The sequence below is a fragment of the Eumetopias jubatus genome, unplaced genomic scaffold (genome assembly GCF_037043125.1).
Source record: "Eumetopias jubatus isolate StellerSeaLion01/CBP00866 unplaced genomic scaffold, mEumJub1_p1.0 scaffold_12, whole genome shotgun sequence".
In the NCBI taxonomy this organism is placed as follows: Eukaryota; Metazoa; Chordata; class Mammalia; order Carnivora; family Otariidae; genus Eumetopias; species Eumetopias jubatus.
Window position 1 is genome coordinate 32,676,114 of NW_028274818.1, and position 60,948 is coordinate 32,737,061.

A 60,948-nucleotide genomic window follows, 5' to 3' on the forward strand; every position below is an offset into this window, starting at 1 on the left:
CACAGCTAATATAGTTAATGTGGAAAGCTGTAGATTTTCCTTCAAGACCAGGAATAAGACAAGGATGTTCCACTTTTGCCACTTTTAGTATTGGAAGACTTAGCCAGAGTAATGAGGCAAGTAAAGGAAATAAAAGCATCCAAATCAGAAAGAAAGAAGTAAATTTGTCTTTATTTGCAGATGATATGATGTTATATGTAGAAAATCTTAAAGCTTCCACCAAAAAGCTATTATTAGAACTAATAAATTAATTCAGTAATTGTAGGATACAAAATCAACATACAAAAATCAGTTGCACTTCTATATACCAATAAATTATCCAAAAAAAGAAGAAATTATAGGGGCACCTAGGTGGCTCAGTCAGTTAAGCATCTGTCTTTGACTCAGGACATGATCTCAAAGTCCTGGGATTGATCCCCGTGTTGGGGCCCCTGCTCAGCAGGGAGTCTGCTTCTCCCTCTGCCCTTCCCCCACTCATGCACACACTCTCTCTCTCTAAAATAAATAAGTAAAGCCTTTTAAAAAAAAATAAGAAGAAATTATAAAAACAATTTTATTTATAATAGCATCAAAATAATAAAATACTTAAACATAAATTTAGTCAAGGAGGTGAAAGATCTGTGCATGGAACATTGTTAAGACTTTGATGAAAGAAAGTGAAGAGTACACAAACAAATGGAGAGATATTCTGTATTTGTAGGCTGAAAAATTAATATTGTTAAAATGGTCATACTATGCAAAGCAATCTACAGATTCAGTGCATCCTATCAACATTCCAACAGCATTTTTCACAGAAATTTTTTTAAAAAGTCTTAAAATTTGTATGGAGCCACAAAAGACTCCAAGTAGCCAAAAAAATCTTGAGAAAAAACAAAGCTGGAGGCATCACACTTACTGATTTCAAGCTATGTTACTAAAGCTATACCTCAAAACAGTATAGTATTGGCATAAAAACAGCCACATAATAAATGGAGCAGAAAAAAGGAACCCAGAAAGAAACCCATGCATATATGGTCATTTATTTTTTTTTTTTTACAAAGGAGTCAAGAATATACAATGGGGAAAGAATTGTCTCTTCAACAATAGTTTTCGGAAAACTAGACAACTACATGAAAAGAATGAAACTAGACCCCAGTTTTACACCATATGCAAAAAATCAATTCAAAATGGATTAAAGACTTGAATAGTAAGACCTGAAACCATAAAACTTCCAAAAGAAAATATAGAGGGTAAGCTTTTTGACGTTAGTCATGGTAATGATTTTCTTGCATTTGACAACAAAAACAAAAATTAACAAGTGGAACTACATCAAACTAAAAAGCTCCTACACAGCAAAGGAAACATTCAGCAAAATGAGAAGGTAACCTTCCAAGATGTATTTGCAAACACATATCCAATAAGGCGTCAGTGTCTAAAATATTCAAGGAACAAATACAACTCACTAGCAAAAAAAAACCCAAATTAAAAAATGGACAAAGGACCTAAAATAAACATTTTTACAAAGAAGACATACAAATGGCTAATGAGCACACGAAAAGGTGCTTAGCATTACTAATCCTCAGGGAAATGCATATCAAAATCATGAGATATTGCCTCATACCTGTAGGATGTTTATTATTGAAAAGACAAGAGATAGACGCTGCTGAGGATGCGGAGAAAAAGAAACATTTGCACAGTGGTGGTGGAAATGTAAACAGGTATATCCACTACAGAAAATAGTATGGAGGTTCCTTAAGAAATTCACAACAGAACTACCATATAATCTAGCAATCTCAATTCTGGGAATATATCCAAAGGAAATAAAAACCATTGTCTCAAAGAAACATATGCACTCCCACGTTTATTACAGCATTATTCACAATAGCCAAGGTATGAAAACAACTTGAGGCATGTAGACAAAAGAATGGATAAAAAACATGATATATATGTTATATATATATGTTATCTATATGTTATATATATATGTTATACATATATATATAAAATGGAATATAATTCAGCCTAAAAAAAAAAAAGGAAGTCCTGCCCTTTGCAACAATATGGAGGGCATTAGGCTAAATGAAATAAGCCAGAAAAAGACAGATACTGAATGGTGTCATTTACATGGGGTATTTAAAACAAACAAATAAAAAAACAAAACCCTTGAACTTATAGAAACGGAGAGTAGAAAAGGTGGTTGCTAGAGGCTCAGAGGTTAGGGGAACTAGGGAGAGATTAGTAAAGGATACAAATTTTCAGTTATTAGATGAATAAGGTCTAAGAACCTAATGGATAACATGGTGACTATAGTTGGTAACACTGTATTGAATAATTGAAATTTGCTAAAAGGGTAGGACTTAAATATTCTCACAAAAAAAGTAAATATATGAGGTGATGGATGTGTTCATTAACTCAATGGTTGGAATCCTTCCACAATGTACGTGTATATCAAATCATCCTGTTGTACACTTTAAATCTTACAATTTATCAGTTTTACCTTAATAAAGTTGGAAACAAATTATTTTTCCCTCTACTTAGCAGAGAACTCCCTAAGACTACATGAAGTTTTTGTAGACATGATGTTTTTCTGATAAAATGACAAACCTTTCTTATTCCTTGCCCAACACATGTGATAAGGCTCTGACTTTGGAGTCTAAAGTATATATGAGTCCACAAGTACTATGACATTATCTGACACTTTTTCTTTATGGTATTTAAAAAAAAATTTTATTATAAAAACACATTTACAATAGAAGAGTTGAAATGTTTTGTTTTGTTTTTTAATTAAAGAAGAGAAAATCTGAGGCACCTGGGTGGCTCAGTCGGTTGTGTCCAACTCTTAATTTCGGCTCACGTCATGATGTCAGGGCTGTGGAATCAAGTCCCAGGTCAGGCCCTGAGGTCAGTGGGGAGTCTGCTTGAGATTCTCTCTCTCCCTCTCCCTCTGGCCGCTCTCTCTCTCAAATAAATAAATAAATCTTAAAAAAAAAGAAAGGAAAATCTTACATCACCCCACCACCCAGAGAAGATTTCCTTTTTTTTTTTTTTAAAGATTTTATTTGTTTATTTGACAGAGAGACACAGCAAGAGAGGGAACACAAGCAGGGCGAGGGGAGGGAGGGGGAAGCAGGCTTCCCATGGAGCAAGGAGCCTGATGCCGGGCTCCATCCCAGGACGCTGGGATGATGACCTGAGCCGAAGGCAGACGCTTAATGACTGAGCCACCCAGGAGTCCCCCCAGAGAAGATTTCTATTAATATTTTGGTGCAATGTCTTCCAGTCTTCACTCAGTATAATTCTTTTCTAAACATGTGGCCACACCATCCAAACAAAAAGTACTCTTTTTTACACATAAAAATTATTACATGCTATTACAATTACAAAAATGAATATACCATTTTTATTGAGATATAATTTATATACCATTTAGGTTACCCTTTTAAAGTGTATAATTCAATGAGTCTCAGGATATTTGTAAAGTTGTACAACTATTACCACAATCTAGTTTTAGAACAGTCTCATCACCCCAAAAGAAACCTGTACCCATTAGCAGTCATTCCCCATTTGCCACTCTCCCTAGCCCCTAACAACTACTAATCTTTGTCTTTGTGAACTCCCCTGCATATGTCATATAAACAGAATCATAGAATATGTGCTCATCTGTGTTCCACTTCTTTCACTTAACATAATTTTTCAAGGTTCATCCATGTTGTAGCATGTGTCAGTACTTTATTCCTTTTTATGACAGAATAATATTTAATGTATGACTATACCCCATTGTGTTTATCCATTTATCAGCTAATAGACATTGGGTTTTTACCACTTTTTGGCAATTATGAATAATGCTGCTATGAATATTCATGCACAAATTCTTGTGTGAACATGAGTTTTCAGTTCTCCTATGAGTGGAACTGCTGAGTCATATGGTAATTTCATGTTGAACTTTTTGAGGAACTGATATTTGAGAATGTTTTCCAAAGTGGGTGCCCCATTGTATGTTTCCACCAGCTATGTACCAGTGTTCCAATTTCTCCACATCCTTGCCAATGTGTGTTGTTATCAGTCTTTTTAATTAAGGCCGTCTTAGTGGGTGTGAAGTCGTAAGTACCTAATTGTAGTTTTGATTTGCATTTCCATAAAGACTATGATGTTGATCATCTTTTCATGTGTTTCTTGGTCTTTACCTTCTTAACAGAAATGTCTATTCAAATCCAATGCTTTTTAAAGTTGCATTACTGTGCTTTATTTTTGGTTCATAAGTTTTACAAAATATATTCTTTATGCCAGATCCTTATCAAATTTATGATATACAAATATTTTCTCCTTTTCTGGGGTGCTCTTTTCAGTTTTTTGATAGTGTCTTTTCTTTTTGGTCCTTTCACAAGATGGAGGGCTTGAGTGTCACTTTCCAACTATGCTTTTCTTATTTCCTCTAAATCTTCTCTATTGTTCTCTATTGATAGAGACTAAAGGGAGCCAGTCTGCAAAGCTGGGTTCTAGCCCCACCATCACAATGCAGAGTATTGAAGGGTGGACTTGAAGTCAGTAGACAACAGCTTAATAAATGGCACATAGGAAAGTAAATCTTCTTATGGGTTTATCAATTGCATGTTTTTTACCAGAAAAAAATTTTTTTCATTGAGCCTATCTATTAAATGGTTGTTTTCCATTTCACTGATACCTGTTCTTTGTTGTTTCCAGCTTTGTAATCTCTGAAATTTTCTTTTGGTAATTTCTTGAAATGTATAGCTCAAGTACTTTCAGCTTTTTTTTTCATTTCTAGTGTATGCATTTAAAGTTAAAATTGCAAAAAAAAGTTAAAATTGCCCTCTAAATATGCTTTTAGCTCTATCTCACTTGTTTTGATATGTATTTTTAAATTATTATTAAGTTCAAAAATATTTTCTAATTTTCATTGTGATTATTTTCTTTTATCGATAAGATTTACTCATGGGCTACCCATGTGTTAATGCATCTCCAAATATTTGGGGTTTTTAAGTTACCTTTTTGCCATTAATAAGTATAGAATGATGTTTCATATAATAACTAATGTATAAAATGTTTTATAATAGTATAGTTATCTTTTTATGTCAGGATATAAAATAGTAATTATAGATATATATGGATCTATAAATAGAAATGTGTAAATATATAAAATATATAGATAATTTCATATGGGCATACATATTTGGAATTACTATATCTTCATGGATTGCAAATTGTGTTATTATGAAATGTCCTATCTCAAGTAACTTATCTTATGTTAAAGTTTACTTTGATATTAATATAGGTACATCAGTATATCTTGGTTAGTATTTGCATAGTATATCATTTTCCAAATATTTACTTTTAACTTTTCTTTAAATTTATATTTAAGTTTGTCTCTAGTAATCATCATGTAGCGAGTTTTGGTCTTTTTTTTAATCCAGTCTGTCGGTCATTATCTTTTTAAATGGATAATTTGGTCAATTTACAGTTAAATTATTATATTTGGTTTTAAATCAACCATCTTAACTATATTTTTCTATTTTTGTACCTGCTCTGTTTCTTTTTCTCTCCTTTCTTTTCTTCTTCTGGATTCTTTTTTCAATGTTCAATTTCCCTCCTCTGTTAGCTTGCTTATCAAATGTTCTTTTAATATTGATTTTAGTAGTTACCCCAGAGATCATAACAAACATCCTTGAGTTATTGAAGTTATATTTAATTAGAACTTTTTAACATATGCTGGACAACACAGGGCTTGAGAATCTCTTAATTCCATTCAATGTATCTTGCCTTTTATGTTATTATTTTGTTAACCTCAAATCAATATTATTATTGTTTTCAGAGTCAATATTTATTTATATTTACTCATGTTGTTCTTTACTCTTTCCTTCATTATTTTGTTTCCTCTATGATCATTTTTTTCTTTGCCTAAAAGTCTCCATTTGATATTTCTGTAACTATGAGTCTGTAGCTAATGAATTCTCTCAAGATTGGTTTACTCCAACCAGTTTTTATTTCCCTTCTTATATGAAGGATTTGTTCACTGGCTATATAATTCTAGCTTGGCAGTTATTTTATTTTAGCATCATTAAGATATGGAGATGTCTTTTGGATTCTAAGGTTTTCATTGAGAAGTCAGCTGTTGGTCTAATTTTGCTTCTATAATGCCAATACCATTTTTGTGGTTGTTGTTCTGGATGCTTTTAAGATTTCTTTTTTTCCTTATCTGATTTTCAGCACTCTCAATATAACATGTCCAATTTTATTTTAATTTAATTTTTTTTTTTTTAACTTAGCCTGCATGAGTTCCTAGTGTTTCTTGAATCTCTGGCTTGATCTTTTTCATTAGTGGGAAATTCTCACCCACTATCTTTTAAAATATTGCCTCTTCTTCATTCTCATCTTCCTCTCCTTCTGTGGTCCTATTAAGATTTACATTAGGTCTATTCATGTGTTTCACTTTTATTTTCTCTTTTCTGTACTATCCATTCTTGGTCTCTGTGTTTTATTTTGTAGATTTCTTCTGGTTTATCTTTTAGCTCAATGGTTTCTCTGTAGCTCTTTCTAATCTCAGGTTAAATTCATACATTGTTTTTAATTTCATCATTTGTCTTTTCCTATTCTAGAATTTTTATTTAATTTCCATTTCTTACTTGAAATCGTCAATATTCTCGGCCAATTTCTTGAATATATTACTCATAGTTCCTTTGTTGTCTTGGTTCATTTTCTTGATCTCCTGTGGAACTGTTTTGTCTACTTGTCTGCTTTATCCCTTCCTTTCTTGGAAACATCCTTTTGTGTGTATGTGTTTGATTTGATGCTGGATATTGTATATTAAAAATTAACAAGTTAAGCGTCTGGAAGATGTCATCTTAATTGAAATAGGATTTAGTTTTGCTTCTGGCCAACAGCTAGGCTGAGAGAAGAAACAATTCCAGATTGCCTTTCTCAAATAAGGAGTAAAAATATTTAGGACTTTAGTCTTGTGATTTTGTCTATTTCGGGTACATTTTTTACTCATAGGTTAGGCTTTTTAGAGTCCCAGCTAAAAACATGTGGTGTTTATTAGGGCACTTCATTTTTTGTGATCCTTAAATTTCAATTTTTATCTCCTTGCTTCATGAGTCTGTCAAGCTCTGCTTATCTTACCAGCTTTTCAGTTGTTGTTTTTCAGTCAGTAACTGCTTTGAGGGAGACGCTCCCCGACATGACAGGATCACTCTTTGAGCTTTTTCTTGCAGATCATGACCTCACAGTTTCTTAAACACTTCGGTAGCTATCCCATGCATTCAAAACAGAAGCTTTAGTTAAAACAGCATTTTGACCTAGCTGTTCACAGCAGGAGAATTGGTTTGAGCTCCATGCAAAAATTTTTAAGTTTATATGGCTAATTTAAAATTTTATCCTTTAATTACTTGTGAAATTCTGATTCATGGTTAGAGTGACCCTCCCTATTTTGCTGTTATTAGAAGTTTTTTGTGTTTTGTTATAGTACTTTTATGGTTTCAGTCTTTACATTGAAAATTTTGATCCATTTGTAATTTATTTTGACCTGCTGAGAAGTTTATATACAACTGACTTTTACTTTTGATGCCCACCTCTTTATCTATTCTCATTTACTTGACAGTCTATCTTTTTTCATAAACTTGAAATTTTCCTTTTTATATACTAAATTCATCTGTGAATTTGAATCTCTGGGCTTTGTTTTTCTATTGCTTATTTGTATATCTCTATTCATGTGTCTGTGTGCCATTCTTTGTTCTTTAATGACTTTATTTAGGATTAATTATCATGCAATACTCTGCATGCATTTAAAGTGTATAATTTGATCAGTTATAACATATGTATACACTAGTGAAACCATCACTGCAATCAAAACAATGAACAAAATTTTTCTTTTGTGTCCTATTTTAATCTATCACAAACTGACCCCATTTGCTGTAACCAAGCAACAAAGTGATTGGCTTTCTGTCTTTATAATTTGCAGTTCCTAGAATTTTGAAAAATGGAATTCTACAGACTACATTCATTTTGTCTTTTATTCAGTGTAGTTGTTTTCAGACTCATCTATGTTACCTTTATCATTAGTTTGTTCTTTTTTATTGTAAAATAATAGTATTCTATATTTTGAATATATAACTTGTTTATGAAGTCACCTGTTGTTGGACATTTGGGTTAATTCCAAATTTTGTTAAATTTTAATTCCACTATAGTTAACATAGAGTGTTATATTAGTTTCAGGTGTACAATACAGTGATTCAGTAATTATGTATATTTCTCAGTGCTCATCATGATAAGTGTACTCTTAATCCCCTTCATGTATTTCACCCATCCTCCCACTCACCTCCCCTCTGGTAACCATCAGTTTATTCTTTGTAGTTAAGAGTCTGTTTCTTTTTTTTCTTTGTATATTTGTTTAGTTTCTTAAATTCTACATATAAGTGAAATCATATTGTATTTGTCTTTCTCTGACTGACTTACTTAACTTAGCATTATACTCTCTAGATCCATCCGTGTTGTTGCAAATAGCAAGATCTCATTCTTTTTTATGGCTGAGTAATATTCCATTGTATATACATAACGACTTCTTTATCCATTCATTTATCAGTGGACATTTGGCTTGCTTCCATAATTTGGCAGTTATAAATAAGGCAGCAATAACGTAGGAGTGCATATAACTTTTTGAATTAATGTTTTCCTTTTCTTGGGGTAAATACCCTGTAGTAGAATTAACTGGATCATATGGTAGTTCTATTTTTAATTGTTTTAGGAACCGCTATACTGTGTTCCACAGTGGTTGCAGCAGTTTTCATCCTACCAGCAGTGAATGAGGGTTCCTTTTTTTTCACATCCTTGCCAACACTTGTTTTTTCTGGTGTTTTTGAAATTAGCCATTCTGACAGGCAAGTGGGGGGTGATATTTCATTGTGGTTTTGATTTGTGTTTCCCTGATGATAAGTGATGTTGAACATTTTTTCCTGTGTCTATTGGCCATTGGGATGTCTTCTTTGAAGAAATGTCTAGTCATGCCTTCAGCCCATTTTTTAATTGGATTATTTGGGTTTTTTTTTTTGGTGTTGAGTTATACTTCTTTATATATTTTGCATACTAACCCCTTATCAGATATGTCATTTGCAAATATCTTCTCCCATTCAGTAGATTGTCTTTTAGTTTTGTTCATTGTTTCCTTTGCTGTGCAGAAGCTTTTTATTTTGATGTAGTCTCAATAGTTTACTTTTGCTTCTGTTTCCCTTGCTCAGGAGACGTATCTAGAAAAATGTTTCTATGGCTAATTTCAGAGACTTTACTGCCTGTGCTCTCTAATAGGAGTTTTATGGTTTCAGGTCTCAGTTTTAGGTTTTTAATCCATTTTGAGTTTAATTTTGTGTATGATGTAATAAAGTGGTCCCATTTCATTCTTTTGCATGTAGCTGTCCAGTTTTTCTAGCACCATTTGTTGAAGAGATTGTCTTTTTCTGATTGTATATTCTTGCCTCCTTTGTCAAAGATTTATTGACCATATAAGTGGGGGTTTATTTCTGGGAGTTCTATTCTGTTTTATTGATATATTTGCCTATTTTTGTGCCAGTTTCATACTGTTTTGATTACTACAACTTTGTAGTATGTCTTGATATCTGGGATTGTGATACCTCCAGTTTTGTTCTTTTTCAGAATTACTTTGGCTATTTTAGGTCTTTTTGGTCCCACACAAATTTTAGGATTATTTGTTTTGATTCTGTGAAAAATTGTTGATATTTTGACAGGGATTGCATTAAGTCTGTAGATTGCTTTGGTTAGGATGGACATATTAACAATATTTGTTCTTCCAATCCATGAGCATGGAATGTCTTTCCTTTTCTTTATGTCTTCTTCAGTTTCTTTCATCAGTGTTTTATGGTTTTCAGAGTACAAATCTTTCACCCCTTTGGTTAACTTTATTCCTAGATATTTCATTATTTTTGGTCTAATTGAGATTATTTTCTTAATTTCTTTCTTCTACTTCATTATTTGTGTATAGAAATGTAACAGATTTCTGTATATTGGTTTTGTATCCTGTGGCCTTACTGAATTCATTTATCAGTTCTAGTAGTTCTCTGGTAGAAACTTTAGGGTTTTCTATATGTAGTATCATGTCATCTGCAAGTAGTGAAGAGTTCACTTCTTCCTGACCACTTTGGATGCCTTTTATTTTTCTTGTCTGATTGCTATGGCCAGGACTTCCAGTACTATGTTGAAGAAAAGTGGTGAGACTGGACATCCTTGTCTTGTTTCTGATCTTTGGGGAAAAACTCAGTTTTTCACCATTGAGGATAATGTTAGCTGTGGATTTTTCATATGTGGCCTTGATTATGTTGAGATATGTGGCCTCTAAACTTACTTTGTTGAGAGTTTTTATCATGAATGAATGCAATACTGTGTCCATTGCTTTTTCTGCATCTATTGAGATGATCACATGGGTTTTATCCTTTTTCTTATCAATGTGATATATCACATTGATTTGCAAATATTGAACCCACCCTTGCATCTTGGGACTAAATCCCACTTGATCGTGGTGAATGGTTTTTTTTTAATGCATTGCTGGATAATTCCCATTTTTTTACTATTACAAGTAGAGTTGCTGTGAACTTTTTTATATAAGACTTTGTCGATCTAATGCTTTTGCTTCTTTCAGATAAAGATGGAATGGCCAGCTTGTATGGTGTGTGTACGTTTAACATTGTTCAACTATTTTCCAGGGGAGCCTGGGTGGCTCAGTTGGTTAAGCAACTGCCTTCAGCTCAGGTCATGATCCTGGAGTCCCAGGATCGAGTCCCGCATCGGGCTTCCTGCTCAGCGGGGAGTCTGCTTCTCCCTCTGACCCTCCCCCCTCTCATGCTCTCTCTCTCTGTCATTCTCTCTCTCAAATAAATAAATAAAATCTTTTAAAAAAAACTATTTTCCAAAGAACTTGTACCATTTTACATTCCAACAAGAAGTGTATGGGATTTCTAGTTGATCCACATCATCACCAACACTTGATACCATCAGTCTTTACAAGGTTAGTTATTCTAATGGATATATAATGGTATCTTACTGTGATTTTAATTAGCATCCTCTTTAAGATGCAGTATAAAGATAAAAAAGATCTTTCATGTGCTTATCTTCTTTCATGAAGTGTTTGTTCAAATATTTTGCTCATTTGCTCATTTTATGTATATTTTCCCTTCTCATTAGTTGTAAAAGTTCTTTTTATATTTTGGATATAAGTCCTTAGTCAGGTTTGTTTTTGACTATCTTCTCCTAATCTGTGAATTGCCTTTTTATTATCTGTTGGAAAAAACAGCATTTAATATTGATGAAATCCAATTTAATGATGTCTTTATATCTATAGACCAATTTGTGGGCAATTGATATCTTCATAATATTGATTCTTCCAATCTGTGAATATGGCCTCTTTCTTCAATTATTAGGTCTTCTTTAATTTCTCTGAGGTATGTTTTAGAAGAAGGGCTCAGAAAACAATGGCTAATAGGTCAAATTCAGCTCATGGCTTGTTTTTGTATGGTCCATGAAATAAGACTAAATTTTACATTTTTGAGAGTTGTCAAGAAAATAAGGAATAAAATGGGATAGAGGTAATCTGTAGCTTATAAGCCTAAGATATTTAATATATGGCCCCATACAGAAGAAAATGTCAGCCCTGTTATAGAGAATTGTGTATAAACGTCTTGAACATAACTCATTAGATTAATTCCCAAGTATTTTATATTTTTAATGTTGTTGAAAAACATCTTTTTATGATTAAGTTTACTTAAAATGTTACATTCTTGGTACCAGTTAGTTGTTCAATGGATATTCAATGAATAAATGAAGAAAAATATTTTCACTTTCTCATATAAACTTGTGAAATAGCCTGTTAAAGGATATTGATTTAAGACTATGACAGATCAGCAAAAGGAAAACACAGGGAAGAGATTCTAGAGAGTGTAGGTTTCATTTCTTTTGTGGCTTTCTATCTCTGCTCTTTCCTCATGGGCCCTTGTCCCATCACCTACTTCCTCTGACAAAAACTTCTGACACCTTGGAGAAATGGCAATTGGTGCTATATAACTGAGGAAATTTAAAAGGCATTATTTTTAAATTTTTCTATTTTTTTTAAATATATTTATTTGTCTGAGAAAGAGAGAGAGAAAGAGAGAGAGGGAGCATACAAGCAGGGGGAGGGAGAAACAGGCTCCCCACCGAGCAAGGAGCCCAATGTGGGACTCAATCCCAGGACTCTGGGATCATGACCTGAGCTGAAGGGAGACAGAACCGACTGAGGCACCCAGGTGCTCCTAAATTTTTTATTTCTTTATTGTTCACTGGTATATTAGTCGGGGTTCTCCAGAGAAACAGAACCAATAAGATAGATGTTTTAAGAAATTGGCTTACAGAAACAAAACAGAGGATCATAGAGGAAAAGAGGTAAAAACAAAACAAGATGGAATCAGGGAGACAAACAATTAAAGACTCTTAATCACGGGAAGCAAACAGGGTTGCTGGAGGGGAGGGAGGTGGGGGGATGGGGTAACTGGTGATAGACATTAAGAGGGCATGTGATATAATGAGCACTGGGTATTACATAAGACTGATGAATCACTGACCTCTACCTCTGAAACCAATAATATATTATATGTTAATTAATTGAATTTAAATTTAAAAAAAGAAATTGGCTTACATGTTTGATTGTGGGGGCTGGTAAGTCTGAAATCGGTAGGGCAGACCTGCAGACTAGAAAGTCAGGTAAGAGTTGATATTCCAGTGTTGAGTCCAAATACCTCAGGGCAGTAGGCTAGAAACTCAGGCAGAGTTTCTATGTTGGAGTCTTAGAGAGAATTGCTTCCTTAGGGAAAGCTCAGTCTTTGCTCATAAAGCCTTCAACTGATTAGATGAAGTCTAACAAAGATTCTGTCTTTGACCAAACTTTAATGAGGCTCCTCTAAGCTCTCTCTCAACCAGGCCCTGACTTTTGAGCTTCTGTGTCGGTTTCCTCATTGTTCAATTTTATCAAGAACCCACTAACTCAGCTTAGTCAGAATCCCTCACCTTTACTGTCCACTATCTTGTTTCTCATCCTCCATCACACCACAAGTGATGACTGAACAAGATGGCTTGCCTTCAGCAAGAATCCTATCAGGTCAATTTAGCCAAAATCCCCCCTTAACCCCGATGTTTCCTCCTAATAATTTTCCACCCACTGGCATGCGCTCTACCCTAGCCTGCTCCTGAGCTGTAAATTGTCACTTTTCCTTGTATTTGAAATTGAGGCCAATCTCTGTTCCCTACCACAAAACCCCATTGAAGTAGTCCTCCTGAATAAAGTCTGCTAGGACACTTCTTTAACAAGTGTCAGGAATAATTTTTCTTTAACAGGTTCATCCACATTATGGAGGATCTTTACTTTACGTAAAGTCTACTGAAATGCATGTTAATCACATCTAAAAAATACCTGCACAACAACATCTAGAGGGATATTTGACCAATTTGACCACATTGACAGATATGATCATCCATCACAGCTCATATAGTATATTATTTTATTTTGCCTGTTAACTTTGTGTTCTACAATTTTTTGTATTAATAAAATTTATCCATAGTTTTTTTTCCTAAATGTCTAATCATGTCTTCAGTAAACAATAATTTTATTCTTCCTTTCCAAGCCTTATATCTTTTATTTCTTATCCATGGTTATTTCTCCTGGGTAAGATCTCCATTAACATGTCAAATTAAAGTGATGACAAAAGGCATTCTTTGTGCATTCTCAATCTCCGTGGAAATCTTGACATTTATTCTGGTCAAGTATGGTATTTGCTGGTGATTTTTTTTTTTTGGTAGATTCCATTTATCATATTAGGAAGATATTTTTATTCATAATTTGAGATATTTTTTTAAAGTCATGACTCTGAGTTTAATTTATTAAATGTTTTTCTGCATCTATTGAGATGGTCAGTAGTTTTTGTATTTTATTCAGTTAAGAATTACATTAGTTCATTTCCAAATTTAAACAATTCTTGCATTCCTCTATTAAATCCCATTTAGTTGCATTGTAACTCTTTCTCTCTCCCTCTCTCTCCCACTCCCCGCACATATACACACAACACACATATACAACACTTGGATTTGACTTTAAGATTTTTGCGCCTAAGATTTTGAGTGAGTTTGACTTGTAATTTTCACTTCCTGCAATGTCCTTCTCAGGTTTTGATATCATGATTATGCTGGCCTCATAATGTAAGGTATATATATTGCTCCCTTCCTCTTTTTAAATGCATTTTTGGAAGAGTTGTATAAAATTGGTAATATTTCTTCCTTCAGTGATAGAATTTATTATCTGGAAGAATTTTATAATGAATTTACTAAAAATAAGCCAGTTAAATCTTTATTTGATTCAATTTTGATAATTTATGTTTTTCTAGGAATTTGTCTCTTTTATATAAATTTTGACATTGTTATAAATTGCTTATAGTACCTTCTTGTTATGTTTTTAATGTGACTAGAATCTGTAATAATACCTTTTTTTATACCTCATGTTATTTGTTCCTTCTTTTGTTGTTGACTATTCTTTCTGGTAACATATCAGTGATATAAGTCTCTTAAAATAATAAGAGTTTAATAAACGAAATAAATTTTGGTTTCTGAATAATTTGTCCATTTTATATTATTGAATTTATTGGAAAAACATTCTTATTAACTTTTAATTGTAGGATGTGTAATGTCCTTATCCTTTCTTTTTCTGGGGGCGGGGCAGAGGGAGAGGGGAGGGAGACAAACAGACTCCTAGCTGAGGGAGGAGGCTGATGCAGGGCTTGATCCCAGGACCCTGGGATCATGACCTGAGCTAAAATCAAGAGTCCAACTCCCAAGAGACTGAGCCACCCAGGGGCCCCTGTGCTCCTCCTTTCTGATATAGGTATATGTGTGTGTGTGTGTGTGTGTGTGTGTATTATATATATGTGTGTGTGTATCATCATTTATGCTACAGGCTTATCAATTTCTTTTTTTTTCCCTGAAAGAACCAACATTTGCCTTTGCTGATCTGTTAAGTATGCTTCCTTTCTATTTCATTAATTCTTATCTTATCCTTTTTCTTATGTTTACTTTTCTAACTTCTAACTTCTTGAGAACTTAGATGCTCATTAATTTTCAGCTTTTTTTGGTAATGTTAATTTAAAGATATAAACTTTATGTTGCATTTTCATTATCATTCAGTTCAAATTATTTGGTAATTTCCATTGTGATTCCTTCTTTGAATCATAGGTTATTTGTAAGTTAAATTAGTTTCCATTATATGGAAAATTTTAAATTATCATCATTATTGTTGCTATTCATTCATAATCTCATTACATTTCTTTGAAATATGTTGATAATTCCTTTATGGCTTAATACCTGATCATTTTTTTTTTTTTTGCCTGATCAATTTATGTAAGTGCTCCATATGTATACTTTAACTGTTAGATGCACTATTTCATGTGGATCATTTAGGTCAATTTTGTTAATAATTTTTTAAAAAATGGTATCCTTCTTAGTAATTTTTATCTTCTGATCCAATCAATTACTATAAGTTATTATATGAATCTAGATTTGTCTTTCTCATTTCAGTTCTGACAATTTTTAAAGTACAAGTTGATATTTTGTTAGAGCATTACATCCATCATTTTAATCACTATTGCATTCAGTTATATTCTCTTTACATTCCTAAGATTTGGTGATCCATCAAATAGATTTACAGCTCATTCAGTTAAGCATGCAGGGAATAACAGGTTAAGGACTAGCAAATTCCGTCAGAACAGCTAAACTCTTTTGCATTTTCAGACATTATTAATAATGGAATGTTTTTGGAATTCTTAAGGTCAATTCTAAAGAACTCATCTGAGTATCACTTTGTTGACAGGACTTACAAAACTCACTTGTTAATAGGACTTACAAAAGTTTTAAGAAAATAAACTCTTGGGTTTATATTGTATTTCTCTTAATAACCGAATCTTGCCAGAAATGTCTCAACTTTTCAAGTATTCTAATATTCAGATTTTTGCTCTATTGTTTCTCTTTCTTACATTTCAGTAAAGTTTTCTTTTTCCATTTCTTTGGATATATTCATTTTCTACTTTGTTTTAACCTTTCTTCTCTTTTAATATAAGAATTCATAATTATACATTTCCATCTATGTTCTAAGTACTAATATAATGATAGCTTTCATATCTAAATTGTTTTCTTAATCTGCTTGGTTATTTTTAATAATTTATTTACTTTCCTTCTTTTATTTTTAAAAATATTTTAAATATACAAATTTCTGTTTTTGAAAAATCCAGTATCTGAAGCCTATAGACATTGTTTTTAAAGTTCTTTTACTCTCGTTTTTGATTTACTCTCATTTTAGACGGCTGGTTTTTGTGGGAATGAGTCACCCAGGTGATAGGAATCCTTGTCTGGAATTCATGTGAGTACTTTTGCTAGGAATTTTCATTAAGAGTTTTAACCATTTTCAAATCAAAGAAAATTTGAGTCAGTCGAGTTTCCGTCTTTTGTAGGAGAAACTTTCCACCCCCACAAGTTCTTTCACTGAGAGAGGTGGCCCTTCTAGGTTCCCAGCTATACCTTGCGTGGGGGGGGGGGGTGATGGGTGGAGTGGAGGGAGTGGGCGTCACCAGTCTGGTTACCCCATTCTATTTGGCCTCAGTCTCTTATTTTCCTTGTTTCTGTAAAATCCCCTGATCTAGGACCTTGCTACTAAAAATGTGGTCCTCAGACCAGCAATATCAACATCCCTTGGGACTCTGTCAGAAATGCTTAGGTACCGGCTTCACAAGTTGTTCTTGTGGATTTTTCTTTTTGTTTTGGCTGCCTTTCCTGTCCTAACAGCTGTATACTTACATGTACATTTTCCAATGTTCTCTGTGTACATTAAGAAGTTAAAAAATAATTTTAGGAGCAACGGCGTTAGCCATTTAACGCAGAAAAAAACCGAAAGGACATCAACATCTGTTCTTTAGATGCAGTGTGTTTGCTAAGACCGGCCTCTGTCCGTTGCTGCGTGGTTGATCACAAACTATTAAATATATCGGCGAGGATGAAATCCGTTCGTGCTATCGTGCCTCTCCCAGTTTATACTAAACTCCTCATCAGTCTCCCCACCCCACCCCCCCGCCATTCCCCAGCGAAGCTTCCTGCAAAGCTCCCTCTGGTTCAATCACAGTAGGCCACCAAACCACCGCGAAAACCCGGAGTAACGGATTTGGGGCGTAGCTAGGTTCCTCTAGGGAGCAAGAAGAATTTACAGAGCATGCGCAAAGACGGGCGCGCGCACATGCGCAGTGGTCGGCGCAGGGCCGCGCGCCGGTCTCTCCGGGAGGCTTGGAGGCTGCGCGCGGTTGACGTGTTCCGTGGCTGTGGAGGCGGTGAGGCTCTGGGAGGGGAAGGAGCAGAGAGAGGGAGGGTGAGGTGGGGGGCTGAACCCGGAAGTGGGTAGGCGCTGGAGAGAGCGCGCCGACAGTGGAGCTCAGCGGCTGGGAGCCAGCGGGGGAGCCCTGGGTTCCCGGTAATGGATCTGTGGGGCGTTTGCCCAGGGAAACTGGGGTGGGAAGGGTAACGGGTTCGCGTCGGCGAGCGCTGTCTGCGCCTGGGCAGGGCCTGGGAAGGCTCTTCTGCTTCCTTTAGTCGTACCTGTGGTTGACCCTACTCCTGCTCTGCGCCCCTCCTGGGGCCATCTCCTGCGGGGTGATTTTGGCCGGGGGACACTCTCTGTCCATGAGGAGGGGTGCCTTGCCCGCCCTGGAAAAAGGCATGTTAATGGAGAGACATGGATTTCGCGGCCGCGACGGCCTTATTGTCATCAGCCCAGCGCCCCTAAACCATGAATGTAGCGCGCCTTAACCTGCACCCTCAGTGATCTTGGAGGGATCCCTCCCCTTTTCAGCCCTCCTTTTTCCCACCCTGTTCGTGAATCAGGCCTGAAAGGTGTGCTGCGGCTTCCTTTAAAATTATTCTTTTGTTGGCTGTCTTTTATAACCCGGCCCTTCTTGTTCTCCACGCTAAAATCTTAGCCATGAGTAGGTGTGACTTTATCATAATTTAGTTCTGATTTAGAAAGGATTAGTAGACGAATGCCGTGAATAATTAATTTAGCATTGTTTTGCCATGGAGTTTTTTTACGTGGTTCTTACTCTTTTGCAGACCATGAAACCCTCGGGCACGCCCCTCCAGAAGCTGTTAACCAAGACAATCTAGTTTTTTGTTTTTTTAAATAAATCCTTTAAGACACTTATGAAGTTTCTTGTTCTGAAATTGTTGTACTGCAATGAAGAAAAGGAGAAAGGTTACTTCAAATCTTGACGAGAAGATCCATCTAGGCTATCATAAAGATTCTTCAGAAGGCAATGTTGCAGTGGAGTGTGACAAAGTAACCTATACTCATTCCACAGAAAGACCAATTCCTGAAGCTCTTCACTGTTACCAGGAACTTCCTCCCTCTCCAGATCAGAGAAAACTTTTGAGTTCTTTGCAGTATAACAAGAATTTGCTGAAGTATTTAAATGATGATAGGCAGAAGCAACCATCTTTCTGTGACTTACTTATCATAGTAGAAGGAAAAGAATTTAGTGCACATAAAGTTGTTGTTGCTGTTGGCAGTAGTTATTTTCATGCGTGTTTGAGCAAAAATCCAAGCACTGATGTTGTCACCCTGGATCACGTAACACACTCAGTTTTTCAGCATTTGCTTGAATTTCTTTACACATCAGAATTTTTTGTGTACAAATATGAAATACCTCTTGTTTTAGAGGCAGCAAAATTTCTGGACATTATAGATGCAGTTAAGTTGCTAAATAATGAAAATGTTGCCACTTTTCAGTCTGAGCTGGCTGAAAAGTCATCACCAGAAGAAACACTAAGTGAATTAGCTGGAAGACTATCAAATAATCATCAGTGTAAATTCTGTAGTAGACATTTTTGTTATAAAAAGTCTTTAGAGAACCATTTGGCTAAAACCCATAGGTCCCTTTTATTAGGGAAAAAACATGGGTTAAAAATGCTGGAGAGAAGTTTTTCCGCAAGAAGATCGAAAAGGAATCGGAAGTGTCCTGTTAAGTTTGATGACACCAGTGATGATGAACAAGAAAGTGGTGATGGGTCAGACAATTTGAATCAAGAAAATTTTGATAAGGAAAAGTCAGACAGAAATGATTCTGAGGACCCTGGAAGTGAATATAATGCTGAAGAAGATGAACTAGAGGAGGAAATGTCAGATGAATACTCTGACATTGAAGAACAAAGTGAAAAAGATCATAATGATGCAGAAGAGGAACCTGAGGCTGGTGATTCTGTAGGAAATATTCATGAGGGGTTAACTCCTGTAGTCATTCAGAACAGTAACAAAAAAATATTGCAATGTCCTAAATGTGATAAAACATTTGACCGCATAGGTAAGAAAAGAAAGATTGTTTTCTGTCTCTAATAACTTAATTTTTCCTGGTATTTTAAAGGTGATAATGAAAAACCAAACTTTGAAGGTAACTTTTGAAAGGAATACTTAACTAGGGTGGGTATTTGATAGTCAATACATATTTTATCCTGTTGTTTTAAATTTGTTTGATTCAGGAATTTAACTGTTTTTATTAGCTTTTATTTTCCCTACCTCATGTTCCATTAAAAGGTGATAGATCATTAGTTCAAATATTTGGTATGAAAAAACTCCCGACTTAATAATTGTGAATGTAGTGCTTTGATTTATATGTTGATTTAATTTCATATATAAGTGCCATTTTTGAGTCATAGAAAATTATATTATTCAGTTTAATAATTTGTATACTATTTCCTCTTGAACATGGCTATACCTGAGTTAGAAATACAGTCACTTCTCTAGTATCTAGTACTGTTTAGAATTGGAATGTTTCAGTTTAGGCTTGTAATTAAGAATAAAACCGAACTGGATATAATTTATTCTGTAGATAGAGTCTTTAGGAAACGTCTTGATTAGTAGTAGTCTTTGGTTATTATAATAACTAATAAATCAACTTTTCCTTTATTAGAAAATATATGCCAGGAAATGTGGTCTATAAGCTTAAGTTAAAATTATGTCAGTGAACATATAATTTCAGGAGGTCTAATATTTGCTAGTAAAATAATTTTTGGAGGTGTTTTACATGAACTGTTCTAATGTGAACTTTTAAATTGCAGCAATTAAACTATTTCTATATAAATCAAAGTTAGGAAATTGTGAAATATGTCCGCCACATATAATGTTAAAAGGAACATTTAAGTGCAGTTTGACCTTGTAATATTATTTATGCAGTTTAATATATCCCCATGTATTTTGCAGTGTTGAGTTACTTACGTTATTGGTTTAGGTGGAATGATTTTATAAGGTATTGGTAATCATTTGTTCTCAAAATATGGGACAGTACACACTATAGCATAAGTGGTAACCTCTTTTTGCTTTTTATTATGCCTTTGAATCCAAATCAGAATATTTTGACAGTCCAATTTAATAATTCCTTATCATTGTTTTTACTGTGTTTGAGACTCTGTTAAAACATGAGTAAAATAACTTTTCATGAGTAACTCAATTGGAAGAGCATAGCATAGGAATACAAGGAACTTGCTACACTCAGGCTGGACAAATGCTCTCTCTCTCGTAGAGCTATAAACAAGTACTGTGAGAAGAGAATATTTTTGGATTCAGATACCTGAGAGCACATTATCTTTTCAGTAGATTCTGCTTCTTCAACTTTATATTTTAGTACATGCCTCTCTATTCTGCCTTAATTTGACCTAATTTGACTTGAGATGAATGAGCAGGGGTCAGGTCACAAATGGCATTGTAGGCCCCCAACACTTAGATTTCTGAACTGTCCTATTGAACACTAGGGCTGTGAGATACTTTAAGAGAGAAGAGTTCTATGTTCAAGTAGGATTGGAAAACCTATATACTGTAATTCATAGTCTGTAATAACTCTGTCAAACTCTCTAGTAAAGAAAGTTGGTAATTTCATTTAGTCTGGTATTTCCTCAAATAATTTTATCATAAGACATTTTTGTGGTACTTCTTTTAATGTCCAAAAAACCCACTACCTTTCTTTGCACACAATTTAGGAAAACACTGCTCAAGATTAAGTTCCTGATATACTAAGAGGAAGGTGTTTTGCAGCTTTTTTAACCGAGGGCAGCCCAAATAATTGTGAGAATCAATAGGTCACATTGTAGACTTACCTGCAGCCTTCCTGAATGCATTGGACTTTATACCTCTCTTTTATCTACCCTTCTCTTTTGCTTAAGTCTCCCACGGGGCTGCTTGCGTTTCCCCAGGACTGAGAGAGAGGAAGATTGAGATTATATCATATTGGTTAAAAAAGCATGAGCTATAGTGATGTCAGACCACCTGCATTTCTGAATCCAGGTCTTGGGCAGGTACTTAACCTGTCTGTATTTTTGTTTCCTCATAGGTAGAGTGGGATGATGCTAATGTATGCTAATAGTACCTTCTCATGGAGGTTATTATGAGAATTAAATGGGATAGTCTTGTGAATCACTCAAAATACTGTGTGAAATTTAGGTGTTCAAGGAATACTAGCTGCTCATATTGTTAATATAGTTATTGAGTATCTCTAATACCAATAAACAGGTAATGAAGTTATATCTTCTGTGTTCTCAAGAATTTTAAAGTTTTATGAGTACATGCAAAAACACAGTCGTATTGCAGTGTACAAAGGACTAAAGGAATCAGTAAAGATTTCATAGAGCAGATAGCATTAGAGCTGAGAACTAAAGAATAGGGAAGAATTTACATGGCAAAAGGACCAACATGTGCAAAGACATCTAGGTATGTTGTGTTCTGGAAATTGCTGAGGGGTGGGTGATTTCAAGATGGGCAAGGAGGTAAAATGAAAATGATAGATGAAGATAGGCAAGTAGGCAGAGGTCAAATTTTGCCTGGTTTTTATGCTGTATAGAAAGTTTAGATTTTATCCAGTAAGTGATAGAAACTTGAAAAACCTTTGACAAAGGAAATGACAGCCTATTGAAGTTTTAGGAAGGTCATGCTGGCTTCAGCACAGAGAATGAAATTGGCAAGGACCAGAAGGATATTGTAGGCTTGGACTAGTTAGATGAGTAGCGTTGAGAATGGGCTGTAGGATGAGGGTAGATCAGAGAGTTGCACTGAATATAGGTAGGCTAAGTGGACTGGTTGATGGATAGAATGTAAATGTGTGGAAGGAGAAGACCTCTGTTTCTTAAATGTCCTCCTTTCTCATCTCCCATCAGAAGTCCTTTTTATTCTTAAAAAAAAAAAAACAGTTTAAAGACCATTTTCCAATAAGCCTTATAGCATCCATAATTCCTATCATATGATGTAAAAATGTCTACCTAGATTTTTGGTTATTTATTTCTCATTAGAGTTTAAGCCTGAAAATTTTGTGTCTTGATTATTGTCCCTTGTTGATACCCTAGGTCATTTCAAAAAGCAAGTGCTCAGTAAGCTCCTATTTGAGTGAACTAAATTGAAAGGTTGGTGTCTGACTTAACTTTGAACTTGTAAGAAGCCAGTTGGGCTTCTTTATAAGCTTCTAACTTTGGTGTCTTGGAGTGGGTTATGAGAATTAATGAATAAGCTGTGAGACCTGCTGGAACCATTAGCTCCATGATATGTAGTCGACTAATTTGATTCCATTACTTTGGATCTTTTACCCTTTCTGATGTATTTAATAGTTGCTTGGAGTGGGACTCCTGATCCGTTTACATTTTTCCTTAGGCTACCAGCTGTCTTCCCCTTAGTGTATTCTCATGCAAAGAGAGTCCTTTGACCTTTGCCCCTTAAGGTTAAAGTGGGTGAAAAAACCTAGTGGGTGAAAAAGCAAAAATAGGGAAAAGATGACAGATGGGGTGAGAGAGAAAATTTGGATAATTTATCTTTTTTATTGTTCCTACTGGGAACTAAAATCTTTCCTTGGATTAAATTTATAATCTCTTCTAGAGGTAAAAAATGCTTTACAGCTTTTTTAAGAAATGTGACTCTCTAGACCAACCTGACAGAGATTCCACTTTGTTCTTAATAGATTAGAGTTATAACAATGACACAATTCTTTAAGGTTAAGTATTTTAGTTAAGTATTTTTTAGAGTATGCCATATGCATAAATTCAAGGAATAATAGAAGATTTAGCAATATCAAATAAATAATGAGCTAATTTGGCAATGTTTCTCTTTGTGAAAACTCACAAAATCTGACTGGTAATTTTGCATAATCCATATGGGGGAATAATAAATTTTTAAGCACAAGGTCAAGTTTTTTCATGTGAAAATTTCTTTAGTTTGGGACACAGTTCATATTGGGATTCATTTCAGAAAAATTCTGTGGATAAAATTTGTTAATATTATGCATTTTCTTTTGGTAATCAAGAATGGTTGGACATAGTATATTATTCTCTGAAGGAATACGATTTTTTATTGAAAAGTTATTTGAAATAAACATTTTGATTTATTGTTGAATCTCTCCTCACCCCATAAGAAAAGAAGAAACATGTAGATATTGACTGTTATTTATGCTGAGTACCTCCCACACTGCTATCCATTTTTTTAAACATGGAATTTCTTTAGAGATTCAAATTTTTCCCCACTGGGGGAAAAATGCCCTGGAGATCTACCTGACTTTTATGGGTTCAGTGTTTCCACAGAAGTTGTGTCTCTTTTATGGTTCAGAAAATCAAATCCATAGAGATAACTGGCCTTGCAATGCCTGTGTGCATAAAATTGAATTAATAACTTAAAAAAGTTTTTTCACCTTAGAGATTCTTAATGTCATAATGAATCGTTCAAATTTATGTATTTTCACTGGTCTCTGGACTCTGCTTAATTTATTTAAATTAATTTTTTTTAAATTTTGGCTCTTCTGGCTAAAATTTTTTTTCTTGGTTAAATCTTAAGTCTTCCTGTCTGTAGGAGAATGGAAGTTTAATAGTTAAAAGTGCTTTTGATTTTTAACTTGTCATTTTGATGGTTTTACTATTCAACTACATGTAACTTAATTTGTATTTGCAAGCAAGAAAAAAATTCTTTAATTAAAAGGAAAATGCTATTAATGATTAACATCTTTTCAGCAAAGGCATTTGCATAAGATACAAAATTTGGTGAAAAAATTTTCTTACACTTGAAGACTTTATTAAGTTGCTGTTTTTGTTCACTTGGGTATAAAAATGAGATTTTTGCATTAGATGGTTGGTTTTCTTTTAACTAAATATACACAGTTAATGCCCAGTTAAGAGTGGGCCTATTCTAAAAAAAAATACTTAAAAGTTAATCATTTAAAAATCACACTATATACTCTTGATTTGTTTACACTTTTTTTTTTTACCGCAAGTGTGTGTCACTTACATAATTTGAAAAGCAAGTTTAATAAAAATGAAATGTGGAAATTATCACAATCAAGGAAAACCTTTTATTCCATGCAATGACCTCAATCTTTTCAAAATTAAAATTGTGGGATTTTAGTACATATTAATAATGTTTGGATTCTGTACTTTATATCTAACTGATGTGTAATAAAGGTTAAGGAATCTAATACATGCCTGCCATATTATAATAACAGAAAAAGAATAAGATCAACTCAAAGTATTTTCCCAAAGATACTATAACAGTAATGGTCTGGTTATATCCTGCAAAAAGTAATGTAAATCAGTGTTTTGGATAATTCAGGGTCAGAGATGCAAATTTTATTATATATACGTATTTACACATGTGCTCATATATAAATTGAAGCAAAAAATTGCACAAAACTAACGTGAATTTATTCTGGTATTTTCTACTCTATTCTTTTCTTCCCCCTGCCCTTAGGTCACAACCTAAGGGATTTATTTCATGAACACTAATGACCTTTAGTTTGTAAAACACTGATTTAAACCATAACATAGCTCAGCTCTTGTTCTATAGAACCTACTTATTTGTGATGTTTCAGATTTCACTTGGGGACACACAAGAACACCTTTCCCTCAATAAATTCCGGTGTTAAATCTCATCCCTTGAACGCAGCAGAGGAAGGGGTGATGGTAGGGTATGTGTATGCATGTGTAAATGGAGAGTATGCCCCAGCAGTGGTGGAGAGAGGACAGAAATACTGGGCCATTTTAACAATGGCAGGGGGAAAAAGTGAAGTTCTTAGAGTGTTCTCAGCTGAAACCCCACTTTGATCTATTGTAATGTGTATTCATAAATCAGCTATATCCATATTTATATTTGAAGTATACCTACATATCTGCACTGTGACTAGTAACCATGTAATAATAGTAGTAAATGACTAATATTTATTAGTGCTTACTATGTGCTAGAATGTCTTAAGCGTTGTGTACATATTAACTCGTGTACTTCTCACAACCCCGTGCAGTATTAATAAACTCAGAGAGGTTAAATTATTAGCTTAATTAAGATCCCAAAGCTAATTTAACAGGTAACCAAACATTGAGTTTTTTGACTACATGTATGTAAATAATGCATCGACATCATCTATGTGGTCTATACATAAATGCCTAATAGATTTTCATCATACTTCTGTTTTTCTTTGCCTGTAATTGTCAGCCTTCCCCCTCCCTTGAGGAAAATACTTTGGTTCCCTTTCCTGGGTATTCTTTATGTAAGTGCAGTGGAATTAATTTTTAGGTAATATACTATGTGTTTATTAAATTTAATCATACATAGACTATGTAATAGATTAGTGAACTCATTTATTTTACTAAGTAGAAAAATAATTATTATCTTTCTTTAGTGGTCTGGAATTTTTTTTTTCTAATTTCCATGACATATATAGAATTTTTTCTGAGTATATGACTGAAATGCTGCTACACTTTTACATTAGCTTTGGCCTGAAGAAAAATTTATACACTTACTTTGCAGAGCAAAGCTAAGCTTTTAATTGAAAACTGCTGTTCTTACCAATATGTTTTTTCTTATTTTTATTGCTTTTTGCTCAAAAGTATCCTTCGTTGAAATTTCTACTACTCTAGATGTGCACGTTCACAGCTTTGATTCCAGAGTAATAGTAGCAAACATTAATTGATAGTTTATAAAGTGTCAGACACTGTTAGAAGTGCTTTAATGTGTACTGATTCATTTATTCCTATGACAATCCTATATAGTAAATATTTTCATTTCATACTTTCACTTGAGAAAGATTTTAGGCATAGAAAGATTATTTTTTTAGGCATAGAAAGGTTATTTGTCCAAGGTCCCCTAGCCTGTTATTTTAAGAGCCAGCATTTATATCTGGGTGCATGGACCCAGGGTCTGTGCCCTTACCTGTGATGCTGTTCTGTCTCTGGACTTTAGAAATTTCTATTCTAAATAATGATGTGAAAAAATTTTAGTCTAAATAGGAAAAAAATTAAAATTAAGCCAAAATATATCTTCTTATTTCATTTTTTATCGTAACTTTTTCCCCTGGAAAGTCCATGTTAAAATTTCTTGATTTTTTTTTTTTTTGTTTGTCTGTTTGTTTTTGTTTTCGCTGTTGGAGAAACCTGTAACATTTGTACAGAATTTAGATATGTATTCAGATTATAATACAAATCTCATATTAGTATGACTCTGGATGTCTATGCATTATACCAGTTCATCTTTTCCTTTTCCTGCTTTCTTTGATACTTCCCGTATATGTTGACTTTAGCAGTTTAGCGTTAAGCATGCATCAGGTACAGGTGATTTACTTGTTTTCTAATGTCTTATAAGTTGGAGAGATCTTACATGAATATGCTGTGGTGAAGTATAGGTTTTGTTGAGTAATCTAGATATGTGGTACCATTTCCAGATTACTTTCTGTGGGAAGATAGATAAAACTGTTATGTATTATAAGAAACGTAAGTATGTTATTTTGCCTTTTTAAGGTATTTTTAAAAGGACTGTCAAATCTGAAAATTTCTTTCCATTTATGCATATACATAGTAAAAGTGAAGTATAAAAACAGCCAGTCTTCTCTTGAGTAGAACTTTTGATGGTCAATTTTAAATTAAAAAATATATATATTTTATTTTATTCAAAGATTTTATTTATTTATTTGATATAGATAGTGAGAGAGGGAACACAAGCAGGGGGGAGCCAGAAACGGAGAAGCAGGCTGGAGAGGGAGAAGCAGGCTCCCCGCCGAGCAGGGAGCCCAACTGGGATCATGTCCTGAGCTGAAGGCAGACACTTAATGACTGAGCCACCCAGGCATCCCCAAAATATATATATTTTATTTATTTTTCTTTTTTATTGTTATGTTAATCACCATACATTACATCATTAGTTTTTGATGTAGTGTTCCATGATGCATTGTTTGCATATAACACCCAGTGCTCCGTGCAGAACGTGCCCTCTTTAATACCCATCACCAGGCCAACCCATCCTCCCACCCTCCACCCCTCTAGAACCCTCAGTAAGTTCGGAGAATTTGCCAACAGAATTTTGAGCAAATTTACCCAAAGTTTTGATTTTTTTTTTAAAGATTTTATTTATTTATTTGACAGAGAGTGAGCACAAGCAGGGTGAGTGGCAGGCAGAGGCAGAGGGAGAAGCAGGCTCCCTGCTGAGCAGGGGGAGCCCGATGTGGGACTTGATCCCAGGACCCCGGGATCATGACCTGAGCCAAAGTCAGTTGCTTAACCAACTGAGCCATGCAGGCGCCCAAAGTCTTGATTTTTAAAATGTGTAAACATGAATAATTTTTTTCTTTTTTATGACCCAAGTTTTCAAGGAAAGCAGTGAGACCAAAGTAGTAAGTCTTGAGGTTTATCTGAGACACATATTTAGGTAAACTTTTTTCTACTTTTGTGTGTGGGTGTGTGTATTAAATATGTTATTAATCATGGAATTTTATTCAACTGTCGAATTTCAGTCACTGTACTAAATGTACTGAATTTAATTTTAATTTATCTCTTTTTATAGGGAAATATGAGAGCCACACACGTGTTCACACAGGTGAGAAGCCCTTTGAGTGTGATATTTGTCACCAGCGCTATTCGACAAAGTCTAACCTAACTGTTCACAGAAAGAAGCACAGTAATGAAACAGAATTTCATAAGAAGGAGCACAAGTGCCCTTACTGTAATAAACTTCATGCAAGCAAGAAGACTTTAGCCAAGCATGTTAAGAGGCAAGTATTATCTTGCTTCCATAATATACTTTATTGTGCCTTCTAATTTAAATATGGAGTAAGCTAAAAACATCCATGGAGTGCTTGTCTCCAATTCTTTCTTTGCTTAATATTTTCCAGACAATTTTTATTGCAAATATATTTGATTACAGATTTATTAAGAACAGTAAATGTTTGTTTTTTATTAATGCTATTGAGATGAAGTTTTTTGATGTTGAAACAAGAACTATGGAAGTTTAAGACAGCATTTTGGTTATCCTGTTTTTTATTTTGGGTTTTGACAAGTATATTTTCAAAATATATGGTTTTAGAACTCTAGGAAACTTATTCCTCATGCTCAACTTTGTCTTTAGTGTATAAAAATTTGTGAAAGAAAGCATGCTTAGTGCAGTATTGCATATTTAATTTTAAGAAAGGATATTTACTGAAATTTGGATCAAAAAAAATCAAGTGAATTACCTTGATGATTATCTGTGAATAGCTAGGTTCCTGAATGTATTTAAAATATTAGACTTTTCTTTGACTTCTTCTGCATAAATTTAGACATACACATTTTTAAATGTTAGCAATACTTATATTCTTTAGGTATTTACATGTGCCTGTCTCTTTATGAAAGGAATCAGTGCCTGATTCTTATAATCACTGTTGACAGATCATATGGAATATGGACTTAACTAATATAATCTTTTGCTAATAGTCTTTTTTTTTCTTGTAGATTTCACCCTGAAAATGCACAAGAATTTATTTCCATTAAGAAGACCAAGAGTGAAAGTTGGAAATGTGACGTAAGAGCTTTTAATTTGTAGTAGAAAACCAAAATAAATAGATGTTACCTTTGGGGAAAGTAATTAGATTTTAGAGTAATATAAACCTAGCTTATCTCACTTTTAGAATCCTTCTTTTATACAAAGTTATCCTAATATTTGTAAATTAAGCCCCATAGAGGTTAGTTTCTAGATGGTGGACCTGGTGGAAATCTTAGTTTTTATTTTTAATGTAACTACCATACCATATGCTTATATTTGTGTATATAAACTGACATTACTGTATAAGTAGGAATTAAAATGTTAGAATTTTCCCCCCACTTCTGGTTATCTGTCTCAAAACTTAGTAGTTTTTAACAACCGTTTTATTATATCCCACCATTTTGTGGGTCAGCAGTTACATTTGGAGCACAGCTTTGCTAGGTAATTCTGTTCCACATGGTGTCAACTGAAGTCACTCAGTTGTTTTCAGCTGATAGAAGTGGTCTGGTTTGGTTTGGAGCCACTTCCAAGTGTCTCAGTCACACGACTGCAACTTGGTGTTGGCTGACAAGGGGCTCGGCAAGGACAGTTGGCTAGGAATTTTGATTCTTCTCCACAAGTAGTCTCTTCATGAGGCTACTTAATCTTCTTTCTATCATGGTAGCTAAGCTCAAAAAAGCCCAGATAAAAACTATCAGGCTTTTTTTTTATAAAGATTTATTTATTTTTAGAGCTAGAACATATGTGAGTAGGGGGGCAGGAACAGAGGGGAAGGGAGAGAAATCTCAAGCAGACTCCCCACCAAGCACAGAGCCCGGCATGGGGCTCAATCCCATGACCCACGATCACAACCTGAGCTGAAATCGAGAGTCAGATGCTTAACCAACTGAGCCACCCAAGCACCCCAAAACTATCAGACTTTTTATGGCCTAGCTTCAGAAATCAGACAGCATCACTTTCAACACATTCTGTTGTTCAAACAAGTCACTACAGCCAGGTCAGATTTAAGGAGATGGGGATTAGTTTCTATTTTTCCAGTAGTAGCAAAGAATTTTTAGATATCCTGCCACACCCCCTAATACTTTTTTCATTATATAGGTAAATATTATTTGAAGGAGTCACAAGCTATCATTTGTCTTCCTTATTTTCAGGCTTCAGTTTATGTATACAACAAAATTATTACCATTTCTCTGATTTCAGCTTCTAGGGATTGAAGTTAATTATTAGCTATTTGAATCTACATAAGCTGCTTTCTTCTCCTTGCTAAGCTTCATCATCCTCAGCTGTAAAATGATTATAATAATTATATCTACCTCATAGGATTATTGTGAGAATTAAGTAAAATAAACCATGAATTATTTAGCATTGTGCCTGGTATATAGTACATGCTATAATTATTGTTGTTTTATTGTTGTTGTCATCATTATGATAGCAGCCCCTTCTCCCCCAACTTTTTTAATAAAAAAAAATTAAGACTTTATTTTTTAGAGCAGTTTAAGTTTTATAGCATAATTTTTGAGGAAAGATAGTGATTTCCCATATACCCCTGCCTCCACAAATGCATAGTCACCCCCCATTATCAGCATCCCCTCAAAGTGGTATATCTGTTACAATGATGAACCTACATTGACCTCCCACTTTTTAAATCTCATGTCTGCCAGATTTCTTTAAAAAGTTGTATCTCGGGGCACCTGGGTGGCTCAGTCGTTAGGCGTCTGCCTTCGGCTCAGGTCATGATCCCAGGGTCCTGGGATTGAGCCCCACATCAGGCTCCCTACTCTGCTGGAAACCTGCTTCTCCCTCTTGTGCTCCCCCTGCTTGTGTTCCCTCTCTCGCTGTGTCTCTCTCTGTCAAATAAATAAAATCTTAAAAATAAATAAATAAATAAATAAAAAGTTGTATCTCTTCCTTTTGACCACTTTAAGAGATAAATTCTAAAATTATTTTTCTGTGGTTTCTTATTCCTATTCCTAATTAAATGTATGGCAATAATAATAAAACATTTTATTCATGACATATAAGTGATTTAAACTACAAATTTAATGGATTTTAGAAATGTTGACTAGAATTAAGATACTAAGATTACTGTGTAATCCTAGAAATTAGCCTATTCGAATGGGGGAGTTGAAATTCAGCTACTTTCAGTACAAATTTAAAATAATTCCATACTATAATTCCTCCAAGGCATTTTTTTCTGCACAATGAGAATTTGATTATACTTTTGGTAACTTTTCTGTTGGGAGAAATTTCTCTTTACTTGAATTTGTATGTTTATTTCACATCATGAGCTTGGTATTTTAATTTTTAATTCAGGCTCCCTTACATTTTGTGTACATTTTCTGTTAGATTTGTAAGAAATCTTTTACTCGAAGACCACACTTGGAGGAACATATGATTCTACATTCTCAAGATAAGCCTTTTAAGTGTACCTATTGCGAAGAACATTTCAAATCACGATTTGCACGGTTAAAGCATCAAGAAAAATTCCATCTGGGTAAGCAAATTACTTTTTCTAAGAGCAGTCATAGCAGTTATTTTTTTAAGTAATTTTTTTTCAAGATTTTGTTAATTTATTTTAGTGGGGGAGGGGCAGAGGGCGAAGGAGAGAATCTCAAGCAGACTCTGCACTGAGTGCAGAGCCTGACATGGGGCTCAATCTCACAGCCCTGAGATCACGACCTGAGCCAAAATCAGGAGTCAGACGCTCAACCGAATGAGCTACCCAGGCACCCCAGTCATAGCAATTATTGATTATCACATCATGCTAGAGGAGCCTGCTGCTGTTGAACCACTTAGGAGAAGGAAGTCAGATAAATTGGGAGGAACACTGGATTTGCTGCTATTCCTGCAGATGAGTAAATATGTTTATTTTCTGTTTTGGTGGCAGATGTGTCTGTGGTCATAAACTGCATTTATTCACAGTTGATTGTTGGATAGGTCTGTGAGTGCTTGAATACGGCATTTTTGTTTTGGAAAAACTCATTTTTCAGGGAATGAAATGAACCTAGTATATGTGGAATTCAGTATGGTATTTGACGAATCCTCTATCTAATGCTTATGGTTACGATGGAAACTTGTGTGCTAGATGGTAGTACAATTAGGTACATTTATGACAGTTAATACTGATAGGGAGTTACCGTCATCCAAAGTAGAGGCTATTTGCTCTGCAGCATTGGTGATATAGTGGTGAGCATGGCTGCCTTCCAAGCAGAAGGCAGCCTTTTCCCTGTCCTAATCAATGTTTTTATTGACAGATGAAAGTAGATACTTAATGCTTATAAAATTTGTAGATGACATAAAGCTGGCATGGGTAGTTGATATGGTAGGAAATAAAAATGTAAAAAAAAAATCTTTGTGCTATGGAAAAGGTTAAAACAAATTAAGCTAAAATTAAGAGTAAATACAAAGTCATAAACATGGGAATTATCTGACTTTTAGTCGTTGGGGATTGCAGAACTGTAAAATGGTATAGAATCCAAACTCCTCTGTTTACAGATGGGCTTAAAAGCAGAAGCTTTTTAGGCAGAATCTGAACCAGTAATATCATATGACTGACAAAAACCACTATAGTTTTAAACTATGTTAATAAAAATCTGTTGTTCAAAATCAGGGAGGTAATTATCTCACTGATTTTAAATTCATCTGTAATATTGCATTCATTTCTGGGTACCACATTCAAGATGGACATTCTCAAGAGGTGGGTAATTACGGTGACCTAGCGTCTTAAAATTACATGGAAGAACCTTGAAATATTTTGGGAAAAGTAGAACAATTGTGCAATAAGGGATCTTTGCAATTCTAGTATATAAGACATGTATGCTGGAAGATTATTTTCTTAGCTTAGTACTTTTGGAATTGCCTTTAGTAAGTTCTATCAGGGTATTTCATCAGCATTTCTAAGAAGTCATCATATGAGGCAGTTTTTATACTTAATAGAACTGTAGTTGGAGACATGTTCATGATCGCATGAGGCATGTGAGAAATTTCTTTATACATTAGTTCCAGGAAAAATAATTTCTCCTGGGAAATTGGTGGGCTTCTTCCTTTTTGAGATGAAAACCATAGGTAATCTTTTTTTGTCCCATGTTATAGAAACATCATAGCAAAATATAATTTTTATGGTTAACATAGTTGCTTCTGCTTCCTTTTTCTGTTCCTGATTTTCTCTTTCAACATTTGTTAAATACATCATTTAGTAAATACATAGGCATTCTAAGAATATTAAGTGGATATCCTAAGGTATAGGTTTAGTGTCAATTTAGAAATTTTTTAAAGTATTGGAACTTATAAATTGAAGTAACTTATCCTGCACAATAGTTATTTTCCTATCAGTAAAATTATACAAGCAGATCCTTGAACTGATAACAGAATTGTTGAAGAAAGCATTTCTCAAAAGGTGGTTGAATTAGAACTATGTGTGCATGTGTTTTATATATGTATAATATATGTGTGTGTATATATATATATTATGTAGTATATACATTTTATGTATACACACATCACACCTCTATGCTTCTGTTTACTTGAATCACTGTATGCTAGGTGAGTGGTTCAAGTCTGAGGTATGGCCCAAGAATTTGCATTTCTGACACATTCCCAGGTTGATGCTGATGATGCTGGTCCACATACCACACACCTGTGTATTACTGCTTTTAGGTTATTCAAAGACATACTTACACTACCTGCATTAGGATTATATATTCTGTAAATCAGAGGGAGATATTTCTAAGAAATACAGTCTGTGAACAGTTAGGGTAGAAGAATAATATATTTCTGTGTATAAGTATAAAAATCATAGTTGGCTTTAAAGTCAAATCTTCTAATTTTATCCTATTTAGAGAGTTGGCATGAAAACTGCTTTAGTAACTTCCCAGCATAGTTTCATAAATACAAGTTCAAGGAAGTTTAGCTGCATGCAATACTGGGTATCTAATATAGGGGAAAGAACGTAGGTATTTCCTTTGAAAAACTGGTAGGTAACTGAACATGAAGGAGAATGCTCCTTTCTTTCTTCACTCAGCTGGAGCCTTCAAAAATAGGTATAGTTATTTCACTCTTTGCCTAATACACACTTGCCATAATATACTCATCTTGGCACTTTTCGCTTTTATTTGCTTCATCTATTTATCTTTAACTGTGCAAATGCTGAATCTCCTTTTTTCCACCTTCTTGGAGTTTTTTTTTGGGGGGGGAGGAGAGGGATGTAAGGAGGTGAGGGATTTTCCATAGCACTACTTTACTTAACCCAGTGCTAGATATGAATTAAGAATCAATAAATACTTGTTGAATTAGTTAATGAAAAAAAGGCTCAGATCTCATGAAAGATGAAATATTAGAGATTTTAAATGAGAGTATGTTAAAGATACTTAATATATTTTGAGGTCATCTCAAAAACATGTTGAAACTCCCCCAAAACTACTGTGGCTACCGAACAATTCTGCTTATAGATTTGCTTCTGAATTTCAGTGTCCAAATGCCATTTTCTTTCCATTGTTCTATTATGATTAATTTCTCATTAGAGTTCACAGTAGAGTCTACAGTATTTTCAACCTAGGCATCATCATTAAAAATTTGTGGTCTTGGGGAACAACAGTTCATTTCCAGTTTATGAAGTCTCTGAAGTCCTTTGTTTATTCTTCCAAAGTTTCTCAGTACCTTCTTTTCCCAGAAATCTGGTATATAACATTTTTTACTTTGTTCCAGTCTGATTTCAAACTAGGAACTGGCCATTTCAGTTTATTAACCCATTAGATTATACAGCATTTACTATATTAGATGCCACACCATAAACTCAGCTCTAAGCATATAAGGATGAGTGTAACTTGCCTTCTAGGAATAAACAATCTAGAAGAGAAAACTATAAATGAATAACTGCATTGTGTTATAATATATGCACTTACAGTGGTAGATACACATTCGTAACATACCGATCCTATTAAATTTAACTTAGTATCTATTCTTTAAACTTTAAATATATATTCTTTCCTTTTTAGGTCCTTTTCCATGTGATATATGTGGTCGCCAGTTTAATGACACTGGAAATTTGAAACGCCATATAGAATGTACCCATGGTGGAAAGAGAAAATGGACTTGCTTCATCTGTGGAAAATCAGTACGAGAAAGGTGAGGAATTTACTACACACCCAGAAAAATCCTGGTAACTGTTATATAGAAATAATTAATGAATATAGTTTATAAGGATTAGGGTAATACAAGATATAAGATACTTAAAATTATACTTTAATTTGAAATTTAAGGACAGAAGAAGAAATTTTGTAAAATGCTATAGAAGATGATATAAAGTCAGGATTTGCCGGTTTAGATGGTAAATTTCACATAGATACCACTTTGTCTCTTTCTGAAACCCCACTAAAACTATATTAAAGGTTATTGATTGATTTAAAAGACAGTAAGCTACAAAGACAGGAAGAACAGAAATGTGACAAGAGCAACACAGATTCGGGAGGTAGAAAGCAGGTGGATCAGTGGGAACTGACTTAGCAGATCTAAGAAAGACAAATCCCAGGGTGGCAATGGAGAAATCGAGAACATAGTTTACATCATAGAATCCACAAAAGGTGTAGGAATGGGCAGTATCAGATACCTCTGGAACTAGGGTGAAGGAGAGGTAGAACAGGGAGTACTTGAGTAAAAACTTCTTTAGAAGTTAGATTATTTGGATTTTCTCCTGCCATCCACACAGGTCATTGCTGCTGAGCACCTACCCCTATCCCTACTTGGCAGATATCTGGACTGGAGTATACCATGTTGTTATATGATGAATGCATTCTGAATGCTGAAAGCAGTGAGCCACAGGCCTTATCCCTGCTGATGTCTTGGATTTTAGATTTTATCCCCCAGGCAGTAGATTAGAGAACAATTCCCTGAAAATCTGAGCAACCAGAGGGCAAATATATTCCATAACAAATAGTACACTTGGGTCACCTACTGTGTAGCCTAGTCATCAAGACCCACTTATGCATGCTCTTTGATTGTACCATCTACTTTTTAGTCTATCACATGTAATCGACAGATCAAAGAAACACAGAAGGAAATCATTTAACATGGAAGCTAGATTCTAACACAATCAGGAAGAAAAAACAATCTTGAAGGAAACATTATTCAGAAAGAAGAAAACTTTCAAAAAAAGAAATAAACAGCTGGTTGCTTCATAAGAAATACTCATATTATGAATATCCCCAGTTGAAGATCTAGAATCCATTAGACAAGAACAGGGTGCTATAACAAATCAGAGCACCCAGAAATTCAAGGCATGATAGACAAAGTAAAGACCCTAATAGAAGGATTGAAGAACAAAGTTGAGGGAATCTCCCAAAAGGTAGAGCAAAATAAGGTAATAGTGTAAAATAAGGATTAGAACATTAGAGAACCAGTCAAGAGGTCCAGAAAGAAAGAGCGAACAACGAAAATAGCAAGGGAAAAAATCGTCACTGAATAATTCAAGATAATAACCCAGAACTGAAGGACATGAGTTGCCAGACTAAAATTACCCATCAAATGCTTAGGACATTAGATGAAAATAAACCTACTCCAAGATACATCACTGTGATATTCCAGAACACTGGGGACAAAGAGAGGCTTCTGTATGCTTCTAATTGTTCAGGGAAAAAAGTTACATATGTTGAATTATGAATTAGAATTACTTGGACATCTCTCTGAAGAGCAACACTAGAAATAAGATACAGTTGTACTTCGAAGATTCGTAAAGAAAATTATTTCCAGCCTAGAATTCTGTTCTTAGTCAAACTAACAATCAAGTCTGAGGATCATTAAGACATTTTTCATGATATCAGAAAGTTGGCCTTTGATGTACTCTTTCTCATGAAGCAACTAAAGGGTATGCTTTACCAGAATGAGAAAGTAAACTGATGAAGAGGAAGACAAGGGCTACAGGAAATAGAAATTCTAATACTGGAAAGAGGCAAAAGGAATAATAGGAGGATAGTGCATGAAGTTTCCAGGATTGTGAGATGTGCAACATGTCTAACAATGGGTAGTCAGTCCACACTAGTAGTAGTAATGCCCCATGACAGATTGAGGGTTGTCACTGCTATGATCCCTGCTGGCATGTTTCCTCTTTTAACTAGGGGACAGAATGTGAGAGTAGGTCTGACCCCAAAATTTATTTTTTATTTTCTGTGGTAAGAACATTTAACATGAGATCTACCCTCTTAACAAATGTTTAAGTGCACAATACAGTATTGTTACTAAGTTACAATACAGTATTTTTATTAATACAGTATTATTATTGTGTTAAGGCACAATGTTGTACAGCAGACCTCTAGAATTTACCCATCTTGCTTTACTGAAACTTCATACCCATTGAATAGCAGCTCCCTGTTTCTCTCTCCCTGATTCAAATTCTTATCTATACTCTGCCACTGTATAGTACCTGTATGCTAGTATACTAGCATACACCATTGTACTATTATATTTATGCCTTGCTACTTGATTTAACTGAGGACACTTGTTTCATTTCACAGAAATATTCTTTTTTGACCTGTGAGAATTAGAGATAGTTCATAGTAAGTTTAGAAGCAAAATATATACATCAGCCTTTTTACTTTGGCTGTATTTCTGCCAGACTTCTAGTACCTGATCCACTCTAGATTGTCAGATGCTCTGATTGTGAGATGAGCTCTCTTTTCCAGTATTTATTTATGACTTTACCCGTTGACATGTTGGAAAGGACTCTTGCCAATGCTCAGGCAAGCTACAGCCAGACTTTGATAAAGAGACCATGTTCATACTATCTTGTGGGCTCTTTAGCTAATAGTGACAATATTGTTAGATTTGTGCTTGCTACTCGGTTTTTCAAAAATATACAGTATATTGTTTAGTGATATATACTACTAAGTAGTAAAACAAAGAAGAAAGGGAATAGTTAACATAAATGGTTATCTCTGAGAGATCAAGGAGGAACATGTAGAGGCATTCTAAGGTATAGCAATGTTCTAGGTCTTATCCTGCATTTAAGTGTAGTAATAGCATTCTTTAAACAATATGTATACATTTTCTATCCTTCAGTATATAAAAGTTCCATAATTTTAAAACATTAGAATTGCCACATTCTTAAAATATCAAATTGATAGGATGGTAAAATAGGGAAACCAGTATGCTACACTTGATCTTAGCCTACAGATGGATACAGTTTATTTTATGCATTATACATTCTTTTTTTCTTAAAGGTCTTTCTATAAAAGCAAAAAGCAAACCAAAAACTAAAACAATCTCTCCATCTTTTTACTTTTAGTTACTTAGTAGGTAGGGGTCTTGGAATAGTTTTAGGGATAATTTCCACAAAGCAGAATATACCTGCAGATGCACCTGTCCAGTGTTGGTGGGCCTTGTAGAAGAGCACCATCTACTGGCATAGATCTGCCTTCATTTCAGGTTCAGCCTTAACACTCACTAGATGTGGAATTAAAATAAAAACCAAGTGGTAGAAACAGTCAAAAGCCTGCAAAGGTCAGACACATTGCCTTTTACTTCTTTCCTCCCAAAATAACTTTGTCTATCCTTACTCAGCACTTTACATATGTAGGAAATCTCCGAGTGTTAGAACTATAGGAAATGCTAGCTATGTATTTGGAGCAGCAGTGGTTATACAATAGCCTGCTAAAAGTTCAGAAATAACAGAAGTAAAACCAATGAATCACCAAAGTAGTAATTAGTAAAAGCTTATTGTGCATATGTAAAAAGACAGTTTGCAAACCAGGAGAACTCAAACCAGAACACAGAATGGGACTCAGGTATATTGTTATATGCAGCTTAAAAATGAGAAAGCAGTGACTGTTTATTCTTCACAGTAGTTGGTTGTGACATTAGGATTTTCTTAAGTGATAGGGAATTGGTAAATGGTTACCTCACATCAACCTTGGGAAACAGTTTAAGTTTTCCCTATGATTTTCAGAGGCATAAACAAATGACCCAGGACAGGTTATCCTTGCAAAATAAGCTACATTAGGCTTTGTTTATGGGACTAAACTGTTTGGGGAATTTTCAAGGCTGGTCTCTGTTTTTTATTTTAACAAGTCCATCCCAGGTCAGTAGGACTGGAAGATTTAGGAATGACAGTAATTGTATTCTTTATATGGTTTCCCCTTTTCACATTGGCATCTGGAAGTTATAAGTACCTGTAAAGCTTTCTTTGCCTTAAAACATTCTTTTCACAGATACTGAGCACATATTTGAAAGGAATAGTACTGATAAACTGGGTTGGCTTATGTATTATTAAATTTTCTCTGTTAAAATTCACATCAGTTTTACTTAATGCAGTAGTAACAGTTGAGAATTTTTCATTGTACTCCTTGATAGCTGCTTAAGCTATATAGTTAAATCTTTGAGCAAACTGATGGCAAAGGAAGCCAAAGTTAATTTGTGTTTGTGTGTGTTTTTAAAGAAGAGAAACAAAGCAGGCATGATTATATGCTGGTGAGACTAATCCAGTAAAAAGCAAAAATACTGTAGGAGAAAGGGAAAATTGTCGTAATATCTGTTAGCTTGAATACCTTTCTAGTAAGCTTTCTGAATACCATGTTTGAGAGAGAGAGAAAATGTAAGCAGGCGGAGGGGCAGGGGAAGGGGCGGGGAGAGAATCTTAAGGAGGCTCCATGCCCAGCACGGAGCCCTATGCGGGGCTTGATCTCACAACCCTGAGGTCATGACCTGAGCTGAAATCAAGAGTCAGATGCTTAACTGACTGAGCCACCCAGGCACCCCTGGAAACTTATGTTTAATATAGATAATGACATTAAAAAGTCTCTAGATAAATGTATATTTTTTAACACAGGACTACTTTGAAAGAACATTTGAGAATCCACAGTGGAGAAAAACCTCATCTTTGTAGTATTTGTGGGCAAAGTTTCCGTCATGGAAGTTCATACAGGTAAGTCAAGCCATTTTTCCCCTATATTAGGTAAGGTAAATTATTTTAATTCTCTTTTATCATTGCATTAGTTGTTTGTTGAATTAAAATATTTCTTAGCACTTACAGTAAACAAAATTATGCAAAAAAACTTTACAGACTTTTCCCCCACATTACAACTTTTAATAGTCTTTATTCTGTAGTACAAAATATTAAATATTTCATCACCAAGTTTGCTAAATGCTTTACTGTCCAAGTCACTGTCATTTAAATGTTTATTTCATTACTTTTCTTTGATTCAAAACTCATTAAAACTGTGATATTCTAACCTTAGTGTATTTCATTACTCTTGATTATCAAAAAAATATTTTGGTATGAAATATGGCAAAATTGAAAACTCTAGTAGGACTCTCAATTTTGGAAAGTCTTCTGTGTATTAGTTGTAACCTGTGTAACTGTTTTTATAGCTGAATCCCTGACCACATTTGAAGTTTATGAAAAGTTGGCTTTTTCCTGAATAATTAAAAGTGACTGCCTACTGTTAGACATGTACATTTTACATGTTTATTAATGCTCTTAGGGTTTTTAATCTTAAGGCTTTAATTTTTACACTTTCATTTATTATTTACTTCTTTTACCTCTTTTTAAAAAATTTTAAACATAATGGGTCCTTTTTAGATGCAGCTCAGTTGGTTTACTGGTTTTAGTTACGGAATCGATATCTGTTTTGGCAACTTGAATGGGAAAGCTATTCATTTCACTGGGATATATATAGATGGAGGATTATGGTGCTAAAAATAATTCAAGTTAAATGAATTTTAATAATTTAAACCTTTTATAATCTGTCTTTGGGTGACTATAAAATGAACTAACTTTGGTTAGTGTGAAGAAAAGTAGCAGAATATAATTGTGAGAAAGTTCATTACTTATAAAATTTACCAAATTCTCATCTATCGATTTGTAAGTGGTATCGTCATCCAGAAAAGGGTTAATTCTTAATTATTTGCTGTATTGTGAGTTTAAGTCACTTACCCCATTTGTCTGATTCTAATTCCTTCTGACTCATTCCTACTTGCTATCTCTGAAACTCCACCAGATAGATAACAACCCTAGACATTTAGTATGTTTAGTGAAGTAGATTTAAGTCAGGAAGGAAGGTCATGTAGACGTAGTGTATGTGCAAATGTTGAGGTGTTTTTTTGAAAGAGGTGACTAGGAGCCCTGGAGTTAGATAGTGAAAGAGTGGGGAAAGAGGAAAGTCATAGAAATGAAGCAAATAATATATGAGGGTGGGTGAGTCCAGTTTCCCTATTTAGAGTTAATCAGGATTTTACCTTTGGTGTCACCAGTTTTTATGGTCTTCAGTTTTTTTTTTTCTTTATAGACTTCACTTACGAGTACATCACGATGATAAAAGATACGAATGTGATGAATGTGGGAAAACGTTTATTCGTCATGACCATCTTACAAAGCACAAAAAAATACATTCAGGTAAGGTGTACTTTGTAATGATGTTTACAAAAGCCTTTAAGAAAGCACCTGCTAGAGGACATACTACATCATGTTGATGTTGGCTATAATTTTAATAATTTGGCATTGATAATGCTGACTCTGAAAATTTTTTTTTTAAATATCTGAAAGGGACATAATTTTATGACATGTTTTTGTTCACTGTAATTTTAATCATTTGGTTGCCTTTTATGACTACAGACTATATTTTGATGTTTGTTTTAATCAAATTCTCAAAATTTGCATTTTGCATATTATGTGGATGTATACAATAATTAATATTGACATTTCTCTAAATGGAGATGCCAAGATAACATTGCTCATTTTGATTGGATTGGAAAGAAGTTAGCAAAACATGTTTGAAGAGATATGATTATAATTGGGTGTTAAAGTTTATGTATTAGTCAGTTTTTGAAACCCTGTCTTTGGAAAAGAGTACCTTAATAATCCTGATCAATTTCAGATCTTTATACCATATTTATAATTTTCATATTCCGGGGCTTTCTTTCATATTTTCCTCTCAGATTGATGTTCAGGAAGTGCTTAAGAGAGCCAACTATATGAGCACAATAATGGGAAAGAGCCATCTCTATGAGCACAGTAGAACAGGTGATTATTATTATTATAAACATAATCTAAGTATAAAGTGTGCAACAGATATAATTATTTTCTTAAATGATCCCAGTGAGGTTGCAGGATGCAGTTGTTATCAACACTTTTAAGAGATGCTCACGGTCTGATGACTTTTTCACTGAAACTATGCGTTTTCGTTTTTAGGAGGAGAATTCTAAATTCCTAATTCTAGAGATTACATGCTTTAATTGCTTACTGGATTAAGTTGAGACAGTGGTTTTTAAAGGCCAAGGCTTTGTAACTGAATATAAGAACAGAGATGAGAAATGGAACTCATCTAGAATTTTACTTCATATTTGTATTTTGGCTCATTACAAATAAATATATGAAATCCCCATAGATGAAAAATATTTTAAAAGTAGAATACAAAGAGGGTGCCTGGGTGGCTCAGTAGTTAAGCATCTGCCTTCAGCTCAGGTCACGATCCCAGGGTTCTGGGATTGAGCCCCGCATCGGGCTCCCTGCTCAGCGGGAAGCCTGCTTCTCCCTCTCCCACTCTCCCTGCTTGTGTTCCCTCTCTCGCTGTCTCTCTCTCTGTTAAAAAATAAATAAAAAATCTTAAAAAAAAAAAAATAGAATACAAAGAGGGGTGCCTGGGTGGCTCAGTCGGTTAAGCATCTGCCTTCAGCTCAGGTCATGATCCCAGGGTCAAGCCCCTTGTTGGGCTCTGCTCAGCAGGAAGTCTGCTTCTCTCTCTTCCCCTGCCCCTCCACCCTGCTTGTGCTCTCTCGCTCACTGTCTCTCTCAAATAAATAAATGAAATCTTTTAAAAAAAATAAAAATAAAGTACAAAGATCTGAAAATGTTCAGGTCCTTTTTATTAACAGTAAAACAGCCTCTTCTTGATTCAGTGTATTTTCATTTGAAGTGTTTGACATCTAGACTTACTATATTCCTAAAAAATTACTGAGTTTTGAAGTAATTTCATTTATCTTGCTCTGTTACATTGAAAGGTAAGATTTGAAGTCTACAGCAAAAACCCTATTCATTCCTTTTCCAAGTGAGGGAAAAGGGCTCACATCCATGAAAATAAGCATAGATTCACTGAAGAAAGGTTTTTGAGTAAGGAATATAAAGCAAATAGCCCAGAATAAAGGGTGGCTTTACTTTTCTGGTATATTTCCCATCATGTTATTTTACTGTTTGATAATATATTTCTGGGGAAAAACTGAATTGCATATTATAATCAAAATATTTGGGTCTTTAAGGTGAGAAGGCTCATCAATGTGAAGAATGTGGAAAATGTTTTGGTCGTAGGGATCATCTCACTGTTCATTACAAAAGTGTACACCTGGGAGAGAAAGTGTGGCAAAAGTAAGTGAAAAAGCAGTTTCCCATAATTACTACATTGGATAAGTGTAGGTTAGAGGAGAGTTATAACTTTTCTCATAGTTTATTTTGTTTAATTGGGGATAGGTTAACTAGCTCTCTTTTTTCTGGCTTCTATAGCTTCTCTGCTGACCTAATGGAATTGAATGAAACATTTTTGTTTTACTTGTTTTCAGTTGACTTAAGGCTAGAGTTGGTAGACATTGAAGCTAATGACTAATATAAAATCTTGAAATTCTTTGGGCGTTTCATTTATCTTTGGTTGCTGTGGCTTTTACCTAAAAGTATAATTGTGCTGCCCTATATATTACACTTAATAAGAGCAATTATTGAGACATGTTTCTAGTCAGAATTTAGATTTCTTTTTAACCACAGTGAGCATTTAAAATGGTATTTTATTTGAAGGAGGCATGTGTTATCCTAAATAACCAACTTTTTTTTTTAATTCCAATATATTTAACATACAATATTATATTAGTGTCAGATACACAATATAGTGATTCAGCAATTCTATACATTACTCAGTAATCATCATGATAAATGTACTCTTAAATCCTGAACCTGTTTCACCTATTCCCCCTGCCTACCTCTCTCTGGTAACTATCAGTTTATTCTCTAAGAGTCTGTTTTTTGGTCTCTTTTTTTTTCTTTTGAACACCAACTTTTTAATAAAATTTAGTATTCAGGTTTAGCTGAGATGAGTTGTTGAGTGTAAAATGTTCAGAGAATCCATGTTCTTGGACTAGGTGTTTGGAACGAATGCTAAGTAATGGGTGCCAAGAAACTTAGGTTAATATACTGAGCATGATCAACAAAATATACATAGTATCTTTAAATGTAATAAGTGATAGACCACTTTGAAGAAGAGTAGGAAGTGCTGATTTGTATCCATTTTTAATATATTTACATACTGGTTTATATTTTCTTTCACTGATTTTGTTCAGTGATTCACTCATTAATCAATGTATTCATTGTAGTCATTGAATTCTTTTATTCATGAGATAATAGGAATCCTGCTAAGTGCTAGGATAGAAAGATATACATGATGCTGTATAGAAAAGGAAATAAGGGGGCACCTGGGTGGTTCAGTCGGTTAAGCATCCAGCTCTTGATTTTGGCTCAGGTGATTTCGGGGTCGTGGGATCAAGTCCAGCGTCAGGCTCTGTGATCAGCTTAAAGTCTGCTTGTCCCTCTTCCTCAGTTTCTCCTGTCGTTCGTGTGCACTCTCTCTCTCAAATAAATAGATAAAGTCTTTTTTTTTAAAGGAAATACGAATTTCAACATAATGTACGAATGGGTGGAAAATAGACTGAACTGCAGACTCACTTGTTTCTGAGGGTCTATAACTTTTTCTCAACCTCTTTATACAACTTTAAAAATTATCCAGTATCTCAGGAGCTCTTGTTATATAAATTACAATATAAAAATTATATTACTGTTTAAATAAATTATATAAATCATATTAGAAATTGAATTGAGAAAAAATTCAGTACTTATTAATTCACTTAAAAATAGTGATATACCCATTACATGCTCACATAAAAAGCAATTTGTGAAGAATAGCTACTTTACAAAACAAATTAAAAATATTAAAAGAGTGGCATGTTTTACATTTTTGTAAATCTCTCTAATGACTTAATAGAAGACAGTTGAATTATCATATCTGCTGCCATGCATTATTTTATTTGAAGTAAATGAACAAAATCTAGCCTCTCTCTATACATAGTTGGTAAAAGAAGGAGTATTATGATAGCAGTCTTAGATAATTGTGGTTATTAGTCTTTGCTACTGCACTAAAACTGTGCTAGTTTCTTAAAGGTAGTTGCAAGGTGCAATCTGAAACAAGATTAATGAAGTTTTCATACCCTGTTACAGTCTATTAGTCTTGTACTTGAATGAATTTTTTTACCTATGCATAAATTGTAATATGATGCATTTGTCATTTGGAAAATATGGGTTCACTAAATTATGCCAGTTTTCTAAATGCTAGCACATTTCACAGTACAGGATCAACAAATCACATTTGTTAATATTGCCTCTAGTCTCTCAGAAAGGGGTATTGGGAAGCTGTCAACATCACAAGGGCAGCTGCAAGTTCTCCACAATTTTTATACTAGCTTGAAAGCTCAAACTTTATCGTTGATGACAAACACTGAAGTAACAGTTTTACTTCCTTTAATTTTCGAGAAAATATCTGCCAAATATTCAAGTTTGTAACTGTGGCTTGTCTTTTATTCTTTTCAAGTGAAATGGTATTTCATGAAGGAAGTGGCTCCTTCAGCCCACCACTCAGACTCAGGTACTTCGGTGTGCGGTAGAAGTGCTGTGTCATTGCCACTTTATCACAGAGAACATTACAAAGGCCACAGTCTGAAAGGTTGAAACTTAGAAAAATTAGTAATTTAACTCCTTTACCACATTTTTCTTTTCTTTCTGGCAGTGGGGAGCACAGTGATAATTAGTACATTTTGGTACCACTACCTTGTTTAGAGCTGAGGTACTGGTACTTTTACCTGCCATGTCTTTTGTATATGTCATTAGTGTAAATGTCAACACAATGAGAAAGGCAAATAATGTTATGGTATCATTTTGAAAATAACTTTGAGCTTAAAAACCCTATGAAAGAATTTTGGGATTCCCTCACTGCCACAAGAGCCTGTGGGCCTATCTGCTGGCCTAGATAATTATGGAACCAGAAGCTGTAGGTTCCACTTTCTACAAGGGTTGGCTAATGGTGGATCTAGAATATGAAGCCTTGCATATCATTTTATGGAACCAGTACTTATCCCAATGTGATAAACAGCCACTGAAGATTTTAAACAAGAGGGTGACACAGTTGGATTTCTTTTGGGGTAGATCACTCTTATTGGTGTAGGGAGGCTGGATTTGTGGTGGATAATTCGAGGCAAGTAAATCAACCAGTTAGAAAGCTGTTAGAATTTAGGAAAAAGATGGTGAGGGCCTAACTAGGTAGTAGCATTAGTAATAAATAGTAGAAGGTACTTATTTGAAAAATACTTAGTTTTTTGAGATAATGGGAGTAGTCATGGCTAATTCCTGTTTTCAAGGAATTCCACTTTTCAAGTGGTTGGTTGATAAGCCAGCCACTGAGATAGAGAAAACAGAAAATGGACTAAGTTTACAGAGGGAGATGATGAATTGTTTGGTGTGTATTGACTTTGAGATGCTTAATGGAAACTCAAACATAAAATGTAATAGGTAAATCTAAGTCTAAATCTCAGGAGTGAAGTCTGACCTGTGGATAAAGATTTATACGTGAATACGTAAAAGCAGATTATCCAGGGAAAGAATGTGGAGTGCTTAAGGTTAGTACCCCTCCTTCTACCCATTATTTTCTAATGTTTCTTCTTCCCTTTTAAACATTTTAAAATGGTGATTCTATTTCAGTACCCTTATCTACTTCTCCACTTCCCATTCACTGTAATAAGCTATTGCGATATGACCTCTGACTTTACCTCTTAAATTGCTGTCAGTATAAGTTCCTTATTGCCAACTCCAATAGACATTATTAAGTCCTTTTTACACTGGGCATGTCAGCTTCATTTGGAACTGTTTATCACTCCTATCCTGAAAATCTATACTCTAGCATCCATGTGAGAAGGGAGAGGTACATATATAGGGCCTGACCCATCGAGGTCTTTGTACATTTTATCTTTATTCTATGTTCACTGTGAGACACTTAAAGTGTTGTGAGCATATGTATGTTTAAAACTTCATTCCGTTCATGGTATAGACCATGATTTCTTAGCCATAGCTAAGGGGAGGACATTTTGGGCCAGATAATTCTTTGTTGGGGAGCTGTCCTGTGCACTGTAGGATGTTTATTTATTGGTATTCCTGGCTTCTATCCAGTAAATGGCAGTAGCACGTACCTACCCCCAGTTGTGAAAACCAGAAATGTCTTCAGGCATTGCTAAATACCCCATGCAGGGCAAAATTGCCCCTAGTTGAGTACCGCTGTGTCTCTATGTGTGTGCCCATGGTGACCCTGTTTGTATCTCTCTTTATATTTACTATGGATATGAACAGAATGAGACAAACCAAGTATACTGGTTACAAGTCTTTTGCTAAGTTTATCAGTGACACTCCCAAGTCACTAAATCTAGATTATCTTTTTAAATGTCCGTTTCATCAAGTATAGAAGTAAGTTTCTGGAAGACAGGGCCTTGCATAGGGTTTTTGTAGCCACTTTGTAAATGTTGAGTTGAACGACTTGAAAAGTATGAGTGGCATTTGAAACCTTAGGTGTACTATTGCTATTGAATATTGGTAATGATATACTAAACATTCCAGTAAGACTCGGTAGATCTGTTAAAAGCAAACTGTCTTACAGAACATTATAGTAGTCTATATTTGAGTTAATTATTTGGCATGTACTCATCAGATATGAATTATTTCCAAGGTGAGATGATAGGCTTTCCTAATAACCACCACTTAAATGCTAATCATTTTACAAATATCTTAATCCTCACAATGAAATTGGAGTCTAGGATTGTTTAAATCACAAACACGTATTCTTAGGTACTGCTCTCTACTGCCTGATAAGGTAGCTTTGAGTACTTTATAGCTTTTTATGTCTATTAATCTGTAATAAAAATAAAGGACTGGTATCTCGTTCTTTTAAAATTTAGGTATAAAATTTAAGTTCAAGTTTGTAATATTTATTACTTGTGTTATTAAGTGAACCAGTTAGAGCAGTGTCACCTTTTTGATGAAGGCACATTTTGAGGTTGCTGTAGTTTCTCTTCATTCAGCCCCAGCATCTATTTTTAAATTTAATTGTTATACTCTACATGCAGAGAAATTCATTGTTTGTAGCGTATAGTTCTGCAAGTTTTGACAGATACATGTAGTCATGTAATCATTACCACAGTCAAGATACAGAATAGTTCCATCACCCCTAAATTTCCACCAGACTTCTTTGTTCAACTCCTTTTTTCTTCCTTCAACCCATCATTGATCTGTTTCTGTCCCTATAATTTTTCCTTTGATATTTTTAATAGCAAATAATAATAATACAGAAGTCCAGTGATTTAAATCTTAAAATTAAGTGGTTTAAAGTTAAAAGTCTAAGGACCTCTTTTTACAAATTTGTATGTTGAATGTAACTGGAGGAAGAAGAGCCAGAGGTAAGGTTGGTACTTTAAAAGTATTTCCACATTCCTTTGGATTTCTGTGCTTTATTAATATGAGAATTATATGTAAATCTTGTAAATGTAACCTATTTTCATTATGTTATTAAAGTTATATTGAAAACTCAACCCTTTTTATGTTTCTTAGATACAAAGCAACCTTTCATCAATGTGACGTTTGTAAGAAAATTTTTAAAGGCAAATCAAGTCTGGAAATGCATTTTCGGACGCATTCAGGTAAAAGCTAATGGGTACTTTATTTATATATTTGTGTAATTATTCAGGAGTAAAATATGGACATTTAAACTTTGTTGTTCTTGGTTAAATTTTTTTCTTTTCCCCATACAATTTTTACTTATTTTATTAAAATTGATGTCATAAATGAGCAATATTCTGCCTTTCGATTATCTATAAGCTTCAATATTTTTTAATATTATTTTGTAAAATTGTGGCAAATTTTTCTTCATAGGGAATTTACTCAATGTTTAGCTGTAATTTTCCCCTTTTCTGGATGTTTATATTTGCTCTATATCTGTGTAACTCTGAAGACATTCCTTTTTTTTTCCCTCTTTTAAAAGAATAAATCAGATAGGATTTGATTATCTTGCTTAACAAGTTACTCTTGTATACTTTCCTTTACACATAGTCATTTGTGATTTGTAGGTAGTTACAGTAGAATGACTTGCTTCAGCTCCTTTCCAGAAGATAATCATTTTCTAAACCTTTATTTTTTCCCCCTTGGTAATGCTACCATATTTGAAATATAGACTGTGTTGGATTCTTTCTTATATGTTGTCATAGTCCTTGTTTGACTTCCCATAGAAATTAACAATTCTTAAACCTTTCCTTTCTTTCTTTTTAAAAAAGAAACTTATTTGTGCATTTATGGCTGTTTTATATTTATTTGGATTTTGTCAAGCTGCTGTTCTAGAAGAGAAAAATAGTTGATTTCGTAAATATTAGAATGGAAAATAACTGGATTTGGGAAATGTCAGTACCAAAGAATTTATTACTTATAAGGTGCTGCTGTTAAAAATAAAACACAACCCCCTCCAAAGGAAAAAGTCATAATTTGGGGGTACATACATAGGGATATAAAATGAGGAAACCATATTAATGCTATCTTCCATATTATTTATAAATAATAAGCTTAATAAACTCTTGGTTTGAAAGAAATGATGAACTTACAGAAAGTTAATTCAAGACCATTGATGATTTAAGAATTGTAAAACTGCAGGAATTATTTTAGAGGAGAAACTTAAGGGCTGGCTTTATAATTGCATTCAGTTTTTAAAACCATTGATTTATAGTAATTAGTCAATGACCAATGACAGTGTGGAATTTCCATCTCTGAATATCTCAGTTAGTTGGAATTAGGGACAAGTCACTCTGCCCATTGAAAATTGCAGAAATGAGCTCTATTACAGAATAAGACAAAGATTATGGCAGTTATGAAATGAGAGGGAGAAATCACCTAAAGCAGAGGTCAGTAAACTTTGGTAAAGAGCTAGATAATAAATATTTAAGGTTTTGTGGGCCAGTCTCTATCACTCAGCTCTGCTTCTGTAGCATGAAAGCAACTGTAGACAACGTGTAATCAAATAAACATGGCCACATTCCAATAAAACTTTATTTGCAGAAACAGGCAAGAGGCTGTATTCGTCTTTCGGGCTATAGTTTGCCAACTTCTAAAGTAATCAGCAGGCTACCAGACAGGACTTCAGTGTGGCCCTTCGACAAACTGGTTTCCATATTTCCCGGTCCATTCCTGAAATTTATAGGTCCAGAAACTCACTTTTATATCTATACACTGAGAGTTATAAATACTCTTAGGAGTTCTTTGTAATAACCACTGGAAATAGATTCATGAGAATGTCCGCTTAATTATTCACCTTCTAGAGAATGAATAGTGTACTAGCCAAGGTATCCTTTTCTCTAATCAAGGAAGCAAAGTTGCTAAATTTATTAGGCAGAAAAATATAGAGTAAAATTAGGTAGTAATTTTATGGAATAGTTTATCAAGAAAATGGTGAGGTATACTGAATCATCCTTACCCTTGTAATAGTGTACCTCTTCTTGTGACCAGAATAATTTTGCTCCCCAGATTCTTTTTCCCTAGCCAGGATACCCTTAGTGCATTGTCTATACTGCTTTTTTTAAGAAAGAGATTCATGTTTTTTTGGAATCCCCTTAGCTAGATTCCATATAGACCTTTCCTTTTCTGGTAATAAATTCTTTCTCTAGGCGAGCTATAACTAATGGATTGGTTTCAGTTTTGGCCAGGTCAGTATACTTAATTGGTTCAAATGAGTAGATATGATCAGTGCTTAGCCCAGGACTTGCAAATAGTAGGTGCTTAATAAGTATTTGTTGAATGAATGAATTTACCTTTGACTAACCTCTCATCTATCTGATGTTTTCAAACCACACAATTAGGGAAATTGGTTGAAGTACAGATCAAGATTTTTTTTTATAAATGGCTTACTCTCATCCATTATATGTTTTGCTTGTTGTAATTCTCAAGAGTAGTGATTACATCTGTTCTTAGCAGTAGTCTTGTTGAAATGTAGTGTATTTATTTAAAATAGGCATTAAAGCTGATACATTTAGGGCCTGATTTTAGACTTGGTAGAATTTTTTAAGCTGTATGTAAAGTACCCAAATCTTAATGAACAGCTCAATGAAGTTTTATAAATGAATACATCTATGTAAACACCACTCAGATTAATATAAAGTATTAATATGTTACCAGTACCAGAATTGCAGAAGTATCTTCTCTGGACCCTCCCAGTTGATAACCTCCTTGCAAAATAATCATTATTTTGACTTCTATCACCATTCATTAGTTTTGCCTGTTTGAACTTGATATAAATGGAATCATACAGTATGTACTCTTTTTTTTTTTTGTCTGGTTTCCTTCGCTCAGTACGATGTCTATGAGATTCATCCATAGAAATAGATTTGTTTCTTTTAATTTTCATAGGACTATACCACAATTTATCCATTGTACTTAGATGGACACTTGGTTTGTATTTACTTGGATCTATTATGAATAAAAGCTCTAAAAATTCTTGTTCATGATTTTTCATTATACATACACATTTATTTCTCTTGTGTATATGCCTTGCCACGGGATTGTTGGCTGATAAGATATGCATATGTTCTACTTTAGTAGACACTACTGAATAGTTTTCCAAGGTAATTGTGCCAGTTTGCATTCCTGCCAGTAAGTATATGGTTTATGAGAACTCCAGTTGCTCCATGTTTTCACCCACACTTGACACTGTCTTTTTTTTAAGCCATTCTGATGGCTATGTAGCACTGTCTCAAAGTGGCTTTAATTTGCATCTCTGAAAGTAGTGATACTGAGCACATTCCCATATACTCATTTGAATATCCTCTTTCTTGGAATACCTGATTCATTCTTCTGCTGATTTTCTTAAACTGGATTGTCTTTTTCTAAATGATTTGTAGGAGTTCTGTCTGTATTCTAGATATGTGTCCATTGTTGGATATCTAAATTGCAGATTCATTCTACACTGTGGCTTTCCTCTCACTCTAGTAATGGTATCTTTCAGTGACTGAAGTTTTTGAATTTTATAGAAGTCACGTATCAGGGTTTTTTTTCTAGTTAGTTTCTTACTGTATCCTCTTTAAGAAATTGTTGCCTGTTCCAAGGTTGTTAAATATTTTTTTCTGTTACCTTCTAGAAGATCTATTTTAACTTAAATATTTAGGTTATGAAACTTCTGTAATTTACTTTTGTGTTCATTATTAGGTAAAGGTCAAAGTTCCTTTTTTACTTTTTTCTTTTTACATGTAGCTATCTAGTTACCCCAGCACCATTTATTGGAAAGCCCATCCTTTCCTTACAGCATTTCATTGGCGTATTTGTTTTAAATTAAGTGATCATATATGTGTGGTTTGTTTGGGGGCTTTGCTCAGTTCTTTTGTATTATTTGTATACCCTTGCACCGTTGCTATACATAAATTACTATGGCTTTTGATATCTGGTACTGTAAATTATCCAACTTTGTTCTATTTTGGTGTCTTTATTATTCTTGTTCCTTTATGTTTTTATACAAATTTTGAAACATCTTATTAATTTCCAAACACAAACACCTGCTCGGAATTTTATTAGAATGTCATTGAATATATAGTCAATTTTTCCTTAATTGATTACTTTATAGTATTGAATCATCCAATCCATGAACAATCCCTACATTAACTTAAGTTCTTTTAAATGTTTTTCAAAGATGTTATAGTTTTTGGGGGTACCTGGCTCATTTGGTGGAGCATGTGACTCTTGATCTCAGGGTCATGAATTCAAGTTTGCCGTTGGGCATGGAGCCTACTTAAAAAAAAAAAGATGTTACAGCTTTTTAGTGCAGATATCTCACACATTTTCATTAGATTTATACCTAGATGTTTGATGTTTTTGTACAAAATTATAAGTTGTATTTTTATTTGTATTTGTTTCTGATGTATAGAAATGCAGTTGAGTTTGTATATTCACTTTTTATCCAATGACTTTGCTAAGTTCTCTTATTAATTTTTGTAGTTTAGCTCTTTTTGGATTTTCCAAGCATACAAACTGGCCATCTGTGAATAGTGACAATTTAATTTTTCCCTTTTCAAATCCTTTTCTCTCCCTCTTGGCCTTATTGCTTTGGTTGACATCACCAGTGGTATATGAGTAGAAATACTGAGTAGTGGACATCCTTGTCTTATTTGCAATCTTCAGGGAGAAGCTTTCAATATTTCATAATTAAGTCTGATGTTTTCTGGGACTCCTGGGTGGCTCAGTCGGTTAAGCATCTGCCTTCTGCTCAAGTCATAATCCTGGGGCCCTGGGATTGAGCCCTGCATTGGGTTCCCTGCTCAGCGGGGATTCTGCTTGTCCCTCTTCCTCTGCCTCTCTTCCCCTGCTCATGCTCTCTCTCTCTCCTCTCTCAAATAGATAAATAAAATCTTTAAAAAAAAGTATGACGTTTTCTATATATTTTGTAGGTACTGTTTATCAGATAAATTACCATCCATTCCTAAATTATTTAGAGTGTCATGAATAGGTATTAAATTTTATCAGCTTTTTTCCTGCATTTATTGAGGTGATCATATCTTTTTCCCTTATTAATGAGATAAATTACATTGATCAATTTTTCTAATATTAGATCTTGAGTTCCTGAAATAAACACATATTGGGGTTATTTATTTTCCAGTTACTATATAGTTGAATTTAGTTTGTATTTTGTATCTTTTTTCTTTTTTGTCTATGTTAATTAGACATATTCCTTTTTTTTCCCCCTTGTAATGTCCCTGACAGGTCTTGTTATTTTGACTCTGCTGGCCTCAAAAAATGATTTGGGAAATAATACATCTTTTTAAATGAAATGGAGGAGTTTATGTAAAGTTGGCATTATTTTCTTATTAATATTTGGAGGAATTCACTGATAAATCCCTCTGAACTTCAATAAAACATTCTTTATTAGTTACAGAGCTGTCAAATTTTTATTTATCTTTTATTTTTAAAGAACTCTAAAATATGAAATCTATCAGCAGAATTCAAGTTACCATATTGTGTATCTTTTCAGTGACTGTAGGAATTTGTTGATTTTTCCCTTTTTTTTTGATTTTTCCCTTTATACATGTTTTTTAATTTCATTTCTGCTTTTTCTTTTTTTTTTAATTTTGTTTTGGTTTAATTTCTGTTTTTCCCTAGTTTTTTTTTAATCCATGCCTAACTTATTAAATTTTAGCATTTCTTTTTTTTTCTTTTTTCTTCTTCTATGTATTTTAAAGTTCTAAGCTGCCCTCTGAACATTTCTTTAGTTAGATTCCACACTTTGTTTTATGGTTCATGTTTTCATTATAGTTCAGTTACAATAATTTCTAATGTCTGTTCTGATTTATTCTCTCATTAATGGCTTATTTTGAATTGTATTACTTAATTCCTAAATATTTGGGGTTTTTCTAAGTATTTTTATGTTACTGATGTCAGTGTGTATTTTTTCTGTTTACTTTCAATCCTTCTGTGGACCTGTATTTAAGATGTGTGTCTTTGGAGCATTGTTTTATTATTTATTATGATAATCTCTTTTAATTGGGATGTGTTTAGTCATTAAAATTTTACATGGTATTTATTTGGGTTTAAATCTGTCATCATGCTATCGGTCCCATCTGTTCCTTGATGCTTTCTTTCTCTTGTCTTCACTTCCTGTAATCATGAAGAATTTTTATTATACATTTTCCCCTCAGTTAGCTTGTCAGTTGTATGTTCTTGCATTGTTCTTTAGTAGTCACCCTAAAGATCGCTATGTGTATTCATAAATTTAATAATTAGAGTCTATCTTAAGTTAGTTCTTTATCAATTTCTAGACAATGCAAAGACCTTACAATACCCTTATCTCTCACCTTTTGTGCGTGGTATGTATTTTAATTCTACATATACTTTAAACTACATAAGAGATAATTTTTTGGTTTGTTTTAAATAACTCATATTATTTATTTTTAACCATATATTTGCCCATTACTGTTACTACTTCCTGCATTTGCATTTTTCCACCTGGAATTATATCCTTATGCAAGAAGAACTCCTTTGGTGCCTAGGCACCAAGTTCTCGTAGGTTTTGATTATCTGAAAATGTTTTTATTTTTCTTTATGGAGAATATTTTTCCTGACTATAGAATTTACAATAGTAGTTAATTTTCCTTCAACATTGTAAATATGTCATTTTTCCTCTTTGAACTTCTTTTGTTTTTGTTGAAAAGTATACTGTTGTTATTCTTATTGTTGCTCATTTAAAGGAAATGCCTCTTTTTTTTTTTTAAGAGAGACAGCAAGAGAGGGACTACAAGCAGGGGAAGTGGAAGAGGGAGAAGCAGGCTTCCCACTGGGCAGGGAGCCCTATGTGAGGCTCCATCCCAGGACCATGGGGTCATGACCAGAGCCGAAGGCAGATGCTTAATGACTGAGCCACCCAGGCACCCCGGAAATGTCTATTTTTAATTGGTTGCTCTTTAAGATTTTTCTGTCTGTGATTTTTAGTAGTTTTATTATAGTGTGTCCAGATGGGGTTTTTGGCTTTAGGGTTTTTTTTTCGTGTTTTGTGAGGTTTGTAGAACTTACTGCATCTGTCACTTGAGATGTCTTTCTATTGTTTAAGAAGACTCTCAGCCATTTTGTCTTTCAAATATTGCTTTTGCTTTGTACTCTCTCCTTTTTCTGGGATTCCAATTTATGTATTTTAGATATTTTACTTTGTTTTTTATATATATATCTCATGCTCTTTCTATTTTGTTTTGTTTTGTTTTTTTTAGAGAGATAGAGAAAGAATGTGTGTTCTGGTGGGAGGCGCAGAGGGAGAATCTCAGGCAGGCTCCATGCCCCGCCACAGAGCCCAACACAGGGCTTGATCTCACAACCCTGAGAGCATGACTTGAGTTGAAATCAAGAGTCAGATGCTTAACCAGCTGAGCCACCCATGCATATTTCTGTATTTTCTGTATTTTCAATCCTATTTTTCTCTGTGCTTCTATTTGGATAATTCCTATTGATCCATTTTCCACTATACTGATTATTTCTTCTGTAATGTCTAATTTGCTACTGAATCCATCTACTGAATTGCTCAATTATTTATCTGTTCCAGAATTTCCTTTTTTCCAATAGATTCCAATTCTGTGGTGAAATTCTCTTTTCTGTATTTTCCTAAACATATTAATCGTACTCAATATTTCAGGTCTTAATGTAATTTTTCTTTACCTTTAGATGTATCTGTTATCTTTTTTTTTCCCTCCCTCTTTTGGCATTTGGCCATTTGGTTCTGTTTCTTGATATGCCTGACAGTTTTGAATTGAACTTTAGATTTTGTGAATGAAAAATTGTAGAAGCCCCTGAAGTTGTGTTTTTTCCCAGATATATTTAATTTTCTCACAAGCAGATAGACTGAGATGGCATTGACCTGTTCTGGTCTATTTCTACTCTACATTTCTTCTAGTTCATCATCATTCTGGGGTCTCAACTGAAGTATGATGTTTGTACCAGAGTCTCCCCACTTTGGTGAGACTTAAACTCCAGTCTTTGTCTCTGCAGTACCCTTGGGATTGCTGCAGTATCTGTTCAAACCTTCAGTATCCCAGCTTCTGGTTTTTAGCTGTCTCATCCAGCAAATGTTCATCTTGGGAGTTAAAAAATAGAGGCATTTTTGTTCATTTCTTTGTTGTTCTTTCCAGGCTCTTGACCCCTTAAATCCTTGGTAGTTCCAAACTCCAGCTATTATCTTTCCATTCCAGTGGAATGTCATCAAGCTCTCGGCTGCCACTTGGCCTCTGTTTCCCTATACTTTAAATCTGAAAGTGCACTGAGAAAAGAAAACACCTCCATATCTTCCTGTGTCTCCAGAACCTTGGCCTCTTATGTCCTGGCTGCCTTGTTTGTACTTCAGTGCCTCTAAAGAATAGATTGTTTTGAGTTTTTAAAAATCTTGTATCTTTGCCCCTTCACCAGCAAGAGACATAGTGTGACATAAACTGCTCCATCAAATCTGAATGGAAGTTCTCGAGTTCTCTTTTCATTTACTAATTTTTAATATCTAAACATAACTGATCCACTGGAAGACTTTTTTAATTCTAAAGATTTTATTTTATTTATTTATTTAGAGAGAGCATGAGTGGGGGGAGGAGCAAAGGGCAAGAAGAGGAGAGCATCTCAAGCAGACTCTGCGCTGAGCACGGAGCCTGATGTGGGGCTCAATCTCATGACTGAGATGATGACCTGAGCCGAAATCAAGAAGCAGATGCTTACCTGACTGAGCCACCCAGGCGCCCCAACAATTTTTAATTCTAAAAACTCATAAGTTACTATGATTTTAGCTGAGAAATAGATTACATTTCTTTGAGCATTGTTTTATCTACTCCTACTCTTAAAAAATAGACTTTCTATATATCTTGCAAGAGACATTTCCTTTGTTTCCTTAGGTCTCTGATATATGAAATTGAGATTCATCCAGCTTGAATTATTGTCAAATAGGTAATTTTGCTACAGAAAGACTTGCTGTAGAAAGTATGGTTCTTTAATATGTATTCCTCTTTTCATTAAGTTCATAGTTGTTGACCCTTTTCACTATGTATCTTTAAGCACTCTAGATTTGGTTTTTAAATATAATAATATCAACATTTCCTTTGTGGTTCTTTATCTTTATACAAACCTAAATTGATTTTTATATTGGAAAATGACATTTGTTTAAAATGATCATAGAAACTTCTCAAAGAAATATGCCTGTTTGGGTCCCAGTTTCTTAAAAGTATTTGTGGGACACTGGAACTGAGTAACTATGACTTTAAGTCCTTTATGAAAGCTTCTTAATGAATGTGCTTAAGAAACTATCATGGTTAGTACTGTGCCAAAGGAGAACACTTAAAACCAATACTTTTATCTTTAAAAATAAATTCTGTGCTTGGTGGTGGTGTGAATAATGCTGTGCTAGGTAAAAAGCTCCCGGTGTGACTGGTTTTGATGCCAGGAATTACAGAAAGAACTTTATAGTTCTTGCATTTTGGAAGTGTAATTTTGTTTTTCAGAACAGTCTTTTATAAACTTTTTCATACTGTCCCTGATTCTAGGTATTTCAGGTGAAATCAAATGTTGGATACAGTGTGTTCTATACACAGTTGCAAATACTATCTTTTCAGGAATTTTAACCCTTTATATAATGTATTACTTCGTGTCTTAACTTCTTCTTTAGTGACATCAGTAATGGTATTAGTCTAGAAACTAGTAGAAATCTAATAGTACCAGAAACCAGCATCCAAGTCTGTATAAATTTTCTTCACTGGGATTTTAAAGTTCTAATGGTCTACAAAATAACAATTAAGCAATAAAATTTAACAAATAATTGTTTGATATTAGTGGCTCAACTTGAAGATGCAATTCTCTTAATTTTCTAGAAGAATTGGCCTTGTTTTAAATGGAAAGATGAAGAAAATAGTGCTATCAACAAACCAATATAACAATTAATATAAAATCTTTTCATTTAGCTTTAAAAATATGTGCCTTTGTGTCTGTTGTACAGTTGTATGTCTGGATTTATTTGTTTTGTATTGCTGCTGTAACAAATTACTACGACCTTAGTGGCTTAAACAGTATAATTGTGTATGATCTTATAGCTCTGTTGATGAGAAATCTGACGTGGGCTAAAATCTAGTTGTTGGTAGGGCTGCATTTCTTTCTGGCAGCTCTAGGGAAGAATCGGTTTCCTTCTCAATTGTCTTATTGGTAGAACTGATTCTTTGAGCTGTAGGACCAAAACCCAGGTTCTAGTTTTATTACTTACTGTAAGCTGAGAGTCTTTCCTAGCTTCTGGAGGCCACCATATTTCTTGGGTCCTGGCCCCTTTTCCATTTTCAAAGCCAGCAATGCAGGGGTTGAATTCTCTTCCTGTTGCATCTCTCTGACCCATTCTTCTTCAGTTAGCAGCCACTTTTGAAGACTCATGTGTTTAAATTGGGCCCACCTGGGTAATCCAGTTAATCTCCCCATTTCAAGGTCATTAATCTTAATCAGATCTGCACAGTCCCTGTTGCCATGGAAAATAACATATTTATAGCTCCCAGAATGTGTACATCTTTGGGAGGCCATTATTCTGCCTATCACATTGGTTAATGTAGGAATTTATAATGTTTCATATTTTAAAAAAACAAAAACAAACAAACAAAAAAACAAACCCAACACTACAATGTGGAAACCTGACTCAGGAAGAAGTGAGAACAAGTCCAGTTTCCTTGTTCTTTACCCTGATCAGCTCTCCTTATGTTAACCTCAGGCTAGACCTAAGTATCACTACTTCTTAGCCTGATTCTAAGAACCTGGTTAATCAGAGTTGCTGTTTTACTTTTTGCCCTTGTGTGGGAGGATATCAGATGTTTTGGTTTTACAACTTTTTTAAGGGCTGTAGTAGGAGTAAAAGAAAGCAATAATAATAGTTTGGGTCCATTAAGTACTTATGCCAGGTACAGATCTAAGCACTACTCATTTTCTCATTCAATCCATTTACCAACTCTGATGTAGGTACTATTGTTACTCCGTATTACTGGCAAAGAAACAATGCTTAGAAACTGTCTTGCTCCGGGTTTGACTGGGAAGTGGTACAGCGAGAATTCAAACCCGGATCTTTTTAATGTTTGAGCCCATTCTCTTTATTGTGATAACATTTAATATCACTACTTTTATTAAGTTCTTGTGAGTATTCATGTGGAAAATGTGTTACTTTAAATCACTGTCTTACCAAGCGAATGCATTTTACACTTAATTTCATTTTTGTTCATACAGGTGAAAAACCATACAAGTGTCAAATTTGCAATCAATCTTTTAGAATTAAGAAAACTTTAACAAAACACCTGGTTATTCATTCTGATGCCCGACCTTTCAACTGTCAGCACTGTAATGCAACATTTAAGCGGAAAGACAAGCTGAAATACCACATTGACCATGTTCATGGCATAAAATCTCCTGACGATCCTCTCAGTACTTCTGAGGAAAAACTTGTATCTTTGCCAGTAGAATACTCGTCTGATGATAAAATCTTTCAAACAGAAACAAAACAGTATATGGACCAACCCAAAGTTTATCAGTCAGAAGCCAAGACTTTGTTACAGAATGTGTCTGCTGAAGTGTGTGTTCCAGTAACATTGGTTCCAGTTCAGATGCCGGACACTCAGAGTGATCTGGTGCGTCATACAACCACGCTGCCACCATCTTCTCATGAGATCTTGTCGCCACAGCCACAAGCAACTGATTACCCCCGAGCAGCTGATTTAGCTTTTCTGGAAAAGTATACTCTCACTCCTCAACCTGCAAATATAGTTCATCCAGTACGACCCGAACAAATGCTAGATCCTAGAGAACAGTCTTATCTTGGAACATTACTAGGCCTTGATAATGCTACTGCTGTACAAAGTATTTCTAATAATGAGCATCATTCATGAGTAAATCTAAACATTCCACAGACTTTTTTGATGGTTATGTGCTAATGGTAGCCTAGACTGATGGCTTTTAAATTAGTAAGGCTGCTATTTTTTCATTTTCTCTAGTTTCTCCAGTCCTCAGAACCATTTCAAATCAAGAAAAATATGTATATCTGTTTACTGAACATATGAATGAATATTTGGACACATTTTGAGGTATAATATTTGAAATGAACATTTTTGTGATTTTTTTAAAGATGACTTAGTGCTAATTTTTAATGGTTTCTCAAACTTTTCAAAATTACTGGCTGTTGACTTTATGATTTTGTTTTTGGTTTTGTTCTTAATTATCCATGGAAATTTTTATTGTTTAATTTCAATCCTTTTTTCTCCCTTCACCATCTTCTAAACAAGCTTAAGGACCATGTAGCCTTTAAGAAAGAATTTAAGAGTACACTGATAATTACAACTCTTCCTTATCCTAACTTAAGATTCATTATTCTTCCTTCCACATTTTAAAAAACTGAAATTAGGAATTTAATTTTATAGGGAAGTCTTGGATATTTCTGTGTTTTTTATTTTTTATGTGGCCCTAATTTTAGGTTATTATTAATCCTTTGGTCTTTTGACAAACTCAAAGC

At 34.2% G+C, this 60,948-nt stretch overlaps 1 protein-coding gene across 1 annotated transcript; it reads left to right on the forward strand.

The window, feature by feature from the left end:
- Positions 1-17,431: 17,431 nt before the first annotated feature.
- ZBTB41 (zinc finger and BTB domain containing 41) lies at positions 17,432-60,537 on the forward strand. Its single transcript, XM_028120381.2, has 11 exons — positions 17,432-17,521; positions 18,157-19,403; positions 27,884-28,091; positions 28,807-28,876; positions 31,184-31,331; positions 34,831-34,960; positions 39,651-39,746; positions 41,110-41,216; positions 43,076-43,181; positions 48,498-48,586; positions 59,673-60,537. The coding sequence occupies exons 2-11, from the start codon at positions 18,281-18,283 to the stop codon at positions 60,326-60,328; spliced, it is 2,733 nt and encodes a 910-aa protein (XP_027976182.1). The 5' UTR covers positions 17,432-17,521; positions 18,157-18,280; the 3' UTR covers positions 60,329-60,537.
- Positions 60,538-60,948: the final 411 nt, after the last annotated feature.

Excerpts from the sequence above, each read along its gene's own strand:
- ZBTB41 (XM_028120381.2), top strand. The coding sequence starts at position 18,281 with ATGAAGAAAAGGAGAAAGGTTACTTCAAATCTTGACGAGAAGATCCAT. Across the intron at positions 19,404-27,883 it reads TAAAACATTTGACCGCATAG|GGAAATATGAGAGCCACACA; the intron begins GTAAGAAAAGAA and ends CTCTTTTTATAG. Across the intron at positions 28,877-31,183 it reads GTGAAAGTTGGAAATGTGAC|ATTTGTAAGAAATCTTTTAC; the intron begins GTAAGAGCTTTT and ends ATTTTCTGTTAG.